This window comes from Nyctibius grandis, chromosome 3 (assembly GCF_013368605.1).
Source record: "Nyctibius grandis isolate bNycGra1 chromosome 3, bNycGra1.pri, whole genome shotgun sequence".
Classification (NCBI taxonomy): Eukaryota; Metazoa; Chordata; class Aves; order Nyctibiiformes; family Nyctibiidae; genus Nyctibius; species Nyctibius grandis.
The window spans coordinates 76275982-76348070 of NC_090660.1; the positions used below are offsets into that span (position 1 = coordinate 76275982).

The 72089-nt window shown below is 41.1% G+C and overlaps 3 protein-coding genes across 7 annotated transcripts in view; 1 reads left to right on the forward strand and 2 right to left on the reverse strand.

The window, feature by feature from the left end:
* Positions 1-1498: 1498 nt before the first annotated feature.
* TRAM1 (translocation associated membrane protein 1) lies at positions 1499-32094 on the reverse strand. Of its 3 annotated transcripts, none has more exons than XM_068396356.1 (11): positions 31996-32094; positions 28100-28163; positions 20449-20570; positions 20130-20246; positions 19216-19274; positions 18736-18820; positions 8170-8240; positions 7976-8080; positions 7244-7387; positions 6075-6235; positions 1499-3264 (listed from the first exon to the last, which is right to left on the reverse strand). In XM_068396356.1, the coding sequence occupies exons 3-11, from the start codon at positions 20497-20499 to the stop codon at positions 3191-3193; spliced, it is 867 nt and encodes a 288-aa protein (XP_068252457.1). In that variant the 5' UTR covers positions 20500-20570; positions 28100-28163; positions 31996-32094; the 3' UTR covers positions 1499-3190. The 3 variants fall into 3 exon arrangements, with proteins under 3 accessions (XP_068252457.1, XP_068252455.1, XP_068252456.1); XM_068396354.1 differs by lacking the exon at positions 31996-32094 and adding an exon at positions 31226-31506; XM_068396355.1 differs by lacking the exon at positions 31996-32094 and adding an exon at positions 30542-30727.
* A 1167-nt stretch (positions 32095-33261) lies between these two features.
* On the reverse strand, positions 33262-49057 carry LACTB2 (lactamase beta 2). 3 transcript variants are annotated; one of them, XM_068396338.1, is made up of 7 exons: positions 48818-49057; positions 48101-48264; positions 46744-46867; positions 44320-44498; positions 39870-40018; positions 38200-38277; positions 33262-35505 (listed from the first exon to the last, which is right to left on the reverse strand). In XM_068396338.1, exons 1-7 carry the CDS (start codon positions 48937-48939, stop codon positions 35431-35433), a joined length of 891 nt encoding a protein of 296 aa, XP_068252439.1. In that variant the 5' UTR covers positions 48940-49057; the 3' UTR covers positions 33262-35430. The 3 variants fall into 3 exon arrangements, with proteins under 3 accessions (XP_068252439.1, XP_068252438.1, XP_068252437.1); XM_068396337.1 differs by having other exon boundaries at positions 38196-38277; positions 48818-49056; XM_068396336.1 differs by lacking the exon at positions 33262-35505 and having other exon boundaries at positions 38047-38277.
* Positions 49058-63251: 14194 nt separating this feature from the next.
* Positions 63252-72089, forward strand: part of XKR9 (XK related 9) — a 10766-nt gene continuing 1928 nt past the window's right edge. Inside the window, exons 1-2 of the mRNA XM_068397146.1 lie at positions 63252-63551; positions 72069-72089. The exon at positions 72069-72089 is cut by the window's right edge and continues 203 nt beyond it. Coding sequence (XP_068253247.1) covers positions 63277-63551; positions 72069-72089 — 296 coding nt within the window. The 5' untranslated portion in view covers positions 63252-63276. The remainder of the gene's footprint in view (positions 63552-72068) is intronic.

Genomic DNA, 72089 nt, shown 5'->3' on the forward strand with positions numbered 1-72089 from the left:
TTCTCTGCATGGCAAATCCCTTGATCATTCCTAAGCCCGGGCATGGGATCACCCAAAAAGCAGTATTTCCAAATAGCCACGTTCAGGAATAATTCACCCAGGGAAATCAAATCTTTGCAACTAGCCAAGAGGAGAAAGTGTCCGGATAAAAACAAAACAAAACCTCTGAAAATTAATTTCAGCCACTCTGCATTCCTTGTTTGCACTTTGAAGTTACATATAATTAGTAAAATACTGGTTTGATAGTAGATTCTGGCACATAAACCAAACATACATTGGGGGTGGGGGGAGGAAAGGCTTGAAATCATCTGTTGTAAGTCTTGAAAAGTTCTGACAAGATGGGGCAGGAAGAAGGGGGCTGAACAAAAAAAAAAACAACCAAACCCTATCCACAGTCTGTATCAACTACTCAATTCCAATCCATCTACACGGACAAAGCCTTCTCTTTGTGGGACCTGGTAACTGAGCAGGATAAATTACTACAGCCTAAGCAAAAATTATTCCATTAGGCACAGGAATATAATAATGAGGTCTTCAGTCATTTCCATTTCTAATTTTCCTGATTCCATAATTAAGAAAACATGATTAGACAACTAATCTTCTTCCAGCTTACTGAATCCCAGATTACAAACAGAGAGCCAAAATGCAGTAACATTTGAAAATCAGTTTTAAGCAATTCAAAAGAAGTTATCCAGGCAAACAATAATCTTATGCCAAAACAAATAATATCAAACTGGAAACAGAAGTCTCAAAATCTTCTAAATTCATGGGGGTTTCCACCCCAAGGTAGGAAATGAAAAATTATTGCTTTTGCCTCATCATATTTTTAGTTATTACATGAGACAAAATAAACTGGCTTTCAATACCCTATCCAAATTCTAGAACAACTGAAATTATTGTCTATTACTTCGCAGAAAGCAACAACTCCTATAAGGCAAGGATGAAGATTAAGCCATTACGGAAACAAAAGTGCTTTTTTCAAAGTCCAAAGGCCAAGAACGACCATAAGGCCAAAAGGAGACAAAAAGCAACGTCAGAATTAACAGGCAAGAATATACTCTTTTGAAGTTTTTGGAAGTGAACCTGAAGTTCACATTTCAAGACTACTGTGCCAAAGAATGAGATTTAGAGAAACAGTTTGCCTTATGGAAACAACTATTACAACACTCAGACTCCAGTAAATCTTAAAGATCTCAAGAAGTACCTTAAATGCTCCCTTCGTAATATGTTCCTCCACCCTTTATGATTGTGACAGCCCCAGGACAACCAGATATCACAAGCAAACTGATTTAAGAGTCAAAGTACCAGACTAGAAACTGTAAAAATTTGCCCCTTTTGGCTTAAGGTACAACTTGAGAGCAAGGCAGACAGAATCTGTGAATGTCTTTTCAGAAACAACGGACATAAAACATGATTTTGTGCAGCAAGTATTCATGTATGCAATTCCCTCAAAATCTTCGAGTTCCAATTTTCCAGTTTCATGGTCAGATCAGAGAGATTCAGTTTCACCACTTGAGTTTTATTTCTTCAAACCAAGATACGGTATAGCTACTTCCACTGAAGCAGACGGGGCATATTACACGGCATGCTGCCTCAGAGCACTCAAGTTAAGCAAGTCCAAGTCTGTCAAGTCCACTTGAGGAACTATGAAGTAAGTACTCAGGAACTGTGATGGAAATTAGCTGAAACATATAATAAATTATACTGCAATAACTCTAAATAGCACTAAATGATTGAAGAATGGATCATTACTTGTAGTCAAGATTTTGTACTAGAAATGTTTATTCTTCATAGTAAGCAACCAAACTGTAGAAGATACAGAATGCATATTTATTATTTTGTTGGGTATAAACTCCACTCTAATAACAGTTTTTAATTAAAACTATTTTATTTATCAGCTTGATTGCTCATAATTACTTCTCTCAATCAATAAGCAGTCCAATACTTGGGTTAACTTGAAAGACTAATTTAGCAACTTCTTAAGACTGAATTAGATCTCTAACTCATTCTCATAAGTGAAATGGACTGAATTATACCCATTACAAAAGGGTACAGAGGAAACATATTAAACTGGAAAATTAATAGGACAAAGCTTCACACTTAATACAATTCTGAAAGACAGATAATGGAAAAAATCTTAAATTAAGATTTTGCCAGTTGTAGCAAAGGGCACAATAAATCAATTTTAAGAAGTTGTAGCTTTTAAATATTTTTTCATAAAAATATATGTAGGAGAAATCAAACTATTTCCTAACAGAGGTGAAACAAAGCAAAGCAGTTAAAATAAAGGAATGTTTCTCATAACTTGATCCATTTATCTAACAAATTCCCTCTTCATGGAGCATTAACTGCCTCCTAAAAAAATCACAACATCACACTGTGACCACCTCCATCCTCTAAAATCAGACAAGTTTTCAAAGAAGGTCCAACGCACACTAATTCTCCAAGATACGTACACTTTAAAAGCACAGACAGGAGTTAACAGCGCTACTCAAATCAACTCCTTCTATGATCACACACGCTCCTTTCTAAGTTTCAAGTGCTAAAGCTATATCTCAAAAAGGTTTTTTGTTCCTTGTAAGAGATCTCTAACCAACAGACAATAAGACTCTGCAACATCTCCAATTAGTTCAGTTTTGTTTTAATGATATGGGGCAATTCTTAGTGCAGACATTGTGTAGCTAATAACTACAAAATAAAGAGGTTTATTGGTGTGGTCTCAGAATCCCAATTTGAACTGTAAATTTGAATCTTGGTAATTAACTGAAAAGCCAGAGTATCTGAAAATGCATACTAAGTCTTTACTTCAATTTTGCAATACTTCTTGAAGAACTTGGAAAAAGTGAAGTTGGTAGAACAGTATATATCACTAAGATTACAAAAACTGGAAGGAAATAATACATTGCAACAGTGATCCTCATTAAGTGAAGTTACTTCACCACAATAAGTTTAAAAAAGTGTCAATGTTATTTAAAAAGTGTTGTATCCCCCCCCCAAGTATTTGAAGACAGATAAACCTTTTTCCTTAGTCAAAATGGCTTTTAAAAAAAGTTTCTCAAAACAACAGCAATAATCAAAAACCATGAACTGTATTTTCTTTAATCCATAACATCTCTAGTGCTGAAGGGCCATCCATGTAAAAAGCAGATTCTTTGGGGACATTAGTCAATTAACTTAATAAAACCCAGTTTTACGAGGATTTATCCTTCCTGCTACGAGGCGAGTCTGCTCCATTTGAGGTCACTGTTCCATTTATTCCATTTTCTAGAAAAAAGAAGAAATATTTTGTATTTTCAAATACAATGAGACACTTTATATTTTATTACATTTTTGTAGGTCCTATGCAAAGTCTTCTATCTTCTTTGTTAAATCTCATAATTATCATTCACAATGCAACAGTATAATGAAGCTTTTACAAAGTGCAAAATTTAAAGTTTACTATGATAAAGTTCAGTTTCCTGACATGGCCAGACACTGAAATGTGTCCATTATATACATTTAGACTGAAAATCAAGACCAGCTATACTACCTCTATCCCACTTCTGGGCCAACCTAAAGGTCTCAAGAGTTTTAATTTGTACAAGTACCACAGTGACTATTTGATAGCACAAGTGCACCCCAGAACAATGATCCACAATCTATAGATTTATAACGCACACAACTTACAGGAAAATGGAGCTACATGATATTACTGTGAATTAAAAGTATCCCCTTTATTCAGTGTCACCACAACCCAAGGAAGCAGAGATGTTGCCTGACAGTAACCATATTTATAAAACAGATGTGAAGAGCAGAGTGCATAGCCAGGTATAATGCTTCCTGCTTAACATCTCTGCTCTGACTTACAGTATCATTCTAATTTCAAGCAACCTTTGTGGTTTTTTTTGTACAAATAACTGGTTAAATTAATGTTTTCCATGTGCAGATTCATTGCAGATCACCACAGAGTGTGGCCAATCCACAATAACAACTGTTGATCTCCCTCTCTCTCCCCTACTACACCCAAATGCTCCCGTTTATGCAAACAAGCAGCTCGAAAAAAAAAAAAAGTAAAATCAGAAACATACGTGAGAATGAGACCAGACATAGGCCCAATTAGTAACACAGGAACAGTCAAAGTCTATCCAACATATTTGGTTGTAAACGACACACCATTTTAAGCCTACATAAGGTGGTATTTGGATATTCTTCAAAAAGTTTGTGTTACTCTTAAATCAAGAAGCTTACAAACAATGAGCTATACCCAAGCCAGCTAATTGAAATCATATTTTCTTAAACAGCTAAGTCAAAACAAGTGAAAGTTAAAACAAAGAACAAGAATCAGCATATGCCTGCGTACCCCACCTACCTCACCAGCAGGATTTTTCTACTGTCATTTCTTGCTTTTGGCACAGTCTAAAAGTAACACATTTTATTATGCCCTGGCTCCCAAAAATCCATCCAACCACAAAGAAAAAAACCCACTGTTTTAAACAGTTTAACTGCATATATTACTCTTTAAAAAACACTGTCCTGCTGCATCTTGTGCGAGTGTTCCGAACTGGTAACGTTACAGAAATCTTCAAAACAGAAGAATATGAAACAACACTAACCTTTTGGATTTTAAAGTTCTTTTCTTTACATTTAAAATAAGTTGTAAAATTCCCCAGTCTTTAAGACAGGCATAGTTCAATTTTTTTGTGAATTAAACCACAAGTCAAATTAACTGCCTTTTTTTACTATCCTTTTACCACTTGCAAGTCTCTATTGAAGTTGAGTGAAAACCAGCAAATTCACCAAATTACATGAAAGAAATAGTTTAAGATATTTTTAAAAGCTACTGCATTTTTGACTCACTGATTAAAAAGCCATTTAACTTAATGCTTTAAAAATATTTCTCATAGAAGATTTAAATTAATTCCACAAAAAACATAGTAAGACACAATGAACATGAAGGTCCAATTAAGTAGGACACCTACATAGGAAACTACCTCTACTCAATTAATATAAAATCCAACTGGATTTTCTGATGAAAACAAAAAACCCCAACAACACACAAAAGCCAAATTGTGATAATTACAAATCATCAAAAGGAAGTATAGAAATACTCTAAAGCACAACTGTAATAAAAAAGAAACCTGAAAAAAAATTAGAAAAAAATCACTTAATTGATCTGACTACAAATCTTAGTTCTCAGTGCAAATGGTCTTCACACATTACATTCAATAGATCAAAAAGTGGAACAGGTTGGCAATACATGAATGGTAGCAAAGGATCATGCTGAAATAAGCTTCTGAAATGACTCAAGCAGTTTCAAAAAAGTGCACACGTTATTCAAGCTAACAATTAAATACACTGAAGTTTAGCTGTTGTTACAACAGAAATACTGAAGTGTGGGGATTTTTTTTTTTTTTTTTTTTAAATGGAGCATATAATTTTCCTTGGAGGAAAAAAGCATTCAGCTCATCTTTCATGCCCTTTCCATAAAAAGAGCACGACATAATCAAAAAGTCAGACCTGGAGTCATTAGTTCATTTCCAAATGCTTCTACACAGGTTTAGAGTAGTAAATAGTTATTACCTCCCCTTAAAAGAAGTATCAAAATTCAATTTTTAGTAAAACCAGTCCAATAGAAGTTTATTTACTGGATCATCAAACCATCTCCTTGCCCTAAAACCTCAGAGTTTAGTAGCAATGAAAAGCAAGCTTGAAATTAATTGCAAGAAAAATTTGGAAGTAATTGGTTATGAGAACAGATCTAAAATGTGTCTGTTCCCTTTTCATAAGGGAACAAAACATAAGCGTGACACATTTTGCTCAAGTGATAAAATTAGACATAATAAAAATCTCACGTTTCATTAACTAAACAAATGGTAATTCCTTCATTCAGTCAATTAGAAGAGAAAAATCAAACAATTAATATAAAAAAAACCCAACCCACAACAATATTCACCAATAGTGTTTCTGTAACTGAGTCATCTCACTTGCAAGTGAAACATAAAATCTTTCTTTAGCAATTATATTTAAAAAAGGCTCTCCATTACCTAAAGTTGTTTTCGAGAAGTCAAGGCAACAGGAAAACAGAAAATACACACCTCTCTCTTTTCTAGAGGTCTTTCCTTTAGCTGTTACGAACTTCTTTTTCACTGACTGAGGCTGAGAAGAAGAATGCTCTCTCCACCGCCGAAGCTGGAAATTAATGAACTTCCACATCATAAATGCTTGAGCCATGCAGATGGAGGCCAGCACACTGATTCTAGAAACAAAACACAGGTAAAGGTTTATCAGTAAGTTTATCTCATTATTCAAATAGAAAAGGAAAGTAGAACACAACCTCAAATAGTTTTTTGTACGTCAAACTGCTTTTTTACTCCGGTTCCTCAAATGTATTAGCGTGATTCCCTCTAGATAACATGAATTAGTAAAAGTTCAAGGTGGTGTTTGGTTTGTGGTTTTGTTTGTTTGTTTTTTGGGGTTTGTTTTGTTTTGTTTTGGTTTTTTTTTGGTGAGTTTCACCCCCTCCTCCTAGTAACATCCATTTTCTAAACCATGCAAGAGTTAGCTCACACAGGGTGACTGGGCTTAGCACAGCTGAACAAAACTAGATACACAGTGAGAGTGAAGTCTTTGCTCCTCCATCAAAACTGGGAAGCACTAGAATTCTTTCCTGCTTTCTCCTTTCTCAGTATTACTGTCAAGGTACCAGGTATTAACAGCTGAAAATGGTTTAAGAGAGTCTTGCAGTTCTGAGTATCAATTCTGCAGGGTAATGCTGACATTGTCAATGTTTTAATAACTTCCTTTTCTAGATTTAATTCATAAAAAGGCCAGGTGGCTGGCTGAACATTCTGCACATCGCATAGCAGCAACAGGAGCCGTAATAAAGGCAGAGAAAGAGGTAGGAATCTTCAACCAGGACCAAAGATGCTCTGGGCACAATGCCTTGACCTCTATAGATAAACTCACTGCAATTACATCTAGAATTCAATTCACTAACTCTAAAACATTTGAAAGTAAACTCTGTAACTGGATATTCCTTTTAATTCTGTTTTTTTTTCTGAGTTACAGATGAATTACAGATTTCTCAGCTGTAGACTGTAAATTCTTCAATTCATTTCACCGTGCCTTAAAAGTTTGTTACAGAAGCTATTCCTATTGATTCTCTCGGTTGCATGAAAACACTTAACCATTCAGAATTACCAGCATTAATACCTTTTATATTGTGTATTTAACATGCTTAAGAACCGTTCCAAGGTCACCATACCTAACAGCCAGGATATTAAAGTTTCCAGTACTGAAATTCAGCTGCTGATCTTCTGCTCTTGCCAGTCCAAAGCCAAAAGTGAGGACCGAGAGAATCAAGGTGAGAAGTCTTCCCAAAACAAAAAGAACTGCCCATAGTGAAAATCTACAAAGAAAAGCATCACAAACACTAAATGACTTTTCCATTCTCAAGTACTAACAATGCAAATGTTTACTCTTCACCATGCGAATTCCTCCGAAATTTAAGAACTTACCTACATTCATTATTTTGCACCTATCCTAGTCTTGTATCTCTAGTACTCATAGAACACAAAAAGCAAGAAAAGCCCTGCCTCACAATCTTTTTCTACAAACCAAAAGTATGTTCTGAAAACTAATTTCAACTCAACGGAAAGTTCTTTCCATTGCTATTAGAACATAAGCACGTTACTAGTTCCTATAGAACTGTCTGTATTAGCAACCTATGCTGTTCCTTTCTCTACAATTTTTTTTTTTAAATACTAGTACATAGCATAAGATTTTATTTCATTTTATACCACTACTAACATTTACTTAAATAGGCGAATAAGGTAAAAAAATAGTTGTTTTAGAGATATAAATACTAAAACTAGCCTGGAGAACTGTGGCCTCTAAGGAAACACTGTTTGAAGTTGCTTGTAATTTTGGTTTCTGGTTAACTGTACAAGGCTTTGAGACAGAAATTCCATTAATTTAAAAGATAAAGACTACTTACCCTTTCTGGTATCTTTCATCACTGAAGTAGAAAAGACGGGATATGTGGAAAAGAAATTCAACGAAGTAATGCAATACCAGAAGAACAAGTCCAAGATGGGTCAGACTATCAAAACAAATAAAACAAACATTCAGACATTTTGTTAGATGTTTAAGATAGTGAATGAAGCCAGCAAAAATTTACAATTGACTTACTTCAGGAGATAGGCTCCAGCAATATGAAAGAGATAAAGTCCAATGTAGACAATCTGGCGAAAGATATCTTCCTATTGGGAAGAAAAAAAAGTAACTATGTGTTATACACAATATTATAGATTATTGTACAATGTTACATTATTATTACAAACTATTCCCCAGTCTTGGAAATTCTTGGTTTATCAGCTACCTTAACGTGGCCTGTTCTGGCACTGAATTACTCAGCCTAGATCATCCAATTCCACACATAACTTATTGCTTACTTACCAATAACATCTGGTATCTTAGACATACCCTATTGTGAGAAAATGCATCAAACATCAAAAAGATGCTTTTTAAAAGGGCCCATTTTTATTTGAGATGACTACTGTGAATTTGTACTAGTTATTACAATACTTATTTGGTATGTATTACTGTACCACCAGATAACCTCCTACAGTTCCATGTGTTTGCTGCCCATCAGATTCCATCAGATTGCTACAGAAATAAAATAACAGTCCATGAATCAAAATGAAAAGGCTTCCAAGTGTTGACGTCTATTTTAAAAATTCAAGATCATCCAAGATTCTGGCAGACTTGCTGGCAAATACAGAGAATAATGTTATTAACCAGTCGTGCTAAGTCACACGGTCATACTTCAAGTTAGGTTTGAGACAGCCCCATTCAACTGAACATTTCATGGAGATGAAATAATAAAAGAGGAAGAGACATGAATTCAAGTATAGACACACAGCACATGGAAAGCAGAAGGTGCCATCTGTGAACAGAAGAATCACTAAAGGATGCTAGATCACAATAAAAATCTGTCTTGAAGTGGTATGCAGGGTATATTCAGTTGTGCTTAAGAAACTCCTACTTTTTGGAGAGACTCCCTAAACTTCAAGCAATGGGCTCCAGCTTTGTCTTGTATACATATATTTAAAAAAAAAGGCCTAAAAATTTAATCTTGTTAAGATCTATGCTATGTTATGCAATACTCCATCTCAAAGCTAACAAAAGCACAGAATCCAACGCTTGTGACAACAGTGAACACCACACACACACAAAGAGCAAGAGAACAGATAAAGGCCTACTCTAAATGATCTGAAAGAAAACAGAAACTGAGTTCTTTCAGACAGATTAGCAAATAGTCAGTACAAATGCTCAGTTTCTCAAAGTCCTACCAGGACGAGCCTTTTGCACTTTATCTTCAGAATTGAGGTAACATTTAAATAGCCCATGCTGCCTGCTTAGACAAACTGTCAGAGACTGAATGGCTACTGGAATAATGCAGGTGGAGGTATACACTACTATACAGAAAGCCGAGTTAAGAACTTTTCTCGTCTACGTCAGCAGTACAGACAACTAGAGCTGAGTAAAAGAAGCCAGTTTCTTCAAGAGAAGGAATAAGGCAGAGAAGCCAAGATGGCAGAGGTTAAACTGTGGTGAAAGAAATATCAACTATGAACTTACTAAAACAAATGAACTATCACTCTTAAAACTTAATGCAAAAGATAAGAGAGCAAAATTCCAAGCAGTGACCCCAGAAAACACTACTATTCAACATACAGCACTTCTGCCACTTGTGACAGCTTTCTGGAAGTTGTGTTAAAAAAACTCCACAGTTGGGTATGAAGTAAAATTCGAGAGATATCACTAGCGCAATATGGGAACATAGCTGCAGTGTATCTGCAAAACATCAGTGTTTATACTGCATCAGATCAGCATGAAAACAAAGCAACTCAGTACTATTTTCCCAAGCCTCTTACAGGCTCTTGAACACAGACCTACGGTTACGTTAACACGTATGTTTCATTTTCTTGACTACAGCAGAACTCTGGCAGCAGAGATGCAGCCTAGCCACAGAGCAACAACAGAATCACAGAATGATATGGGTTGGAAGGGACCTTTATAGATCATCTAGTTCCAACCCCTCCTGCCATAGGCAGGGACATCTTTCACTAGATAAGGCTTCTTAAAGCCCCATCCAGCCTGGCCTTGAACACTTCCAGTGAAGGGGCATCCACAACTTCTCTGGGCAACTCTGGGTTCCAGTTTCTCACCACCCTCATTGTAAAGAGTTTTCTATCTAATGTAAATCTAACCTCTTTCAGATTAAAATCACTGTGCCTTGTCCTTTCACTACAGTCCCTGGATAAGAAGTCTTTCCCCATCTTTCTTATAAGCCCCCTTCAAATACTGACAGGCCGCAATAAGGTCTTCCCAGAGCCTTCTCTGCTCCAGGCTGAACAACTGCAACTCTTTCAGCCTTTCTTCATAGGAGAGGTGCTCCAGCCGTTTCATCATTTTTGTGGCCCTCCTCTGGACTTGCTCCAACAGCTCCGTGTCTTTCTTGTGCTGGGGACCCCAGAGCTGGACGCAGTACTCCTGGTGGGGTCTCATCAGAGCAGAGTAGAGGGGGAGAATCACCTCCCTCAACCTGCTGCCCAAGCTTCTTCTAATGTGTCACATCCAGCTTTTCATCCACCAGTGCCCCCAAGTCCTTCTCCACAGGGCTGCTCTCAATCCCTTCACGCTCCAGCATGTATTGATACCGGGGGTTGCCCCGACCCACGTGCAGGATCTTGCACTTGGCCTTGTTGAACCTCATGAAGTTCACAAGGGCCCAACTCCTCAAACCTGTCAGGATGCCTCTGATCACACCCCTTGCCTCAAGCAAACCAACCACACCACTCAGCTTGGTGTCATCTGCAAATTTGCTGAGGGTGCACTCGATCCCACTATGTCATTGATGAAGATATTAAATAGCATTGGTCCCAATACAGACCCTTGAAGAACATCACTTGTTACTGGTTTCCACTTGGACGTTGAGCCACTACCTGTAACTCTCTGGAAGCAGCCATCCAGCCAGTTCCTTATCCATCTAACAGTCCATCCATCAAATCCATCTCTCTCCAAGTGGGGAACCGTATCAAAAGCCTTAACAGAAGTTCAGGTAGATGACATCAGTAGCTCTTCCCTCATCCACTGATGCAATCACTCCACCATAGAAGGCCACTAAATTACACAAGTATGATTTGCCCTTGGTGAAGTCATGTTGAAGAGTTTAAAACATAACAGTTTAAAAAGGAAACTGCATATGCAAAATGAACCTGAGCAAAAAAGATGCAAAGAGACTACTTAAATTGGTCCAAGGTGGCAAAAAGCATGCTGCAAAAAAATCTATAGTAAACTCAGTTTTGAGAACCCCAACAGAGAAAAGTCTTAGGGGGAAAAGGATTCTGTTAAAAATTGAGCATTGAAAAATCTCAATATACAACTAACCAGAACTTCTGCTGAGGACAGTGGTACTTAAATCAAATCCCCGAGTTTAATATTCCTTGGATTTACCAAATTACTCACTGATCATATTCTACGCCTGTATGACGATTCATGAAGCAATTCTAGATTTCAATGAGACTAGAATTCAGACTACTAATTACAATAAAGAAAAAAAAAAAAGAGTTTGAAAAGAAAATCTCACATTCATTTGCTCAAGTGAAAATTATTTTAGAAGATGACAAACACTAGTAATTTTTATTTACTCAACAGATGTGTCCTGGTTTGGCCCAAACCAGGCCAATTAGTCTTAAAGAAACCAAGGTCACTGCTAAATTCCTCACTGCTTATGAGTGAAGAGCCGAAGGGGGGGATCACACCTGCAGGGAGGAGCAGACAGGGCAGGTGACCCAAGATTGACCAACGAGGTATTCCATCCCATACACGTCATTCTCACTTTCCTATTTATCACTAACCCACTGCCTCCTGGAGGTGGGGCCCAGGAGGGAGGGGCCCTCCTGTCTCCCACTGATTGGTACCAGCTTTGCCAATTCTCCAGTTAAAAGCCTGCAGGTGTGAGGGCAGGGGAGCTACTGCATTTTCCCCTCTGCTTGTGCTGGGGGGAGCAACTCTGCCTGAGGAGGATTTCTAAGCTCTCGATCTTGGTTTTGTATTTGTATATATTTGATTATTTCTATTATTCTTATTATACTCTTTTTCATTGTTATAGTTTATTAAAACTGTTTTAACTTTCCAACCCATAAGTCTCTCTCCCTTTTCCCTTTCCCTTAGGGTGGGGGGGGGGGGAAGAGGGTTAACAGAGAGCATCTGCCACCTGGTTAATAGCTGGCCCAGCTTTAAACCATGACAGATTTATTGGTGCCCAATGTGGGGCAAGAGAGAAGCTCCAACAGGTTGCTCTGATAAGTTGAATCCTGGCTCTGGTGGGAGGAGACCCAGAGAGCTCAGCTGAAAGAGTATCAGATTTCTTCCTTTGAGATTTACAAGGGGTTGGAAATTAAAACAGATAGTGAAGATGGTGATGTCATTTTTGAATGCTGTGTTATCTTTTTATAGAGTTTCTTTCACAGTTGAGTATTGCAATGATGCCTTACCTGCCATGGGCACTGTGTTATTGCTTGCTTCTTATGAATGTTTACATGCAGTTTAGCAGTGGGCGCTGGTAGAAATGTATTGTTTTGGTATGGGGTTTGATACTGATTTATGCTGTGATAAACTGGGCAGTTCCTATTCCGATCTCTCATCTCTATGACACAATGATGGGCAGCTTTAATCGCGAATCAGTAGCAGCGACTTCATCTGCACGCTCCAGGCGTCCTTTAGCTGATTCTGTTAATGATTACATGTCCAGTTTTACTTCGGGAAATAGTACCTTCTCCTTTTCTGCCAAGCTGATTCCACTAGATTTTGCAAAATTAGGATGGTGCTGTCTAGGTGGCATGTTTTTATTTTTGGTTGTCCTGAATGTGTTTCTGATGTGGGATAAGATTAAATATCGGTGCAGGGACAGTTGTAGGTGTTATGTAGCCACCTCAGATCCTACAGCGTGTGCTGCTACTACAGCCACTAAATCCACTGAAACCTTGGCAGCCTGCACCACAGCTGCTACACCCCCCAAGATGGCCACTGCAGCTATTCAGACTCTAACGAGTCTCAGCACTCCCATGACAGCCACTGCATCTACTCAGACCCCAGCATCTACTGAATCTGTACCAATTGCTCCTGTAACCAGGAAGAAATACCAAAAGAAATCAGCTTGTGAAGAGAAGGATGATGACTCAGAGCCTTCTAAGGCAGAGCCATCATATGACCCAGGTGAGGGCCCTTCTCAGGCAGAGTTAGGGCCTGACACAGATGGGGGTTTCCTCGATAGTCCTTTTAAAGCAGATCCATCACAGAAGAAAGGTCCTTCTAAAGCAGAACTATCACAAGAGGAGGACTCGGATGTAGAGATAACCTACCACTCCTTATCTCTGAAGGACCTGAGAAATACAAGGAAAGACTTCAGCCGTTATGACGGTGAACCTATTATTACCTGGCTGCTCCGATGCTGGGATAATGGGGCAGACAGCATGCAATTAGATGGCAGAGAAGCCAGACAGTTGGGATCCCTGTCCAGAGATGGTGGTATTGATAAGGCGCTCGCAAGAAAGTCAAACACTATCAGTCTCTGGAGGTGACTCTTGTCAGCTGTAAAGAGCAGGTATCCCTATAAAGATGATGTTATGAGCCACCTAAGCAAATGGACCACTATAGAAAAAGGTATTAACTACCTTAGAGAACTAGCTGTGCAAGAGATCATTTATAGACACCCACGGGAAGTTGTAGATCCTGATGAAGTGGAATGCAACCGATCCATGTTCCGGAAGGTTGTGAAGAATGCTCCACCAACATATACCGATACATTGTCAATATTAGTATGGGGAGAAGATGATATGGCACGTTCTACTGTGGGTGAAATGGCTAACTGTATGCGACAGTATGAAGATAGTATTTCTTCCCCACTGCATGCACGCATCTCGGCTGTGGAAAAACTGACTAAGGAAAACAAGGACTCATTTAAACAACTGTCAGACAAACTGTCCAAGATCGAGAATAAACTTGACTCTCTACCTACACAGGCGCGCGTTGCAGCTGTTAAGAGAAAACGTTCTCCTACAGGACCAGCTCAAAGGAAACGGGACACGTCACGAGGTATCCTGTGGTTTGCCCTGCGTGGTTATGGGGAGGACATAAGCAGATGGCATGGACAACCTACCAGTACCCTACAGGCACGAGTACGTGAGTTGCAAGCTAAAAGAAATACCAGAGAGAATTTTTCTAGAAAGATGGCTGCTCCAGTTACCAGTGAGCAGGACCCCAGTCAGGGTAGATAGGCCTCAAATCCCTTTTTCCCAAGTGTGAATAGGAGAAATGAAGGTCCAGTCCCCGTGAGCAGCACGAATCTATTTCTTAATTAGGGGGGCCCTGCCTCCAGCCAGGTGGAGGAGAGGGACAACCGAGTTTATTGGACTGTGTGGATTCGATGGCCTGGCACATCAAAACCACAAAGGTATCGAGCCTTGGTAGACACTGGTGCACAGTGCACCCTAATGCCATCGGATCATAAAGGGGAAGAATCTATCAGTATTTCAGGAGTAATAGGAGGATCTCAAGTGTTATCTGTATTGGAGGCCGAAGTGAGCCTAACTAAAAATGAATGGAAAAAGCACCCCATTGTGACTGGCCCAGATGCTCCGTGCATCCTTGGCATAGACTACCTCAAGAGAGGGTATTTTAAGGACCCAAAAGGGTATAGATGGGCCTTTGGTATAGCAGCTGTAGAGACTGAGGACATTAAACAGCTGTCTACCTTGCCTGGCCTCTCAGAAGATCCTTCTGTTGTGGGGTTGCTGAAGGTTGAAGAACAACAGGTGCCAATTGCTACTGCCACGGTGCACCGACGACAATATCGCACCATTCCAGACTCCCTGATCCCCATTCATAAAGTGATTAGACAATTAGAAAATCAAGGAGTGACTGGCAAGACTCGCTCACCCTTTAATAGTCCTATATGGCCAGTGTGAAAGTCTGATGGAGAATGGAGATTAACTGTGGACTATCGTGGCCTAAATGAAGTTACACCACCGCTGAGTGCTGCTGTGCCAGACATGCTAGAACTTCAATACGAACTGGAGTCAAAGGCAGCCAAGTGGTATGCCACCATAGACATAGCTAATGCATTTTTCTCTATTCCTTTGGCACCAAAGTGCAGGCCACAATTTGCTTTTACCTGGAGAGGTATCCAGTATACCTGGAATCGACTGCCCCAGGGGTGGAAACACAGTCCTACTATTTGCCATGGACTGATCCAGACTGCACTAGAAAAGGGTGGAGCTCCAGAACATTTGCAATACATTCATGACATCATTGTATGGGGCGATACAGCAGCAGAAGTTTTTGACAAAGGGAAGAAAATAATCCAAATTCTTCTGAAAGCTGGTTTTGCCATAAAAAGAGGCAAGGTCAAGGGACCTGCCCGGGAGATCCAGTTTTTAGGGATTAAATGGCAAGATGGGTGTCGCCAGATCCTGATAGCTGTTATTTTGTTGATCACCTCTATGTCCCCACCAACTAACAAAAAGGAAACACAAGCCTTCTCAGGCGTTGTGGGTTTCTGGAGAATGCATATTCCAGATTAGAGCCAGATTGTACACCCTCTTTATCAAGTGACCAGAAAGAAGAATGATTTTCAGTGGGGCCCTGAACAACAACAGGCTTTTGAACAGATTAAACAAGAGATTGTGCATGCAGTAGCCCTTGGACCAGTCTGTACGGGACAAGATGTTAAAAATGTGCTCTACACCGCAGCTGGGGACAATGGTCCTACCTGGAGCCTCTGGCAGAAAGTGCCAGGGGAGACTCGAGGTCGACCCCTAGGATTTTGGAGTCGAGGATACAAGGGCTCCGAGGCCAATTACACCCCGACTGAAAAAGAGATACTGGCAGCATATGAAGGAGTTAGAGCTGCTTCAGAGGTAATTGGTACTGAAGCACAACTTCAGCACAACTGGCACCTCGATTACCAGTACTAGGCTGGATGTTCAAGGGCAAGGTTCCCACTACCCATCATGCAACTGATGCTACATGGAGTAAATGGATTGCATTAATTACACAGAGGGCTCGAATAGAAAACCCTAATCGCCCAGGAATCTTAGAAGTGATCATGGACTGGCCAGAAGGCAAAGACTTCGGAATGCCACCAGAAAAGGAGGTGACACGTGCTGAAGAAGCCCCACCATATAATGAACTACCAGAGGATGAGAAGCAGTATGCCCTGTTCACCGATGGATCCTGCCGTCTTGTAGGAAAGCATCGGAAGTGGAAAGCTGCTGTATGGAGTCCCATACGATGAGTCACAGAAGCCACAGAAGGACAAGGTGAATCAAGTCAATTTGCAGAGGTAAAAGCCATCCAGCTGGCTTTAGACATTGCTGAGCGAGAAAAGTGGCCAAGGCTGTATCTTTATGCTGACTCATGGATGGTAGCAAATGCCTTGTGGGGGTGGTTAAAGCAGTGGAAGCGAAGCAACTGGCAGCGCAAAGGTAAACCTATTTGGGCTGCTGAATTGTGGCAAGATATTGCTGCTCGGCTAGAGAAACTAGTTGTGAAGGTACGTCATGCAGATGCTCATGTACCTAAAAGTCGGGCAACTGAGGAACATCGAAACGACCAACAAGCGGATCAGGCTGCTAAAGTGTTCCAAATAGATTTGGACTGGGAACATAAAGGTGAACTATTTTTAGCTCGGTGGGCTCATGACACTTCAGGTCATCAAGGGAGAGATGCAACATACAGATGGGCTCGTGACCGAGGGGTGGACTTAACTATGGACTCTATTGCACAGGTTATCCATGATTGTGAAACATGCGCCGCAATTAAGCAAGCCAAACGGTTAAAACCTTTGTGGTATGGGGGACGGTGGTTGAAATATAAATATGGGGAGGCCTGGCAAATTGACTACATCACACTCCCTCAAACCCGCCAGGGTAAACTCTATGTGCTTACCATGGTGGAAGCGACCACCGGATGGTTGGAAACATACTCTGTGCCCCATGCCACTGCCCGGAACACTATTCTGGGCCTCGAAAAGCAAATCTTGTGGCGACACGGCACGCCAGAGAGAATTGAGTCGGACAATGGGACTCATTTCAAAAACAGTCTCATAGACAACTGGGCCAAAGAGCATGGCATCGAATGGGTATATCGCATCCCCTATCATGCACCAGCCTCTGGGAAAATTGAATGGTATAATGGGCTGTTAAAAACTACCCTGAAAGCAATGGGGGGTGGAACCTTTAAAAACTGGGATAAGCATCTAGCACAAGCTACCTGGTTAGTTAACACCAGGGGATCTATCAATCGAGCTGGCCCTGCTCAGTCAGACCTTCTACATACAGTAGAAGGAGATAAAGTCCCTGTGGTGCATGAAAGGAATCTATTGGGAAAAACTGTCTGGGTTCTTCCTGCAACGGGCAAAGGTAAACCCATTCGTGGGATTGCTTTTGCTCAGGGACCTGGATGTACTTGGTGGGTGGTGTTGCAAGATGGTGAAGCCCGATGTGTCCCTGAAGGTGATCTGATTCTGGGTGAGACTACTTAATTCTGAACTGTATGTTCTTGCTGCATAAGTGTCTTTCAGGTTAAGACAGTGGTGATGAGACTGGAGCTAGCTGCAAGTGGCGTCCAGTAACCTCCTCGAGACTGACATTTTGAACCTGCAACCCGTGGGCATGAACCGTGACAAAACTCATACCATGTCTCCTGCCCTGAGAGACTGCTAGCCAGATGGAAACCCACAATCCTGAACTAAATGAACTTAATGAACTTTTTGCATAAAGATGAATCATAAACTAGTGATATGTGTATATATATTTGAAAATGAAAAGGTAGTGGTGATCTGAGTATGACGTGAATGGTATGGAATAAGGGGTGGAATGTCCTGGTTTGGCCCAAACCAGGCCAATTAGTCTTAGAGAAACCAAGGTCACTGCTAAATTCCTCACTGCTTATGAGTGAAGAGCCGAAGGGGGGGATCACACCTGCAGGGAGGAGCAGACAGGGCAGGTGACCCAAGATTGACCAAAAAGGTATTCCATCCCATACATGTCATTCTCACTTTCCTGTTTATCATTAACCCACTGCCTCCTGGAGGTGGGGCCCAGGAGGGAGGGGCCCTCCTGTCTCCCACTGATTGGTACCAGCTTTGCCAATTCTCCAGTTAAAAGCCTGCAGGTGTGAGGGCAGGGGGAGCTACTGCATTTTCCCCTCTGCCTGTGCTGGGGGGAGCAACTCTGCCCAAGGAGGATTTCTAAGCTCTCGATCTTGGTTTTGTATTTGTATATATTTGATTATTTCTATTATTCTTATTATACTCTTTTTCATTGTTATAGTTTATTAAAACTGTTTTAACTTTCCAACCCGTAAGTCTCTCTCCCTTTTCCCTTTCCCTTAGGGTGGCGGGGGGAAGGGGGCTAACAGAGAGCGTCTGCCACCAGGTTAATAGCCAGCCCAGCTTTAAACCGTGACAAGATGTACAGCAATTTTACTGCAGGATTTAACTTAAACCCCTACCTTCTCACATACATTTGAGAACCCAAAATTCCATCAGGAAAAATAGGTAACACAAATAAGAACAGGGTTTGAAATCTAGGATAATGCATTACTCTGGAAGTCCAAAAGAAAGTAACTATTCCACTGTTCAAGTTGCTTTGTTTGGAGTTCTTTTGATTTTCATTTTGAACTTACTTTTTTAGTTTTCTGGAAGTACAATTCTGGAAAAGCATGAAACCAGTATGCCAACTGTAAGATGTAGAAAAACTTCATTTGAAACCTGTACAATACAGCAAGAATTGAAGAATATTACTTTTTATTGATGACCTTAAAACATTTCAAAAACTTTCTAGCAAACACATTTAATCACTCTCTAAAAAAAGAAAAACATAGATCCTTCTAGCCAGCCAACTCAACAGTAAGATTTAAAAAAAAAAATCATTAAGATAAATAAAGCTTGCAAAAACTTAATTCTTTAAATAATACCTACAGAAAGAGAATTCTGTATGCCACAAACTGACAGAGAATCAAGCTCCTCCATAAATACGAGCAAAAATACGTTAGTGACTAATGTAGTTTTACAGACTACTTCTTCTACACAGATTGTATGTGACACATCCTAAGTTTACAAAACTCCTTCCTCTCCCCAACAATTCTCTGAAGAAGAGGCCTTACGGAATCAGAGTGTGCGGATAGTCCCTCCACAGAGAGGTTGGGTCTGATATATAGTTCTCCTAAAAAAAAACAACAAAAAAACCCAATAAATCTTCAAAGATGCTACTTCCTAGTCAGAAATAATGAAAGAATATACATACATGTATGTATTTATGTATATGTGTGTGTACATACAAACATGCACACATCTACACACAGAAGTAAAAGCTGCAGATCAATATATTTCCTTTTACAAAAACCAAACAACCAACAAAACGAACAAACAAACGACAGCTGTATTGGCTTAGAAAAATAAAAAGCAACCAAACAAATGAAGCATTCATTCAAGATAGAGTGTCCTTATAAGATGGAGCTTATTTCAGCATCACTACAGCATAAGTCTTCCCTTGTAAACTGCTGACAAGCTCTGAGCTTGACCAAGGAAAGTTTTTTTCAGGAGTCATTATGTTAAGGGAAAAAAAAAAATCATATTCTTCCCCTTTTTGAAACTGAGCTCATACACATCCAGCCACTAGCAAAGAGCACGTCCGCTGAAAGCACAAACTCACCTGAGCCAACAGCAATCTGTCCACACACCCATTCCCTAAGCTGCCAAAATGCTATGTATGATGCTTTTTTAACATATATTTTATGCTAGTAAGCCAACACAGAAAAACTACAGAGAATGAAGTACCATAATAGAGTTAAAAAGTTTTACCTTATTCAGTTGATAGTAAATCAAATTAACTCTGATCAATAGTAATACTATAGGACTTTATACTCAGTGATGACTACAACCTACACAGAATCCCTAAACTTGTCCCTGCTTTAATATTAAAACCAGCTAAAAACAGAAAAATAAGCCGAAAACTTATTTACCATCATCATAAGTCAAGTTTTTGACATTTCATAATACACATAGAAATCATACTTACAGAGACAAGAATACTTGTTCCCCAAACACAGGAGAAAAGGTAGAATGCACTAAGTTGCCCAGACTCATTGAACTTGCTATGCTTTGTTTTTGAAAAGTGCATTTTCCTGTTAATTTTCTGAAATGAAAGTCCATTGTTATTTATATGCTGTAGTACTTAACATTTACCTGTTAACTGCATTAGAACATCTAAAAGTTTCAATGTATGTTTTAACAGTTAAAAGCTTTAATGCAAAAGTTTACTTTTAAGTTAATAGCCTTAAAGTCTAATTAAAACCTGACAATTATCTTGATGAAAGGAATTAATATTTTGTACTTACATCCAGTACATACTCCTGAATTATAGCATGTATGATTATTGCTACAAGCATGTAAAAGAAAATTGTAGCCAAGTCTTTGATGCCATAATGATAGAGAGAGATTGTTTCTGCAGATTGTTCTTCTAAAAGACAAAAAGAATTAACTGTTGTTAGGCACCAATACAGTTTAGCGGCCAATAACTTTGTTTCTTAAAGTGAAACCTTTCAAAAAGTAGTAGTTTGTAGTCAGCTGAAGAAACAGAAGTCAAACTGAACTGCCATCACCAGATTGTTTACAGCCATCTTCTCTATCACATCACAAACTAAATATGATTCCGGAAAGATGTACTACAAAAATGAAAACTTAGGTGCACTTAGGAAGCTTACCCAAAAGCATTGAAAGGGGACTATAAAATTATGTTGAACTATCACCCCGCTTTGACTAGTGAAGATTGTCACTTGCAAAATCACAGTAAGAACTAACATGAACTTATCTGCCAGTCAGATGGTGTTTGACCACTAATGATGAATCCAGCAGAACAGAAACATTGTCCCTAACCTAATTAATTAAAATGGAGGTTTACTAAAAATAAAGTGAAGTCCTTGAAGATTGCTTATTATCTACTCAAATTGACAAATTCACTTACCCTCAGACTAGAAAGTACAGCATACTAATAATGTCTGAATACACTGTCTCATAACTAACCTCCTGCAAGATTGTCCTGGTTTGGCTCAAACCAGGCCAAATAGTCTTAGAGAACCCAAGGTCACTGCTTATGAGTAAAGAGCCGAAGGGGGTTGTACCTGCAGGGAGTAGTGGACGGGGCAGGTGACCCAGGATTGACCAGCAAGGTATTCCATCCCATACATGTCATTCTCACTTTCCTGTTTATCACTAACCCACTGCCTCCTGGAGGTGGGGCCCAGGAGGGAGGGGCCCTCCTGTCTCCCACTGATTGGTACCAGCTTTGCCAAATCTCCAGTTAAAAGCCTGCAGGTGTGATGGCAGTGGAGCTTTTGCATTTTGCCCTCTGCCCGTGCTGGGTGGAGCTACTGCATTTTGCTCTCTGTCTGTGCTGGGGGGAGGTACTGCCTTTTCCCCTCTGCCTGTACTGGGGGGAGCAATTCTGCCTGAGGAGGATTTCCAAGCTCTTGATCTTGGTTTTGTACATATTTGTATATATTTGGTTATTTCTATTATTATTGTTATTATATTCTTTTTCATTATTATAGTTTATTAAAACTGTTTTAACTTTCCAACCCATAAGTCTCTCTCCCTTTTCCCTTTCCCTTTCCCTTAGGTGGGGGGGAGAGGGTTAACAGAGAGCATCTGCCACCTGGTTAATAGCTGGCCCAGCTTTAAACCGTGACAGATTTATTGGCGCCCAACGTGGGGCTCGAGAGAAGCTCCAACAGGTTACTCTGATAAGTTGAATCCTGGCTCTAGTGGGAGGAGACACAGAGAGCTCAGCTGAGAGAATATCACATTTCTTCCTTTGAGATTTACAAGGGGTTGGAAAGTTAAAACAGATAGTGAAGATGGTGATGTCATTTTTGAATGCTGTGTTATCTCATCTTTTTATGGAGTTTCTTTCACAGTTGAGTATTGCAATGATGCCTTACCTGCTGTGGGCACTGTGTTATTGCTTGCTTCTTATGAATGTTTACATGCAGTTTAGCAGTGGGCGCTGGTCGAAATGTATTGTTTTGGTATGGGGTTTGATACTGATTTATGCTGTGATAAACTGGGCAGTTAATATTCCGATCTCTTATCTCTATGACACAATGATGGGCAGCTTTAATCGCGAATCAGTAGCAGCAACTTCATCTGCACGCTCCAAGCGTCCTTTAGCTGATTCTGTTAATGATTACACTTCCAGTTTTACTTCGGGAAATAGCACCTTCTCCTTTTCTGCCAAGCTGATTCCACTAGATTTTGCGAAATTAGGATGGTGCTGTCTAGGTGGCATGTTTTTATTTTTGGTTGTCCTGAATGTGTTTCTGATGTGGGATAAGATTAAATATCGATGCAGGGACAGTTGTAGGTGTTATGCAGCCACCTCAGATCCTACAGTGTGTACTGCCGCTACAGCCACTAAACCCACTGAAACCTCAGCAGCCTGTACCACAGCTGCTACACCCCCCAAGATGGCCACTGCAGCTACTCAGACTCTCAGCACTCCCACGACAGCCACTGCATCTACTCAGACTCCAGCATCTATCGAATCTGTACCAATTGCTCCTGTAACCAGGAAGAAATACCAAAAGAAATCAGCTCGTGAAGTGAAGGATGATGACTCAGAGCCTTCTAAGGCAGAGCCATCATATGACCCAGGTGAGGGCCCTTCTCAGGCAGAGTTAGGGCCTGACACAGATGGGGGTTTCCTCGATCGTCCTTTTAAAGCAGACCCATCACGGAAGAAAGGCCCTTCTAAAGCAGAACTATCACAAGAGGACTCGGACGTAGAGATAACCTACCACTCCTTATCCCTGAAGGACCTGAGAAATATAAGGAAAGACTTCAGCCGTTATGACAGTGAACCTATTATTACCTGGTTGCTCCGATGCTGGGATAATGGGGCAGACAGCATGCAATTGGATGGCAGAGAAGCCAGACAGTTGGGATCCCTGTCCAGAGATGGTGGTATTGATAAAGCGCTCGCAAGAAAGTCAAACACTGTCAGTCTCTGGAGGCGACTCTTGTCAGCTGTAAAGAGCAGGTATCCCTATAAAGATGATGTTATGAGCCACCTAAGCAAATGGACCACTATAGAAAAAGGTATTAACTACCTTAGAGAACTGGCTGTGCAAGAGATCATTTATAGACACCCACGGGACATTGTAGATCCTGTAGATCCTGATGAAGTGGAATGCAACCGATCCATGTTCCGGAAGGTTGTGAAGAATGCTCCACCGACATATACCCATACATTGTCAATATTAGTATGGGGAGAAGATGATATGGCACATTCTACTGTGGGCGAAATGGCTAACTGTATGAGACAGTATGAAGATAGTATTTCTTCCCCACTGCAGGCCCGTGTCTCGGCTGTGGAAAAACTGACTAAGGAAAACAAGGACTCATTTAAACAACTGTCAGACAAACTGTCCAGGATCGAGAATAAACTTGACTCTCTACCTACACAGGCCCGCGTTGCAGCTGTTAGGAGAAAACGCTCTCCTACAGGACCAGCTCAAAGGAAACGGAACACATCACGAGGTATCCTGTGGTTTGCCCTGCGTGGTTATGGGGAGGACATGAGCAGATGGCATGGACAACCTACCAGTACCCTACAGGCACGAGTACGTGAGTTGCAAGCTAAAAGAAATACCAGAGAGAATTTTTCTAGGAGGATGGTTGCTCCAGTTACCAGTGAGCAGGACCCCAGTCAGGGGAGATGGGCCTCAAATCACTTTTTCCCAAGTGTGAATAGGAGAAATGAAGGTCCAGTCCCTGTGAGCAGCATGAATCCATTTCTTAATTAGGGGGGCCCTGCCTCCAGCCAGGTGGAGGAGAGGGACAACCGGATTTATTGGACTGTGTGGATTCGATGGCCTGGCACATTAAAACCACAAAGGTATCGAGCCCTGGTAGACACTGGTGCACAGTGCACCCTAATGCCATCGGATCATAAAGGGGCAGAATCTATCAGTATTTCAGGAGTAACAGGAGGATCTCAAGTGTTATCTGTATTGGAGGCCGAAGTGAGCCTAACTAAAAATGAATGGAAAAAGCACCCCATTGTGACTGGCCCAGATGCTCCGTGCATCCTTGGCATAGACTACCTCAAGAGAGGGTATTTTAAGGACCCAAAAGGGTACAGGTGGGCCTTTGGTATAGCAGCTGTAGAGACTGAGGACATTAAACAGCTGTCTACCTTGCCTGGCCTCTCAGAAGATCCTTCTGTTGTGGGGTTGCTGAAGGTTGAAGAACAACAGGTGCCAATTGCTACTACCACGGTGCACCGACGACAATATCGCACCAATCGAGACTCCCTGATCCCCATTCATAAACTGATTAGACAATTAGAAAATCAAGGAGTGATTACCAAGACTCGCTCACCCTTTAATAGTCCTATATGGCCAGTGCGAAAGTCTGATGGAGAATGGAGATTAACTGTGGACTATCGTGGCCTAAATGAAGTTACGCCACCGCTGAGTGCTGCTGTGCCAGACATGCTAGAACTTCAATACGAACTGGAGTCAAAGGCAGCCAAGTGGTACGCCACCATAGACATTGCTAATGCCTTTTTCTCTATTCCTTTGGCACCAAAGTGCAGGCCACAGTTTGCTTTTACCTGGAGAGGTATCCAGTATACCTGGAATCGACTGCCCCAGGGGTGGAAACACAGTCCTACTATTTGCCATGGACTGATCCAGACTGCACTAGAAAAGGGTGGAGCTCCAGAACATTTGCAATACATTGATGACATCATTGTGTGGGGTGATACAGCAGCAGAAGTTTTTGACAAAGGGGAGAAAATAATCCAAATTCTTCTGAAAGCTGGTTTTGCCATAAAAAGGGGCAAGGTCAAGGGACCTGCCCGGGAGATCCAGTTTTTAGGGATTAAATGGCAAGATGGGCGTCGCCAGATCCCGATAGAGGTGATCAACAAAATAACAGCAATGTCCGCACCAACTAACAAAAAGGAAACACAAGCCTTCTTAGGTGTTGTGGGTTTCTGGAGAATGCATATTCCAGATTACAGCCAGATTGTACGCCCTCTTTATCAAGTGACCAGAAAGAAGAATGATTTTCAGTGGGGCCCTGAACAACGACAGGCTTTTGAACAGATTAAACAAGAGATTGTGCATGCAGTAGCCCTTGGACCAGTCCGTACGGGACAAGATGTTAAAAATGTGCTCTACACCGCAGCTGGGGACAATGGTCCTACCTGGAGCCTCTGGCAGAAAGTGCCAGGGGAGACTCGAGGTCGACCCCTAGGATTTTGGAGTCGAGGATACAAGGGCTCCGAGGCCAATTACACTCCAACTGAAAAAGAGATACTGGCAGCATATGAAGGAGTTAGAGCTGCTTCAGAGGTAATTGGTACTGAAGCACAACTTCTCCTAGCACCTCGACTACCAGTACTAGGCTGGATGTTCAAGGGTAAGGTTCCCACTACCCATCATGCAACTGATGCGACGTGGAGTAAATGGATTGCATTAATTACGCAGAGGGCTCGAATAGGAAACCCTAATCGCCCAGGAATCTTAGAAGTAATCATGGACTGGCCAGAAGGCAAAGACTTCGGAATGCCACCAGAAAAGGAGGTGACACGTGCTGAAGAAGCCCCACCATATAATGAACTACCAGAGGATGAGAAGCAGTATGCGCTGTTCACCGATGGATCCTGCCGTCTTGTAGGAAAGCATCGGAAGTGGAAAGCTGCTGTATGGAGTCCTATACGACGAGTCACAGAAGCCACAGAAGGACAAGGTGAATCAAGTCAATTTGCAGAAGTAAAAGCCATCCAGCTGGCTTTAGACATTGCTAAACGAGAAAAGTGGCCAAGGCTGTATCTTTATACTGACTCATGGATGGTGGCAAATGCCTTGTGGGGGTGGTTAAAGCAGTGGAAGCAAAGCAACTGGCAGCGCAAAGGGAAACCTATTTGGGCTGCTAAATTGTGGCAAGATATTGCTGCTCGGCTAGAGAAACTAGTCGTGAAGGCACGTCATGTAGATGCTCACGTACCTAAAAGTCGGGCAACTGAGGAACATCGAAACAACCAACAAGCGGATCAAGCTGCTAAAGTGTTCCAAATAGATTTGGACTGGGAACACAAAGGTGAACTATTTTTAGCTCGGTGGGCTCATGACACTTCAGGTCATCAAGGGAGAGATGCAACATACAGATGGGCTCGTGACCGAGGGGTGGACTTAACCATGGACTCTATTGCACAGGTTATCCATGATTGTGAAACATGCGCCGCAATTAAGCAAGCCAAACGGTTAAAACCTTTGTGGTATGGGGGACGGTGGTTGAAATATAAATATGGGGAGGCCTGGCAAATTGACTATATCACACTCCCTCAAACCCGCCAGGGTAAACGCTATGTGCTTACCATGGTGGAGGCGACCACCGGATGGTTGGAAACATACTCTGTGCCCCATGCCACTGCCCGGAACACTATTCTGGGCCTCGAAAAGCAAATCTTGTGGCGACATGGCACGCCAGAGAGAATTGAGTCGGACAATGGGACTCATTTCAAAAACAGTCTCACAGACAACTGGGCCAAAGAGCATGGCATCGAATGGGTATATCACATCCCCTATCATGCACCAGCCTCTGGGAAAATTGAACGGTATAATGGGCTGTTAAAAACTACCCTGAAAGCAATGGGGGGGTGGAACCTTTAAAAACTGGGATAAACATCTGGCACAAGCTACCTGGTTAGTTAACACCAGGGGATCTATCAATCGAGCTGGCCCTGCTCAGTCAGACCTTCTACATACAGTAGAAGGAGATAAAGTCCCTGTGGTGCATGAAAGGAATCTATTGGGAAAAACTGTCTGGATTGTTCCTGCAACGGGCAAAGGTAAACCCATTCGTGGGATTGCTTTTGCTCAGGGACCTGGATGTACTTGGTGGGTGATGTTGCAAGATGGTGAAGTCCGATGTGTCCCTGAAGGTGATCTGATTATGGGTGAGACTACTTAAGTCTGAACTGCATGTTGTTGCTGCATAAGTGTCTTTTAGGTTAAGACAGTGGTGATGCGACCGGAGCTAGCTTCATCAAGTGGCGTCCAGTAACCTCCTCGAGTCTGACATCTTTAACCTGCAACCCGTGGGCACGAACCATGACAAAAGAGAGACTGCTAGCCAGAAAGACTGCTGAGAGACTGCTAACCAGATGCAAACCCACAATCCTGAACCAAATGAACTTGATGGACTTTTTGCATAAAGATGAATCATAGACTAGTGATATGTATATATATATTTGAAAATGAAAAGGTAGTGGTGATCTGAGTATGACATGAATGGTATGGAATAAGGGGTGGAATGTCCTGGTTTGGCTCAAACCAGGCCAAATAGTCTTAGAGAACCCAAGGTCACTGCTTATGAGTAAAGAGCCGAAGGGGGTTGTACCTGCAGGGAGTAGTGGACGGGGCAGGTGACCCAGGATTGACCAGCAAGGTATTCCATCCCATACATGTCATTCTCACTTTCCTGTTTATCACTAACCCACTGCCTCCTGGAGGTGGGGCCCAGGAGGGAGGGGCCCTCCTGTCTCCCACTGATTGGTACCAGCTTTGCCAAATCTCCAGTTAAAAGCCTGCAGGTGTGATGGCAGTGGAGCTTTTGCATTTTGCCCTCTGCCCGTGCTGGGTGGAGCTACTGCATTTTGCTCTCTGTCTGTGCTGGGGGGAGGTACTGCCTTTTCCCCTCTGCCTGTACTGGGGGGAGCAATTCTGCCTGAGGAGGATTTCCAAGCTCTTGATCTTGGTTTTGTACATATTTGTATATATTTGGTTATTTCTATTATTATTGTTATTATATTCTTTTTCATTATTATAGTTTATTAAAACTGTTTTAACTTTCCAACCCATAAGTCTCTCTCCCTTTTCCCTTTCCCTTTCCCTTAGGTGGGGGGGAGAGGGTTAACAGAGAGCATCTGCCACCTGGTTAATAGCTGGCCCAGCTTTAAACCGTGACAAAGATACATACCTGTGGCAGGAATGGTAACATTATACTGAAGTGTAACAAAAATGACAGCTGCTTTTGCTGTGATCTGAAAAGAGAAAAAACAAAAATGCTATAAATTCTCACTGAAATGAACTATATTAAACTGAAAACATCTGCCCATAGTTTTAGCACCCCTTCCCCAGCACATTTGTCCCCTCCCATAAAACTGATCAACTCACATTATCACATCACTTCACCTGACCTTCCAAAGGCAGAACACATCACGTGATCTCTATATGTTTGTTTACAAAATACACAATCTCCCGAATGAAATATCTTCAAAAATGCTACTTAAAAATAGTCTTTTCTACACCATTAAAATGAAAACACGTGCTGCAATTCTTTCTCCAGTACATACTGTATTATTACATTAAGGGAATGTACAATATCATGTAATCCCTATACCACGATGCATGCAGCAACACCTGAGAATAACCTTAGTTTAGAACTACTTTTTAATTTGACAAAACTTGAAGGTCAGAATCATATTCATAAATCTGTGGGTGATTTGGAAAACGTGGTCAAGAAAGGAGAAAAGGCATAAAGAACGGAGAACCATTTCAGGCCAGTTGTATACCAACCCAATGCAATTAACATTCTTTTGACCCTGGGAATCCTTTGGCAAGAAGTGTAAAATGAAAGAAGTTAAATTTAGAAGTAGTGGTACTACCCCTTTATGACAGACAGTAAAAAAAAGCAGAATGAATAAAAGATGGGGGGGAGAAGTTTGTTCTAAAGGCTTTTTTTTTGAGGGGGTGGTGGTGATACTATAAAACCCCCAATAAATAAGCAGGAGCACAAGTTCTTATCTGTCAATAAGCATAAATTAATTTTCAACTTTAACGCATCTTTGTTGAACCCCAACATGAATTGATATGTCTTAAAAGAGAGGGAAAAATAACCATGGTTTACAATATTTATGATCTGATCGTTTCTCATTGCTGTAAAAACCTAGCATCCTTGTTGCATTTATAGGACCGACAAAAAACAAACAAAAAAACCCCACAAAAATCCAAACGCCTTTATGAATCTTGGAAGGATACTTTGAGTATCTGATGATAATGATTAGGTTACTGCCAGCATTTATTATCACTCACAAGAAATACAATTTATTTCTTTTTAAGACTAGTGCTTTGTAAACAAGCCTTAGATTTTCTAGGAATCCCTGATACACAGTGGACTGTTCACTCCATGTAACTTCAGGGAATCCAACTAGTTTGTCTGAATGAGTGAAGTCACCTAGGGCTCCCTATTCATCGAGGGAGCCTTCAGAGGACAATTCAAAATGTTAGTCAATTCTGAACTGCCCGTTGAAGGCTATCAGCTACTCACAAAGTCCTAATTCCGTTGCACAAATCAGGCAGTATCAACACCCGACCATACCAACATTAACGACAGCAGGTGATTTTCAAGACCTGTATCAAAGCATTTAAAAAATTACAACAATCTTCTCAGCCGTACCACATCTGTACCAACAAAGGCATACAGCCCTTCTACACTGGGGCAGAAAACACCCTGGATTAAAAAAAAACTGGAAACAAAAGACTTCAGCAGACTCAATCCCCCCAAACTTCCAAGCTCACCAGCTATACTGTAAATACAGTAAGCCAGTAGACATAAAAGGTAATGGTTTAAGTCCATCTCTTTAACCCCAATCTCCAAAAAACCACCATATAAGGAGTGTCTTGCTGATTTGTGATAGTAAACCCAAACATAACAGCTTACTTGGTCTGCCCTGTTTTTTCTTTCCATATGTATTTTTTTTTCCCAGCTCCACTGGCTTCTAGTGCTCAGCAGTATCAACAGCTGGATAAAACTATTCCAAAAACCATCCATGTAATAAAAAGGCCCACAACCCTAAACAAATGGCCAAAATACTGAAAAGTCAGAAACATTTAGCAAACCAAAACTGAAGTGTCTTACTTTGACAGGACACCAACTGAGAACATTTTGGGAGTCACACAATTCGGTTCTCTCAGAAGGTAACAGAGAAGAGCCAAGAAGGGATACTTTACATCAGCAGCCAAGCTCAAGGTTTGGCTGCCCCCACGCATCCCTCCACCAGAGCTCACTAACTTTTCACGTCATTTAGGAAGAGCTTCAATTACTGCATCCAACACGGGGGCCCAACCACAGCGCCTGGCCTGCAAGCGCAGCCGCGCTGGCGGGGCCGGCCCTCAGCCAGGCCCGAGGCCGAGCTCCCTTCGCCCGCTGTCACACCCGGCCGCAGCCGGCCCCATCTCCCACGGAGGCACCGGCGGGAGGCACCTTCGGCGCCAGCCGAGACACCCGGATCGACCCCCTGTGGGCTACCGGCTCCCCAACCGCTTTGAGCCCCGGGAGGCGACGCGCGTCGCGCTTTGAGGGCTGCGCGTGCCTCCGTGTGTGCCCCCCCCGCCACCCCCGAGCCGCGGCTCCACGTACACGTCACCGCTCGTGTCCCTTCCCAGCCGCGCGGCCTGACGGGAGCCGTAGTGCCGGCAGGGCCCGCCGGGGCCGCGCACACAAAGAGCGGGGCAGCGTCTGTCGCGGCTGGGCCTTGCCCCCCCGCCGCGGTGCGAGCACGGCCGCACACTCCTCCCCCCCGCCGCCGCGCTCCGACTGCCACGTAACCCCGCCGCCTGCAGGAACTCCCGCCGCCACGGGAGGAAGCGCGCCGCCCCTCACCCCGTGCTGCAGGGGGGGAACGGCGGGGCACGGCCTCCCCTCACAGGCGGGCGAGTGGTGACGGGAGCCCCATGCTGGCAGCAGCCACGGGCTGCGCCGGCCGAGACAGGGAAGAGGGCGTTCCCCGAGGGGCCGGGCCCGGGGAAGCGAGGATGAGCGGCGGGGAGGACGCCCACGCTGGCTCCTCCGGCCGTGCGGCGGGGCGGCTCTTCTCCCCGCGCACAGCGGAGGCGGGAGGGCCGGGGGCCGCGCGGCCGGGAGTGGGCTGGCGGGCAGGTACGCCGGGAGGTGCCCGTGCTGGCTGAGGGGCAGCCACCCGCCTCCCACCCTGCCCCGGCGCATCGGGACCCCCGCGCCCTCCCCGCCCAGCGCCGAGAGCCCCCGGCGGAGGGGGAGAAGCGGGACGAAGTCCCCGCGGCGGGCGCGCCGGCGCCGCCTCACCTCGAACATGAGCCCCAGCAGGAAAATCATGGCCATGCAGGACACGATGTCCGCATGGTTCTGCACGATGAACTCGTGGCTCAGCACCGGCGGGTTCTTGTTGCTCTTCTTGCGGATCGCCATGGCGGGCAGGGAGCTGGGCGCCGCCGCCGCCGCCTCCCCGCTGCCAGCACAGCTCCTCTCGCCGCGGCCAGGAAGAGGCGGAGGGGGAGGAGGCGGCCGCGCAGCCGAGGAATGGCGGCAGCCGCCGCTTCACTTCACCCCGCCCCGGCCACAGGGAGCAGCCCCGACCGCCGACAGCAGCGCCCCTGCCGGCCGGCGGGGCGCTTCCCGCCCGCCCGCCCCCGGGGGCGGCGAGGGGCAGCGCCCGGCATTTCGAACCGACCAACGGCGGCGCGCGCGGCGCCTCCCCGCCCGCGGGAGGCCGCCCGGGTGGCGGTGCGGGCCGGGGCCTGGCGGCAGAGCCGAGCTGCGCTGTGCCGCCTCGGGCAGCGGTGCTGCGTACCCGGCAGCGCCGGCCGGCTACTCGCTGGCGGTAGCCCGGAGCCTGCGTTGGGCACCGGCTCAGCTCCCACTGAGGCAGCGGCGACAGAAAGTGGCCGTGGGTCCCGCCGGGGTCAAGGAGGAGGCGGCCGCACTGCGGAGCAAGCGGGACCCGCGCCCTCCCGGGCAGCGGCCGGTCAGAGCGGGCTGCCCCCGCCGCGGTGTGTGCCCGCAGAGCCGGGCCAGCCTGCACTCCCCACCCCCCCCTCCCCGCCATCCAGGTTCACCTTTGATTTCCTTGTCCTCCCCCCAGGGCTCAGCTTTGCCGCCGCCAGCCCTCCGCCGGCTGGGAACTGGGCACCCGGAGGGTGCCATGAGGAGGCCGCGCTCCCTGGATTCGTCACGGTTACGCCTGGGGCACAGCCGCGAGGTACGGGCAGCGGGCTCCTACCAGCCATCGCGTCTGCTTACCTTACACTGTATGGCCAGAAATAACATACCTCATCCAAGTAAGAGTAACAAGGAATCCAATGTCAAGAAAGCAGAAGGGAAGAAAAGCTAACCGGGAGGTAGAGAAGGAAGAGGTATTAAAAGGGAGGCCAGATGTGGACTGAAAAAACAGCCTAACCACAGAAGCTGTTACCAGGTTAAAACAGATGAATGAAGAGGTCTGAGAAATCAACAGTGATGGAGAACACATCCAGACTGAATTGAGCTGTCCATCAAACCCCCCAAAATTCATGCTACGTTTATTAAAGTTTGTTTGCCAGGTTTCTTTCCAGATGTCCATCTTTCGAAAGACTAGGCTTCAAAATGATCGCATCATTTAGGAAGGAAGCTCCCGACAGTCTGAAATGGGAGAAGCTTCTGACATCTTCTTGCAGAAGCCATCTCTGTGACTACCCGCTACCAAAACCTTGCCACGCCAACCCAATGCGCCGTTTCAGGTGGCAAGACTGCAGAGGATTTGGTAGTAAGCATAGTACTGCACCCGCAGTAAGAGATGCAAACAGAACAATGCCCTTCCTATTTGGGAACCTTTCCTGAATTCACTCGTCATCAAACATGCTTAAAGATATAACCAAAACCAACATTTTAAACAAAATGTAAATAAGCAAGTTAGCAAGGAACAGAATAGAAAACCCTAAAAAAGATATAACTACCATCAAACTTCTTTCCTAGGTCTTAAATCTAATAAATGATGCTGCCTCTCAGGACAGGATCTTAGAATTAACTGGCAGGAAGGCTAGAAATGCAATTTGTGCTTCTTCCAGCTTCTGTCCCCAGCTGTTCAGAAAGTTAATGCATCGAATGACATTTGCCCATCTAGCCTGATGAGACAGAAATTGTCCCTTCTCCTGTTTTTATTCTCAACTTTTAATGCATTCTGAACAGACGAATGTATTCAATATAAGGGATGTAAATACGCTAATCCCCATTTTTATAAACAGATTGCATATAGCTTACATTACCATTCTATTTTTAAATAAACACTCCTTCTGACTTATAATCTCATCATCAACAAGGAGTCTTAAGAATTTTACAACATCATGTAGCTGATTGATAGAAGTATCCTTTATTGTATATACATCTCAGTGACAGTGCACTCTCTGCTTTTAGTATTTCAGACGCACCATAGATGATCGTTAATGACAAGCCTGGTTAAACTCCGATTTCCCTCATTTTTTGAGACTATCACGCGTTTGCTGCAGCACAGCACATGGAATTCTCTGCTTGGTATCCTCTTGCCTTCTTTGCTGCCTTCAAGTTGCAACGACACTTGAACTGAATTCTAAAGCCATTTCCACGTATTTACAAATGAAGTATAGTAAAACAGAAGAAAATGGTTCAGTGACATTTTGCCTGCCAGTAGATTTCTTCTTTAGCTCAGAAAGGTGATGAGACGTCACCTCTTCATACCAATTTCCTGCTGGCTTAGGCTCTCAGACCTCATGAGAGAAAACTGTGCCATTTCACTGATCTTTTTCTGAAGCAAAATTACATCATTTGGAGCATGTGAATTAAGCTTTTAAAAAAGAAAACAGTAATAATGACGTTTTTATTCCTAACAATACAAAAGGTAACTATAAATTCATGAAACAGCCACATGAAAACAGTAATTATTAATGGCAAGAAGTCCGTGTGAAAGCTTTTGAGTAATTATGAAGAAACAATCCAAAAGGAATTGAAAAAAATAAGGTTTGTGGAAGGAGGGGAAAAAAAGTGGCTGAAATGAAAAAATGCAAGTAAACAGAAAATATAAAAGGAAGAAAAACTAGGAGACTTGAAGAAGACCCCAAAATGGCACTGCACAGAAAGTTAAAAGTGAGCAAGATATGGCCAAAAGCCACATCAATGAAGTTTGAAAAAAGCATCATTTCATAGTGCAGAATGTTACTATTTCCCCTCTCAGGGGTCTGCTTACTACTTCGGAATATGATTTCCGTTTTGAATTCCTCTTCCTGGGAGTATTTTTGTACTGGATTTGGCTGAGCCGACCAGAACAAATGCCATCAACTTCATACAATAATGACAACTATGAAGACATGCCTTAAATACCCAAACGTATGCATGTTTCACAAATGAAGGTACAGGATTGAAGGGTGAAAGGTTTTCAAGGATTTTCAAGGACATACGTTTATTTGTTTTTGGAACTTTCAAACATCACATATCTGCTTTTTTTTTAAGGTTGAGCCGGCATTAAAAGAAGTGCGTAAATCATGAAAAGGTCACATGCTTTGAATACACAAACTAATGCAAATATTTATACACTATTCGGAAAGTTTAAGCTACGCAGAGAACTGAACTTGCAGTTAAATTAAATTATAATCTTCAAACATTGTATTTTAATACACTATATACTATCTTACAACCCAATACAACCTTTAGTTAAATATTTGTAGTTGAAATGGATTTAACAGCAAGCCTTGAAGCTTGTTATAAAGTGACAGACAAACTTAACTTTATATGGTATGTAATACATATCAATTTATACAGCTTTTAAATCACATTCTTGCAGAATCTTATACGATAAAGAATTCAAGAGTCTGCTCCAACTCTGTGCATTTTTTGACATTGATTAGTTAAAATTCATGAATCCTTTGAATGAATTCCATAGAAATGATGTTTCCACCAGAAATCAGCGAAGTCTGGATTTACTTTCAGTGTTTGTTAAAACCTATTGCAGTGAGCAACTAGCAACGATGTGCCCAGGCAGCTAAGTTAGAAAAGGAATATAAACCCCAGTATTTACATCTGTTAACAAAAATAACTTGGTTTTTAGAATGTACAGATAACTTACTAGAAAATCACTTTTTGAAAAGCACAAGCAAATGAAAACAGGTTTAGAATAACATCTTTTTTATTCTTTTTACTAGAGTTTTTTAGATATCTGATTTATTAAGTTTATAATATTGCTTTATAATAGTGTAATATTGTTTGTAAGACCTTGCTATTTGTCTTCCGCCACCGATGATAAAGCTGGGTATTTTATAACAGAGGTAACATTCAGTTCTTCACACTCATTCCATTTTATTAACTCAGTACCTATCAGGTTATTTTAAAAATTCCCATGAAGTAGAATATGAAAAACATTAGTTAACTGACTAACTTTGCTTTAAAATTGTGTTACCACTTTTTAAAAAAAAGACAGAAGAATTAGTTTTTATTTTACATCTCATCTGAGCTCATCATTATATTTTTTCATGCAGCAACTGTGCAGATCAAAAATATTCTTGAGCAATCTTGCGTAACTTATAAATTGTTTCTCCATCTGAAGCTGGGAGACCCCTCAGGTACTGTTAAGAAAAAAAGACCAAATTAGTCACAAACTAACACTTCGATGCTATATATAAACATTAGACTATCTCAAACTTAACCTGTACATGCATATGTATGTCTGTACATGTCATTTTTTATTAAACCTACTGGAATACTTTCCTTCAGGCCAGTGTTGAGTTTTAACGGAAGGTGATAAACATTAACTTTCACAATGTAACCTAGCAATATAAAGAATGATTAATAAAAAAGGGTTTAATAATCCTACAGTTATTTAAAGTTTGGAATATTAAAATTTCTAGATATTAAGAAATTTGAGGTAGCAGAACACTTGTTGCATTTTTTTGAAATTTATGAACTTTAGAGAAAAAAATCCGTGCTGCTAAATTAAGAACAGTCAAATTATTTTTATCTCTTCATCAGCTGAATTTTAAAAACGTGAAACAATGACCAAGACGTTTAGATCCAAACACAGGAGAAAGCTTACATGCGCATACTGTGCCACGCTCCTCTACACAAGACATTATTTTTGTGTTCAAAGTGAGAAAAGCAAATCTGTAAAGGCAGTGTCACTCCTAATGGAAGTTATAAAAGTTATGTACCAACATAAACTGCAATCCCTAGAATGATGTGGTGGATTAATGACTGCAGCAGACAGCATAGAGCCATGATTTGCATGGAGTAGCTCTCTTGTAACACTGTAATATGCCTGTCACACTCATTACCAATACCGACAACATGTTTCTTTGGAAAAATATTTTGTGAAAATTAGGCAGACAGTGTTATGACTGCAACTCAAGTCTTCCATAATGAGAACAAAACTCGAAATACTGCAACTCAGACTATGTGGAAAGGACATCATACCAAAACCAAATGAACAAGTAACATGAGTATGCAAGCGTTGGTATGCTACATGGTCAGAACCAACAGAATCTATTTTCCTTAACAGATGTCCTTAATTTGAACTGAAAAACTGACAAAGGTCACATGACATTGTTTCTCATAGATCTGGGTCTACGCTTGTATTTAAAAATTTAACAACTGTTTCCACACTGCAGAGATCAGCACAGAAAAACCCCAAGTGTTCTGATGAGATTGCTTTCCTCCTCCTCTGTGAGCACAAATTGAAGATTAAAAAACAAAAACAAACCAAAAAACTTAAAAGGGCACTTTTTGTGCTTCCTGGAAAGCAGGAGCACACAGCTGAATCAAGGACCTTCAACTGGAGTAGAAGAGTCACAACAATTCTTCTGATTATTATCTCCTCTTTCTAATAATTTCAAGCAGTCGCTACTTTGTGAACAGATACCTGACTGAAGCTCTGTATCTGCTGTCTCTTCAAAATTCAAAGGTGATTTCTGAGGAAAACTGAGCTAATTTTGCCCAGTAAGCATGAACAGGGTGTTTTGGGAGAAAAACAAGAAAAAAAAAAAAAGAAAAACAATGGCTTAAGAGATGAAAGTCACTGCCTCACTCAGACAAATTAATTCCTGGACATTTGAGATGCATACACACAGTCTTTTGTAGGGAAGACTGCAAGCCTACCTTTAAAGAAAACGTTAATTTATCCACTACTTCATCTAAACAGAAAATGCTGTTGCTTTAACTACTTTGGCAGCAAAAGGAAGCGATAAATAGTCAATAGCATCTGATAACCCAGAGGACCCTGGGGAGCTAAACTGGAGAAATGTGTTGGTCAACAATGTATGTTAATAAGCAAGAACTGAGATCACATTTAAAGCTGGTGCCATAATTATCACACTGCTAAGCTTCCATGGCATTCTGCACAAAATATGTTTAAAGACATCATTTTCTGAATTTCAGTAATGACTGTATTCATGTGACTCTGGTCTATTTTCTTTGAATAAAACGCAGGTCATTGTTATTACAAAAATTAAGTCTCAATTGTTCAAACAATTAGTACCTAGTAGCTGGTTTATCATTAAAATAAACAAAAGGTCTAAGTTGGGAAAAATACACTAATTCCATGTAGTTATTCAGGTTGGTAAATACCGAAAATTTAAGACAGTTGTAAATATTCATGTGATTATTTACTTATAAGTAGACAGTCCTGGGTGCAGTTACATAATGTACAGAAATATTTTCCTTAGCTTCTGGCTGAATAACGTTTCCACATGCTCATGCCATTGCAGAAATAGAATACTTCACCTTGTTCACTAGAAGTAAAGGCACAGTGTAAAAACAGTAAACTAAATATAGCTGCTCTACTTAAGTACTGTACTAATCAGAAATTGTAAAAATTCACACAATGTGATTTTAACCATCTCTAGAACACATATATGCAACAATACGCATTTAGGAAAGGCAGAAATGTAAAGTGTAATCCCATAAAATGCTATGTATATTTAGGTATGAAATTCAGAAAATACACAAAGGTATAAATGCTAGCATTAGGAATGTATTCCATGGTATGTTTTAAATAAAAATTTAAAGTATATGCATTGCAGTCATCTGTGCTCTAAGCATGTCACAAATACTTTATAAAATATTTTCTAAAAGTTTGGAAATACTGTATAACCATAGGCTTTTTGTATATAATTCTACTTCAAGTTGTCTGAAGGACAGCTACTGCAACTAATTGCAGGTTTTTTTTCCCCCAGGAAATAATGCACTACAATATAATGAGAAACAGTACATAGAAAATAAAAATGAAAATGACCCTCCTTCCACCCCTCCATCCACAACTTACACACTTTTCCTTCTTTCTCCAACTTCTTCAAGTGGACTAGGAGGTTATTTTCTGCTGCTAGAAGTAAATTTTCAGGGATCTCCTGATGGGAACACAAATATGCATTTTGTATTTGTTTAAGTATCTCCCAATTATTTTTTCAATATACGGAACTCATGGTTTATTAACATAGATTTTCCTCTTCCGAATTGCTATGTTGAACATTCAGTTAGTTCTATAACGACAACAAACTGAAATGAGTAAATCAATTTTACACCAGTTAAACTAGTAGCCTAATAACATGTTTTGGTTTATGTTGCTCATTTTTTTGCATGATCCATTTGTATTATGCAAACTTTGGCCAACACTAAGAAGATTGTGCTCTTCTGAGGTTGGTCTGTACTGGGATGGTCTGTACTGGGTTTAAACAAGTTCAAACTTGTTTAAACACAAGTTTAAAGATGCATTTCTCCACAGATACCTGTCACTTCTATTCCATGACAATATTTGCATGGGATTAAATATACTTTAACAATTAGAACCTGTAAATGAATAAACAGTTTAAACATACAAGAGCTTCAGGAGTACCAAACGTCTCTTAAAATTTTCCAACGCTCATTAAGTAAAAAACAATAACATTTCTCAAAATCCCCCAGCTCTATCATCCTAAAAGTAAAGCCTTCTTTTTGAAAATTAAGAAGTTCTTCTCCAAATAACATGTGTCTGGCAGGAAAATTCACTAGAAAATTAGCTCAATAAATTGTGAATCTTTAAAAAGCTTTGAAAGATTATACTTCTTTTTTAATATGAAAGCTTTAGTAGTACAGAAAAAAATCTTATCATATAGTGACAGGACAAGTGGTTTGTGATTTACAGAAACATGTGAATGGCTGTATACTTAAAAACAGTAGCCGTTCAGGCAGGAAAACTGCAGGAGCTAAACAGTCACAGGTAACGGTACATCAGCATTGCAAATTGTTCAATATGACACAGTCATTCTTCTGGAAACTGGGGATCAGCAGAACCATGAAAAACGAGTTATGAAGCTGTTACAGACCTGTTCACAAAACACAGCCACTGGCAACTTTGACATCTTCTTCCGAAGCAAATGCTGCATCTCATTTATCTCTACTTGCTAGGAGGGGTAACCCCCATACCACACATACGAATTACTGAGGTTACACGCAGAATGATGAAGTATCAAAAAAGTACCCTTATGCCCGTCTAATGACACAGGCAAGCTACCCAACTTCTGAGCGTAACATCCATCTCTGTGAAACTGCAGTTCGCCTGTACCCTCCTGCAGACTCATAAATCAGGAACTAGAAGTTTTAACCCATCTTTCAAGAGATTCCACACTGTAACATATGAAAAATTAACAGTCATCTCATACTTTTAGAACCAAGCACTACAACTTTATTTTTGCTTGGTCCTATGAAACTGTGCTTAGGACCATCTAAACAGTGAAATAAGAAGTTCGTAAGAATCATCTGGGCCCCACTCCAATGAAGTGCTCAAACAATACAATTTAAATGCACAGTCATATATGAATTCTGAACAAGCAGAATTTTTTTTTTTTTTCTCTTTTAAAAAGCCACTACGGTCTTCGCCCAAATACTTAAACTGTTACATTCAATTTTATGAACATAACCTGTTTTCTTTAGTTTGATCTAAAGACTTTTCATCAACAATTACCTTGTATACTATCTTTACAAGCTCCGAGGATGTATATGATTTTCCAGCATTCTTCTGGAAAACATTTAGAATCTGCTGTTCACGTGCAGTTCGGTGAGAAATGTAGCCTTGGATTCTAGCACTTGCATCACGTACTACTGGGCCATGACCTAAATCAAAACACATGTAACACAGCACTATTACTTAAATTTGGAATTAAGTATGCTACTGAATAATTGAATCATTCTTATGTAAAATCTTCTAGACTTAAAAGTCATAATAAGAGAGCAGCACCCATACACCACCCTGTCAGAGTATCCTTGATACTAAATTGTGAGACACTCTTTGCATGGGTTTTTTTTTGGTTTTGTGGTTTGTTTTTTTTTTTGCATATAAATAGGCTAAAATTAAGTTTGAATGTCTGCATCACAGTCTGCAATTGAAAAGCATTAAGATGGAAAGGAAGAATTAGGATCTGGAAAGTGTGAATGGGGAAAGGGAATACTTCTGATGGAATAAGGAAAGCAACGAAAGACTACTTTAGGATTTTTTTTTTAAAAAAAAAAAAAGGAAAGGAGTTCACTGCTGAGCAGATTTGAAAGATGAGATTCAGATTATTATATGATCTCTGTCTGCCGCTCTCACTCTCCCCAAAGGATATCGATACTGATGATTTAAACTGATACTGCTCTTCGAACAGTAGTGGCTGAGGCAAAGGACTTGTGTCCTACTGTCCTGTTGTGGAGCTATCTAGCAAACACAGAGGCAAGAAAAGGAACACCTTTAATTGTGACAGATAAATTTGCCAGGATAGATCTTCAAAACTGACTCTCACACTGTACTTTACTCCCTTAAGAACATACTTTCATAAGTACGATCAAAAAAATTACACAAGACAAATCAGTAAGCCAATCTGAACATGTTATGGCAGGAATAAGCAATGCACAAGGAAGGTTAGATGTGGATCATTTCATGTCTGGCTGGTTAATAAACAAAACACACGTTTTTTCCTGGACTTACTGTGGCAGATCAGAAATGTTCAACTTAATGAAACGTCTTTGAATCAAATTAGAAAAAGGCTCAACTGGTAAAGCACTAACCTTTGTGAAAAAATCAAATACTGCTTCATGATACACTCAAATGACAGATGAAATGAAAATATTTTTCAAACATGAGAGTTACATGCACAGAAATTAAACTTTATGTTTTACCTAAAGAGAAATTTACTTGCACGAATATTTGTCACATGCTTCTTATAGCAACATTTCCTATTTCTTTGCCTGTATATTTCACCTGAAGTAGCAGCAGCAACTTCCAGCTTTGCCAATCTAAAATCCGAGTAATTTATAAAATGAGTAGAACATAAAACTACTGTAAAAAAAAATAGCTTTCTTTTAGAAGTTATTTGGTATCATCCAAATCAAACTATCTTTTGAGGTTCTCTGACTAGTCTAAAAAAATCATCAAATGCGCTGTTAGTTTTAACGCTTTTTAAATTTGAGCTTATTTTGCCTGAGGACAGGCAGCTTATAGAAAAACAGCAACTAATTGTTCATGTTTTGAATATCTGTGAAACAAAAAAGTGTCAAAGGAATCTATCCTTCAGCAAGTCAAAATATTTATGCATATCTCAACTTACACACTCACTTCAGCAGATTTAAAATTACTAAATACACATTGAAGCTTACCTTGTGTAAAGACAGTATTATGAGATATGTAACGTGTAAATATACAACTATACTGTCATATGCATATATATTTAATGATTTCAAACATATTTAATCAGAACCTATTGTTCCTTACAAAATAAGTTACAAATATAACAGTATCTCTAGTAAGTATGTTACCATTTATAAAAACGAAAGTGTAAATTTAGAAAAAACACATTAAGATATGCAGAGCAGAGACTATAATGGTAATGTCCATTCTCTTGCATTCTCTAATGACAGAAGTCACATTAAAGTATTCAAAATTAAGGCCTGCACATGGAATCACAAGGCAGTCTTAAACCCAGTCACTGCTCTTCCAAGTGATTTAATTGACTTAGACTACAAGACCAATGTCAGTACGTGGAATGGAACCCACATTTTGCAAAGTCAAAGGCATTTCATACCCATTAACTCATCTGATCCATAGCCATTGTGTATGCATGCACATACATTAAAATGATGTCAGAAAGCTTGGAACTAAATACAAATGTGGATATTTCCCATCCGAAATTTTTCAGGGACAGCAACACAGTTAACTTCACCAATAAATAAATTAATATCTGCATAAATGTAAAATGTTTCTGAGCATGTGAAATAGATCTCTCAAAATATGACTGTCTTCCCAATAATTCAGACTTTATATCAGGCAGCTTCATATTATTTCACACCTCTGTATAGCCCAGATGATCTAAAACAGTAAGTTTTTATCCTCATAACACCCTGTCAAGTAATATAGATTCTTTTACTTGACAGTAAATTGAAGCACAAAGGATAAAATTGAAGAAAATTATTGGCTCATGAAATCTTGCACAGATTCCTAACTCCAGTACCATTTTTATCTATATTACCAAGGAACATTGTTTATTATTACAGGATAGGGAGCCCTCTGCTGACCAAAACGCCCTTTTCTGGTCTCAAGGATTCTCATCAACTACTGGCTGTAAATAGACTGTCATGAGTATTCGGCCTGAAGTCATTTCCACATTGAATTAAAAAAGAAACATGAAAGGGGAAGGACTGGCCAAATTCAGCTACTCACACCAAACCAGCAGTCAACTTGTTACAAAAATTCATACTCCCCTCCATCTAATTCTGAGGCTGCAATATGAGTGCTAAAGCGTGGATGGGGAACAGAGAAACAGTTCAAGAATTATGAAGACCTAAAATTGCAATAAAGTCAAAGTACTGAGCTTATATAGAAAGTACTGGTAAAGCAAACTACCTTCTGCTATGGTTACCATGTTACTGTAGTACATACCAATTGTATAAACAATTGTTCTGATTGGGCAATAGTTATCTTTTACACAATTGCACATACATGTTGTGATGCAAGGATAAAAAAAAGAAAGTTCCAAACCACCTCAATACTTAGCTACTCATCACTGAAAATGCATAATATCCGACTGGCTTCCTAATTGCAAGTACAGCATGAACATACTTACAACAGTGTAGCAAACAGTTACAGATAAATGGGACAAATACTCAGCCTTGGTGAATGTGTAATCTAGATAAATAATGATTAAGGAGAAAGTGAAATACAACAGATAAAATTGATAAACCCAATAGAATTTGGCATACATGGGGTTGTGGAAGGCAGAAATTCAGTTACAGGAACAGACTGTGTTTTGTAGGTATTCAAGAAAGAAAGTAGAACATTTGCTTGATCAATAGATTGAGATTCTGGAGGCTAAAATATTCTTAGTTTTACCAGTAGTTAAATCAATAACTATGAGCAAGTCACTATTTCTGTCTTTGTCAGCCTTCACACTCATGGAGCATCTGTAATGATATTTTTCTTAAATGGCATTTTTATGCTTAGATCTTGAAGCACTTAAAGAACACCTACTTCAAAAGAAGCATATTTTAAGAATGAACACAAAAGAGATTTGGTTACGTAGGCTAAACATAGATGGTTAATAGAGGAAGACAGAACTGAGAATGTAGACACAGTCACTCAGAATGACAAGTTGAAGAAGATGAAACAGAAAAAGTCAAGACAAAATCCTGAGATGTAGCTCTGAAAAAGCAAATGAGGAGCTTAAACCTTAGTTACATAATGAATTCTTAAAATCCAGTCTTGTTAAATAGACACATGGTTTATATGAAAAGTAAATGCATTCCCAAGGTTTGGGGGAGATAGAAGAAAAAAATTACAGCAAAGACGAAGACTGAATGAATTGGCAACTTATTTTTAGAACATGATGTTTGGCCTCTGGGCTCTTGTTCAAATTTAAGCTAAGTCATTAACTAAGACAACCGTTGGACAGTTTTGCAGCTTTCCAAGATGAATTTGTGATTAATCTGTGCTGTAAAGGACAGACATCTCTCTCAAAAAACATGACTAGGTTACTCACATTGCAGTGTATGTGGGGATGCAAAGGACCAAAAGAACAACTATTACTTTTAGATCCAAGGTAACATTAAGGCGCATGGATAGAGTAATATAAGAAAACCAAATTTGCTGTATGATTCCAACAGTGAAAGTTTCTGGCCTCTGTAGGCTTTGGGCACAGACGCACAAGATTCACCCTCAAATGGAGAAATCTCACAAAGGAAAGATACCTATCACTGAGAAATTTTCAAGTCTTGCAACCACCATGCCACAAAGTCATCTTAGCTTGGCACTGAACATATATTAAGTAATGAACTTGAATTGTTACATTAGTAATGGTGTTTGATTGTAATAAGAGTTCGCAAATTCTTAGAGGAGATATTTTAAAAATATATAGTAAAACAGAGCAGTTAAAAATAGAACCACTTACCTGGATATATTAAATCTAGTTTCATTTGTAACAACCTTCTCAAAGTTGTCATGTAATCATACAGGTCTTCAATTACTGTTGTTCCTTCCCCTAAAATACAGTCACCGGAAAATACAGCATTTTCTTCTTCTAGATGTAAAGACATATGATCATCAGTGTGTCCAGGCGTATATAAAACTCTGTTTAAAGAGCAACAACAAAAAAGCATTAAGTTTTTCATACAGCATATATGCTTCATTTTCAGAAGGCAGAAACAAATAACGACAAAATCATACACTTACAAAATAGCCCACAAGAAGAACCAGAAAAAAATAGACTAAAAAAAGGCTGAGATGTCGATGTAAACAGGATATCACTTTGCCTAATCCCAGTTCATTTTCTTATACCATGCAGAGAACACAGATGATCATTTCTAACATGCTTTTACTTACATAACACATCGTAATAAAAGTGCATTAAGGGAGCTGGCTAGTCATGTAGAATTTGCGTTATAGAGGGCTCTACTCTGAAGCTTTAAAAACAAAAATTGACATTTTATTTCCAGATTGAAATGTGTGAAGTTCTTGACATACACCTCGCACTTAGCAAAAGAAGGTAAGGATAATGTTGCCAGTTCTTTTAGATATTACTACAAACTTCTGGACCCAACCCAGTGAAGTTCTGTCTCTCAAATTTTTTTTTTCCTGAAAGCCCCATGACACAGAGAAGCGGAGATGTCAAATACAACAAGGAATCATGGTCCGTTACTTGTTCTGCGTGCAGGTCATTAAACATGTGAATAGTAAAGATTTAGGACCCCACAGCTTGCATGAGTACTGCATTAGAATGTAGCAAAGGATGAATGGACAGTTGATATGTAGATAGTAACCTGAGCTGCTAAGGAGCTGCACTGCAATGTCCTTCCACTATGATTTTTGAAAGGCAGGTGGCCTCATGCTGAGGCTGATTCAAACTGAAAGTAACACAACTCAGACCAGCATCACTGCTGAACTTCATCAGAATCTTCTTGTCAATGGCAGATGCACCAAAGCAGTGACCAGGCACTGACAGAGCCGATGCCAAGCATGGTGTACAGGCCAACGCTAAGCAGCATCCAGCCATGTCAGCGCAGAGCTGGGAGGCCAGAAGTCACAGCACCATCTGATGCAATGACTTCCAGCTCTTACTGAATACTGAGTGCAGCAGAAAGCAGCTGAGCCATTGCCCTGCAAAGGCAACATAAAAATCAAGTTGATGGGTTGCATCTTGCCTTTGTAGGAAGTGGTATCCTCCAGTTCCTGATGAAACTTTTACCAGGAAGCTTAACCACTAACATGGAAAAACAAAGGAAAAAGAACCCCACACTGCCTGGCACACCTTGAAAGCTTGAAGGTTGCTAACTAAAATTTAACATGCAGATACTGATATTTTGGAACCAGTGGTGGATCTAAGAGTATCGTTAAAGTGCTTACTGAATTAACCAGGTGAGAATACCTGCTTTTAACCAAGCATAAAGTTTGGCTGCATTACCACAAACTTCAAAATGTGCCACCCCTGTCTTACTTGGATTCAAATTTAACAAGTTGTTTTCCATCTCTAAATTGATTTTGTCCAAACATGGGCCACTTAGGGTAGTGATAGGTCTTCAATATTCAATATAATACTCTCCATGATTTTTTTTTTATACTAACAAAATAAAATGCTTTTGGTCAAATATATCCTTTATTTCTATGTTTTTTCTTCCAATCAGCCAGCTGGTATATTCTACAAGTGGGATATAATTCACATCTAAACTGAGGAAAACAAACAAAATTTGTCCTTAGAAGAGTAATGCCTTGTTAATGAAAGAACTCTGGGAGCAGAATGGTCAGATCTTTTTAGTGTGTGTGTTTCCATGAGACAGAGTGGCTTTCTGTTTCAGACTCACTTCAAGCTAACAAGGCAATATGCTCTCTGCAAAGAAGCCCTCCCAAATTGGCAACCTACAAGAACCTGACAGGTTAAAGGTTTAAAATTTAGCATTTTAAGTATTAAATGTTTTAGTGTCTCCTTGGGAAATATTTTTAAAGTAAAAAGAAAGGCGTGCTAAGTAATCCATCCAGACTACCATAAACCTCCCCAAAAGTATCAATTTTGATAATAACTACTTATCTAAGAGGGATGAGAAAGTATGTAAAATCCTGTTTGATTTTCCTGGAGGAAATACTTTTCAAGGGAAATGTTCTTAACTTGAGGTCAAAATCCAAGGGCTAATTCCTGATAATCCTCATTCATAGAAACAATTTCTTAGTATAAACATACCCTGCTGGATCATGATAGGAAGTCTGCATGCGTAAGTGTTGAAAAGATGTATGGGTTGCCAATCATTAGAAATTAGAATACATCCATGTGTCAGAACTCTGAATAAAGAAGTGATCCAGCAAACTTGCAGAAATTGGTGTTTACCTGAGTGTGGCTCCCTCTGTCTCTATCACATCTCCATCTTTAAGATAAAAATATTTATGTCCTCCTTCTATTATTTCTTCACGGTGAGGGACACGAGGAAGCTTACCAATGCGATATTCAGAGTCTATTTAAAGAATGCAAAAAAAAGAGATGTTTTGAGTTTTTCACTAACAAAGCTAAAATTCCACAGAAAGGCTACATTTTGAACAAGTACTATTAATTATTACACAGTATGAATACAAAACTAGAAACAATGAATTCTGTACAGTAACTTTATGTTTATAAAGCAACCTTATTTCAGAGCCACAAACACTGAATAGTGAAAGCCACTGAATCTGAATTCTGTACTCTGTACCAGCAGCGATTTTGAAGATGAAAAAACACAAGTGAAATTAATAAATGCCAGTAATTATTATATTTTACAAATGTTCCTTCTTGACTCATCTAGAGCCAAAAACCCCAAGTTTCAACAACACCACTAAGATTTCTGTGCATTACAATTCACAGAAGCACCATTCAACGTTTGCCTAACACTGGATGGAGGCTTTCTGACCTGCAACTTCTGTCAGTGTCTATCATTTTGAACTGTGCATGAACTGTGAATGCCTTGGCTGGAACAGCTATGGATAGCAACCCAGACAAAGACACCACTGTTGTTTTCAGGAGTGCCCAGGCTTCTTTGCAGATAAGCACCTGGCAACTTTACAAAATCTGATAAAGCCCATGACAAAGCTGGTGACGAAGTTCAACAATGCTAACAAGAACCGCGTTATCCATACTGCTTATTCTCTTCCCAGATACTAAAGCAGAATTGTCTCTTACTGTTTAGCAACACGAAATACACATTTTTAGATCAGAATTTACCTGCAGACTGCCCTACCCTCTTTCTGGGCCTATGAATTTGTCAGCAATTACTAATGGTCTGCTGCAAGGAATCTCAAAGTTATGCATGTTTCTTTTTTTTCAGAGATTAAGTTATTTATTGTTTTTACACAAGCAAAAATAATGGTCAATTTGTCATTACTGTCAATGTAGAAAGGAATGAGTATCAAGTTTTTCTCACATCTCTTAATATCATGTAAACTGCTGATGATAATTAGGTTCTCATTATTCACACGTAAGAAAAATTCACTATGAAGGAATGCACAGGTATTGAAGAAAAATGGTAGTACTACGACAACATTCAGATTATTCATTGCTCTCATTCTACACACTGCCACAGTATCATGAAATTACATGTAGTTTATACAGAGATTCCAGAAGAATAATCCAGCTGATTTGCACAGAAGCACTCAGTAAAAGCTTTCTCTTGCCATGTGTTTAACATTTTCAACAACATCCAAAATCTCTGGCCTACCATTAGGGATGTTTTTGCAGATATCAGGTATTCCACCAGTATGATCCTGATGCCAGTGCGTCACTAAAATTTCTTGAATCGAGATGTTGAACTCTGACAGTGCCTGCTTTAAACAGCCAATATATTCAGGAGTAGCTGGCTCCCCAGTGTCGATAAGGACTCTTCTACACATGGAACAAATAAACAAAACAGTGAGGGTATTTAGAGTGCTCACGTGACAGTTAAACAATGTTAAACAAAGAACCCAACACTGCATGGATATGTGGTAATAATGGATGTCTCCATATTCCAGACGCCATCTCCTCCCTCCGTGATATTCCACCCCCGTGGCACAACAACTTACAAAGGAGGATAGATAATAAATTTAGTCCACACATTTGCAACTCCCGGACAAGTAGCTGGAGCTCCCGTTTAGGGAGAGCTGCGAGGCCTGAGGCGAAGCACCCACCCCCCTCCCTCACGGAATTCCCCGCCTCAGCCCAAGAGTCGCCCCGCCGAGGCTCCACACCCCCCCACCTGCCCAAACCGCCTCCGGGCACCGGCACCGAAAACTTAATGCGGATTTTTTTTTAATTTTTTTTCTTTTTTACCCTAATGAAGGCGTTTCGGAACAGGCCGGTAGCCGCCTCCAGAGGTGGAAGCGGGGCGGGGCGAGGGAAGGGGCCGGGGCCGGCGCGGCGGCCGGCCCCTTCCCCCGCCCCCGAGCAGGGTCGTTACCTGGGTCCGGAGCCCACCAGGTAGGTGTTGGTGCCCTGCAGAGTCATGGGCCCCGGATTGCAGCCCAGTACCCGCACCACCCGCGACGAGAGTCGCTCGATGCGCGGCAGCAACGACACCATCTCTGTCAGCGGCACCCGCGCAAACCCCCGCCCGCCGCTCCCGGCTCCGCTCTCCTCACACCAGCACCGAGGGGCGAAGGCGGAAGCCACTACTCCTCCTGCTCCGCCTCCCGGCGCTGGACGCGGGGCCTTCCGCCCGGTTGTGACGCGAAGCGGCTGCGAAACGACTCGGCTACCGCCCTCAGTGAGGCGGCTCCTCCCGGCCCGCGGCCGCGGCGGGACAGCGGCGGGTTTTCGCTGAAAACTCGTCCTCTAGGAACAAACGCTGTGGTAATTCAGTGGAATAAAGGCGATGTTCTCCTTTGAGGGGTCGGTGCCTGGCTGCTGCCCGGTGAGAGGCAGGTCCCGACTCTGCTGGCTTCTTCCTAAAGCCGGGAGGAATTTGTGGTAGCGACAGCTGAGTCTTCTGTATGTTCTGAGAAAATAGAAACAGAATCGTTTTGGTTGGAAAGGACCTTTAAGATCATCAAGTCCAACACTTAACCTCACACTACCGAGTCCACCACTAAACCATGTCCCTAAGCACCACATCTACCCATCTTTTAAATACCTCCAGGGATGATGACTCCACCACTTCCCTGGGCAGCCTGTTCCAATGTTTGACAACCCTTTCAGTGAAGAAATTTTTTCTAATATTCAATCTTGCTGTCCTGAGGAGCCCCGGACCCCTGAGGCCCCAGAAGAAGTCAGGATAGAGGAGGAATCTGTCTTGGTTGATGAGGGCTGGGTCAGGGACCAATTAAGCAATCTGGACATCCATAAATCCATGGGCCCTGATGGGATGCATCCGCGGGTGCTGAGGGAGCTGGCGGAAGTCATTGCTAGGCCACTCTCCATCATCTTTGCTAAGTCGTGGGCAACGGGAGAGGTGCCTGAGGACTGGAGGAAAGCGAATGTCACTCCAGTCTTCAAAAAGGGCAAGAAGGAGGACCTGGGTAACTATAGACCGGTCAGCCTCACCTCCATCCCGGAAAGGTGATGGAACAACTTGTCCTTGGTGCTGTCTCTAGGCACATCAAGGATAGGAGGATCATTAGGGGCAGTCAACATGGCTTCACCAAGGGGAAGTCATGCTTAACCAACTTGATAGCCTTTTATGAGGACATAACCCGGTAGATAGATGGTGGTAAAGCTGTGGATGTGGTCTATCTCGATTTCAGTAAAGCGTTTGACACGGTCTCCCACAGCATCCTCGCAGCTAAACTGAGGAAGTGTGGTCTGGATGATCTGGTAGTGAGGTGGATTGTGAACTGGCTGAAGGAAAGAAGCCAGAGAGTGGTGGTCAATGGGACAGAGTCCAGTTGGAGGCCTGTGTCTAGCGGAGTCCCTCAAGGGTCGGTACTGGGACCAGTTCTATTCAATATATTCATTAATGACTTGGATGAGGGATTAGAGTGCACTGTCAGCAAGTTCGCTGATGACACCAAACTGGGAGGAGTGGCTGACACAACGGAAGGCTGCGCAGCCATTCAGAGAGACCTAGACAGGCTGGAGAGTTGGGCGGGGAGAAATTTAATGAAATATAACAAGGGCAAGTGTAGAGTCCTGCATCTGGGCAAGAACAACCCCATGTACCAGTACAAGTTGGGGACAGACCTGTTGGAGAGCAGCGTAGGAGAAAGGGACCTGGGGGTCCTAGTGGACAGCAGGATGTCCATGAGCCAGCAATGTGCCCTTGTGGCCAAGAAGGCCAATGGCATCCTGGGGTGTATTAGAAGGGGTGTGGTTAGCAGGTCAAGAGAGGTTCTCCTCCCCCTCTACTCTGCCCTGGTGAGGCCGCATCTGGAATATTGTGTCCAGTTCTGGGCCCCTCAGTTCAAGAAGGACAGGGAACTGCTAGAGAGAGTCCAGCGCAGAGCCACGAAGATGATTAAGGGGGTGGAACATCTCCCTTATGAGGAGAGGCTGAGGGAGCTGGGTCTCTTTAGCTTAGAGAAGAGGAGACTGAGGGGTGACCTCATTAATGTTTATAAATATGGAAAGGGCAAGGGTCATGAGAATGGAGCCAGGCTCTTCTCAGTGACATCCCTTGACAGGACAAGGGGCAATGGCTGCAAGCTGGAACACAGGAGGTTCCACATAAATATGAGGAAAAACTTCTTCACGGTGAGGGTAACCGAACACTGGAACAGGCTTCCCAGAGAGGTTGTGGAGTGTCCTTCTCTGGAGACATTCAAAACCCGCCTGGACGCGTTCCTGTGTGATATGGTCTAGGTAATCCTGCTCCGGCAGGGGGATTGGACTAGATGATCTTTCGAGGTCCCTTCCAATCGCTAACATTCTGTGATTCTGTGATTCTTTTCAATAGGGCCTATTCACAGGATCGGATTCCAGGGTTAATATTAGCAATAAGGTTATCTTTGGCATAATCTTTTTATGTACAACATGCTATTGGATTCCACCCTCCCCGTTTCGCTCATGGCCTGGGGCAGAAGGTATACAAATTAAAGCTGGTTCAAGCCTTGCAAGTGTTTTTCATGCAGCCGGAGCTGAAGTCTGGCGAGGTCTGCCGTGGTTATATTTAGGACCATCTCTAATGGTCCTAATGCATGACCCAGGATGCTCCTGGGCAGGGGAGAAGTGCGTTGCGCCCAGGGTAGCTCCAGCCCTGCCAGCACACACTGCCACGGACCCACCATGCACTGGGGACCTATGTGACACCCCATGGGGTGGCCCTTCAAAGCAGGGATGGAAAGAGATGGGTTGGGGGGGTCCTAGATTAGATATGAGGAAGAAATTCTTTCCTGTGAGGATGGTGAGACACTGGCACAGGTTGCCCAGAGAAGCTGCGGCTGCCCCCTCCCTGGCAGTGTTCAAGGCCAGGTTGGATGGGGCTTAGAGCAACCTGGTCTAGTGGAAGGCGTCCCTGCCTGTGGCAGGGGGGTTGGAAATGGATGATCTTTAAGGTCCCTTCCAACCCAAACCATTCTGTGATTCTGTGATTCTGTGATTCTAAACCTCCCCTGGCGCAACTTGAGGCCATTTCCTCTCGTCCTATCACTTGTTACCTGGGAGAAGAGACTGACGCCTGCTTGGCTCCAGCCTTCTTTCAGGTAGTTGTAGAGAGCTACAAGGTCTCCCCTCAGCCTCCCTTTCTCCAGACTAAAGAAACCCAGTTCCGTCACCCGCTTCTCATAAGACTTGTTCTCCGGACCCTTCACCACCTTTGTAGCCCTTCTTTGGACTCTCTCCAGCACCTCGATGTCTCTCCTGTAGTGAGGGGCCCAAAACTGAACACAGTATTTGAGGTGCGGCCTCACCAGTGCCGAGCACAGGGTGACGATCACTTCCCTAGTCCTGCTGGCCACACCATTTCTGATACAAGCCAGGATGCTCTTGGCCTTCTTGGCCACCTGGGCACACTGCTGGCCCATATTCAGCTGGCCATCCATCAACAACCCCAGGTCCTTTTCTACCAGGCAGCGTTCCAGCTGCTCTTCCCCAGGCTTGTAACGTTGCATGGGGTTGTTGTGACCCAAGTGAAGGACCTGACACTTGGCCTTGTTGAACCTCATACCATTGGCCTTGGCCCATCGATCCAGCCTGTCGAGATCCCCCTGCAGACCCTTCCTACCCTCCAGCAGATCAACACCACAGCTTGGTGTCGTCTGCAAACTTACTGAGGGTGCACTCAATCCCCTTGTCCAGATCATTGATAAAGATATTAAAGAGAACTGATCCCAAACATGCTCACTTACAGCGTATATAGGAGCTATATATGCTCCTGTATGGCATATAGGAGCTATCTAGGATTCAGCATTTTTAAGAAAATTGGGGAGCTACTGGAGAGAGTCCAGCAAATGGCCACTAAAGTGATGAACGGACTGGAGAATATCTCCTGTGAGGAAAGGCTGAGAGAGCTGGGACTGTCCAGCCTGGAGAAGAGAAGGCTCAGGGGGATCTCATCAATGTATATAAATACTTGAAGGGTGGATGCATAGAGGATGGAGCCAGGCTCTGTCACACAGCCTTTGCCTCTGGTCCTGTCACGGGGCCCCGTGACAGGCCTACAGGCAGTGGGCACACACTGAAACACAGGAAGTTCCATCTGAACATCAGGAAACACTTTTTCACTGTGAGGGTGACCGAGCACTGGCACAGGTGGTTTCCCAGGGAGGTTGTGGAGTCTCCATCCTTGGAGATATTCAGAAGCTGTCTGGACATGGTCCTCAGCCATTCTGTGAAATTTTGTCACTGTCATCCAAGTTGTAATAATGTGTTTGCAAACAGCATTCATTCTAGAGCCTGCAAGGTGCTGAAATTCACCTGTTTGGCCTTGCAATGTCCCCTTTGAAACACCTGATTAATTGCCTTTCAACTGGCATTGTTAGAGAAATTAGAGAAGACTTGTTCTCTCCTTAAAGTACCTATAAATGAGAATAAAGATAATTTAACCTGAAATTAAAGCAGGTAATATTATTGTGGGCAACTTTACCAATATTAGAGTTTCCAATATTATCTGATTGTTTTACACCTATGTAAGATCCTGTATATTACCTGTAACAAATAAATAAAAATTTATAAGCCGATCATAGCAATACAAAGCACAAAACAATTGTTTGCGTGATAACATTTTTTTTGCTTAAATGGTTTTTCACTGTATGAAAATAGAGTTGCAATCCTTATATGCAATCTGGGGCCATTTCTTGGATTTGCATGGGCAAACAGAACAGATTACCACTGTCTTTTGAAGGGGCAGAAATTTCCCAACATCATCTTGAGAGGCAAACTTCCACAACACTTGTTAGACACAAACAACTCAGAGTACAGCATGGAACGGAAAACAAAACTTTCTGTCTTCAGCGGAACTTTTTAACTTTATGAAACTTCAAAGTTTAAATTTTTTTATTTGCTTAAACTCTAATGTGGGCAAATAATACACGCAATAAATGCTGGGAGATGAGCTATTAAAGGCTTCAACATACTAACAAAGGTCTGCATCTTGCCATGCCTGACAAATTGGTGTTTCCCCCTCTAACACTATATCTCTTTCCTACTCCACCCACTGCTGGTTCTCAGTCTGCCACAGATCCACCTGGGGTGTTTGGCTTCCTGGGCAGCGTGAGGCAGAGGATGGCACGAGGCAGGGAGGCAGCTCTGAGGCAGGCCCTGCTACCTGCCTAGCCATGCTGCACCTACTGGTGCCAACTCACAACTCCGGATTTTCAGCTGGCCTCCAAGGTCAGAGAACAAATGATGCCTTTCAGCTGCCTGGTCAGACAGCAGCACTGCATCCTCACTGCCCAGGGACCAACGGCATGCTTGCCTCTAGGCTGTTTCATCGATGCTAATTTAGCGGCAGTTAGTATACTTGAAGTGCTAGCAAACCCTTCAGCTACACAAACAGTATGCATTACTTTGCGGTCACCCATTCAGCCAAACAGTTGGCTTTGTGACACATAAGAGGCTTGCAGGCAGTATATTGTGCAGGCCTGTATTACGCAGCAACTAAAAAAATCTATTCCTGGGCAACTTTGGTTGCTGGTGTTATTTGCCAGGCATCACAAAACCCACAGGCAGAAGCTATGCTACAGTACAGATATGGGCCATCTCTATATTTAGGCCTTCAAGCCAATTTGTTTGATTTATCTGATAAATCAAAACTTTGCTTATTTGAGATATAAAACCATTACACTTTTTTTTTTTTTCCAAGCTCATCAAAGTATGAGCTACAAACAGAAAGGATGTTTCAGGTCAAAGGAAAGAAGCCCTTTTGTGTGCAGGTATGCTGCTAAAGTAAGCAAGACACCTCTAGACACATTATTCCAGTCTCTTTTCATATAATTTTCCCGTATGCTGTTTTATAAGAAACTGTGACTAGACCTGAACTTACCTAATCATGAGGTACCCTATTATGCTGATTTTGTAGCACGCGTGTATAGCTATTTGGCGGTACGTTCAACCGATTTTCAGTCCTTAGGTAAAGTTTAGTTGCTGTGTCGTTAGAAGAAGGTACTGCCTAAGCAAAGGCAGGTTGTGTATTTCAGTGGTTTCCTATTTCTAAGAAAATTCTGAAATTTAGAGAAGATTTCTGAAATTATTTACATGAAATTTTACATGTCATTGATAACTCAGCAGTAGTAAGGTGCCAGTTATTTTTAACATCATAAGACTTTTTTTTTTCTAAATTAAGAATTGTTTGGGGAACTGTAGACTTGTTGCACGGGGAATACTTATTACTACTGTTTCTGTCCTGTGGTAAAAGAATACATTTTCTAATATTAGGTAGGAGCTGTGAATCGGTTTCGTCTGGAGGTGGCAGCAGTGGGTGCCTTTGGAGAACGAAGTGCAGGTTCTTCTAATCTCATCATTTCCTGCGCAAGCCCATGAGTTTAAAATATCTATTGTTTCTCTTATAATACAGGGGTTAATAGGCATGTAGTGAAAGTCTTGCTGTTATACTCTGTAATGTGGTACAAACAAATATGAGTGTAAAGTCTCAAGTTCTTTTGATTCACTGACTGTTTTATGTTGTTAATAAAAAATTTTGAGGGGAAAAATATTCTGAAGCGGGGAATGTTAAACTACCAGTAAAAAAAAAAAAAAAAGAAAAAAAGGTGAATTTCAATAAACCTAAAGTGAGATTGTTTGTGATGTAGAATGTGATATTTGATGGAGGATGAATTTTCTACAACTATGAGATGAACAAATGCGGTTTGGTATTTCTGAAAATCCCACAAGGTCACTGTTTGCATTTTTAGCGCTCAAGAAACCTTTGAGTACTGGCACTTGTCTTTTTTCCCCATTTTAAGCATAACTGTTGATCATAAATGCCTCTCCACTGTGTCTGTGTAATAGCCTAATAGGTCTAAGCACAAGCATGTAATCCTCTGATAATTAGGCAGAATCATTTGACTAGTACATAGAAAATTTCTTGAGGTACTTATCTTCACAGACATTGGTATGTGAAAGTCTTGTTGAGAGGATTTTTGATTGGTAGGTTTTTATGTTATTTTAATACAATTCTTGCTGCTATTTATAAAACATTTTAAGTAAGATATGCATATATTTCTTGGTCCTTACAGAATTTTTCTTATTATGTTTTTATGCTTGTTACCTGGTACAGAGACAAGTAAAGAGACTTTAAAGCAAAAAGAAGTGAAGCAGATTTTGCAGAGGGAACGTAGACGTCAAGATTCCTACATTAAGAGGCAGCATTGTGTAGAAACTGTAGAAAGCCACATCACCTGGTTTGTAGGAGATGACTGGGGGGATGATGAAGGGACTGGGGCATCTCTCCCATGAGAAACGGCTGAGAGAGCTGGGACTGTTCAGCCTGGAGAAGAGAAGGCTCAGGGTATCAATGTCTATTAATACCTGAAGGGAGAGAGCACAGAGGGTGGAGCCAGGCTCTTTTCAGTGATGCCCAGTGCCAGGACCAGAGGCAACGGGCACAAACTGAAACACAGGAGGTTCCCTCTGAACATCAGGAAACACTTTTTCACTGTGAGGGTGACCGAGCACTGGCACAGATTTTCCAGAGAGGTTGTGGGGTCCTCCTCTTTGGAGGTATTCAAAAACCATCTGGACACAGTCCTGGGCAGCCTGCTCTAGGTAGGCCTGCTTGAACAGGGGGGTTGGACCAGCTGCCCTCCAGAAGTCCCTTCCCACCTCAGCTGTTCTGTGACTTTGTGGGATTCTCCTAAAAATCTGCATGTTAATGCTGCTCAGAGCATAAGTACTCCATGTGAGTTCAACCTTTGGGTTCACTGGATAGGTGATCGGGGGTTCTGCTGTAGCAGGGTACCAAGTAGCAGTGGTGATAAAAAACTGCTGACAGCTTGTACAAGTATATTGGAATAATTCATGACGCAGCAGAGGAAGCTGTTACACTGAGGTGAAGTCATCGGCCAATACATTCTTTCAGGCATGCATTTTTTTCGGTAACTTCCGTTAGTACCAGTGGCAAAAACATTCACTAAATGCAAAGCTTAAGTATCAAATATAATTACACAATGAATCTTCAGAAATTCTGGGGTTTTTCAGGTTGGCATTTCATCCTGTTTATTTCTATGCTAGTCCTAATGAGGACCTTAGTTTCCAATGTCTGGAATAAGTTGACTGTTCTGAAGATAAAATATCTGATGTCCTGTTACTACTAATCAAAGCAGAGAAAAAAGGTCTTTCCTACCCCATTTGGAAGCAAATAACAAGATGTGTACTGAATACCATAGGAGTTTTGTCACAATTTAGAGATGTGCTTTCTTTGATAACAAGTCTAAATAGAAAACACATAAATCATCCAACCAGTAATTTAGCTCATGAGCTAAATTTACAAGCTCATAAGCCTGATTTACAGTCCAAGAATCAGATACACAAACCTTATCTCTCTCTGTGCTATAGAGTTTTTGTCATTTTTAATAATAACAAAGGTCACAGTAACAAGATGCCTACCTTAAAGCTTGTCGTGGTTTAACCCCAGCCAGCAACTAAGCCCCACACAGCCGCTCACTTTCTTCCACTCCGGTGGGATGGGGGAGAGAATCGGAAGACTAGGAGTGAGAAAACTTGTGGGTTGAGATAAAGACAGTTTAACAGGTAAAGCAAAAGCTGTGCGCGCAAGCAAAGCAAAGCAAGGAATTCATTCACTACTTCCCATGGGCAGGCAGGTGTTCAGCCATCCCCAGGAAAGCAGGGCTCCATCACGTGTAATGGTTACTTGGGAAGACAAACGCCATCACTCCAAATGTCCACCTCCTTTCTTCTCCTTCCCCCAGCTTTATATGCTGAGCATTATGCCATATGGTATGGAATATCCCTTTGGTCAGTTGAGGACAGCTGTACCGGCTGTGTCCCCTCCCAACTCCTTGTGCACCCCCAGCCTACTTGCTGGTGGGGTGGTGTGAGAAGCAGAAAAGGCCTTGACTCTGTGTCAGCACTGCTCAGCAATAATGAAAACATCCCTGTGTTATCGACACTGTTTTCAGCACAAATCCAAAACACAGCCCCATACCAGCTACTACGAAGAAGATAAACTATCCCAGCCAAAAACACCACAAAGCTCTAGGACCTTAGTCGCTATTTAGGCAAGGCCTCTTGGAAATTTAAAAAATCTGAGGTGGAGCTATAAGAATTTAAAACTATATACCAAACTCAGTATATAATGTATTTATTACTCTGCTGCTAAATTATGCATATTTTTATAATTCAGGCAGAACATATCTCAGATGACCAATATTTATCATACATAAAGGAACAATACTAACCAAGACTAAGAAAAATCACTGGAGATTTTTTAGGATTTAGAAGAAAACTACGTTGTACTGGAGGGCAGCTTCTTTTCAAATCTGGCCCAGATCTGTGGAGAGGGGTTGTCTTGGTAAAAGCTGCTAAATGTAGATAGTCTAGTCCACAGTCAGTTTGCCACAGTCTCATCTTGTCTGCTGTTACTCTTGGAGTCTCCTCCACCAAGTTCCCAGTGAAGTGAAGGTTGTGAAGACCAGAGGTCCAGTCCATTCTGGTGGATTTTGTGCAAGTGGAACAATTGAAGCAGGGGAATACAAAACAGGATGAGCATGATGCATCCCTTTTGTTTTTCTTGGCAAAGATTACATAGGTTTATGCTGGTATCAGATGTGCAGTTTGCTGCAAAAGCACACAGTAGCTTAGTCCAATGTTGAAAGAAATATTGTCCACAAAAGCTGTGTTTTAACAAAGTGCTTGTATTCATTTGATCATTTATAGGACAGAACAGGTGTCATTGTAATTGCCGAGTTGCTTCTTTTGTGAAGTCACCAGGATTTTATTGTGAAACCAAGTAAATTTTTAATTAGTGCATTCGTGATGCTCGGAGCCATTATGAAGAGCTTGTTGGGCATGCGTGCAGTACACCTGTTGTCTTTGAATCATCACTGAGATTTAACACAGGCAGAAAGGCCTCTGCTGCATCTATTTAGAAGGCAGTGATGGATAACGGATTGCCCCACTGATACCCTAAGGTGTTTTCCTAATGTGTTGTCTTGCAGGGATGAACTGTGTACAATTGAACCAGGAATTCTGCAGTACTGCTTTGGATTTGGCCACTGTTTTTTTAACTTTGAAAAATTGACTTGATCCATTGAATCTGTTCTTCAAGTGATGACATGAAAATGACAATATATCAAGCACTGAAAGAACTGCTTAGGACTAGAATGTTTCTAACCTATAAGGGAGAGGGAACGCAAGAAAAGGCAAGCACTGATATTATGTTCCCTGTGAAGACACTGTATCTCCTATCCTAAGAGCTAGAAAAGCTGTAGACTGCTCTGGCTGAGGGCATGCATCATCCTGTGCAGTACAGTCATAGAGGCTGAACCACACCACCTGTTCCTTGTACTCTGCAGCTCTTTTAAACATGCTCTAGATTTTCTCAGTAGCGTACAAATTGTGTGTTGAGTGGCGATAGCTCAGCTGGAGCAGACTTTTGCAAACACCTGTAGTTTTACCAGAGGAAAACAATTTTAATCACTTGTCCCTGGACCCATGCAGTTTCTTCACGTATCATTGCATAGGAAAGCTTTTGTATAGATTTTAAGTGCACTGTACCACAGTTTTCAACTATAGCCGAAAAGATTGTTCTTTTTTCATAAATCTTTGAGATGTATGCATATACAAATAAATAAATGAATATATAGATATAAACATATATAAACACACACATATACATGTATATGTTTCCATAAATATCTATTGGCTTTTGCTCAATGAGTCTAACAAACTAAATTCTAAGTTTGAGCATCCATACACAGATGTATACACATATGGAAGGAAAGTGGTATTTTTTTTTTTTTTTGCTTTTATGGAATAAACTGTGAAATTAATTTTTTTTTTTTCTCAAGTTGAGCAATTCATTGAAGGGAATTTTGTAATATATTAAACATCGCATATAGACAGGGACTTCTAAACAGAATTTTTAGAATATAATTTTTATGATATATTTGTAAGAATGACAGCTCTTGACAGGTAGTGAATCATCAACTGTGTCACACGGTTCGCATGATTTTAGTTTCAGTTTGTGTTATATCAGTAAGCCCTTTAACTTTTATTGGATTGCAAGTCTTGTAAAGGTATGGACGGGAAACCTGCGAATATGCAAATCTGCAATTTTTTAAAGTGAAAAATCTCTATCCATGGCCAATATTAAGGTAAGTCTGCATTTTGTAACAGCATTTTAAATGTATTGTGAGAACTGAAGGCCTTGCTAATCACATTTTACTGTTTCTGCTTTATCACAAAATGATTCCATAAAAGTATCTTAGTTTTTAGAGAAGGATTATATTTATGTTGGCTGACAGACACTGTACTCCTCTAGCTCCTGTCGTGTTAGAATCATAGAATCACAGAATAGTTTGGGTTGGAAGGGACCTTTAAAGGACATCTAGTCCAACCCCCCTGCAGTGAGCAGGGGCATCTTCAACAAGATCAGGTTGCTCAGAGCCCCGTCCAGCCTGACCTTGAATGTTTAATAAGATCAGGGACAAAAATTTCTGAGTGGTACAAGGCACTCTCTTAATTGTACCCCAGCTGGTGCATGAGACAATGGTGCTCTTTGGAGTGCTATCATGCATAAAATATAGGGGATATTAAGGGTTGAGATCTTCAACAGAGATTTCATGTGCACCTGTGAGCAGGTATTTGTTCTTGGTCTTGAAATTAAGACACTGGACATTCGGGAATACAGATTTGTGAGCCCCTGATAGATTTTTTTTTTAGGTTAACATGAGCAAAATGTAAACCCCGTGGCTTACTAACCATTCCAAGGCTCTTTCAAGACTAGATTCCTCATTCAAGAGAATTATGAGACTGTGAGCAAGCTGACATGCTTGATAATGTGTGGCTCCTCATTTATCTTAGCTTACCTGGATAGCTTCATATACCACCAAGATGTCCGGACAGGTCTGCAGACTGCCGGCATGGCAGCAGTTTGTACAGTATGTGCATCAGAAGTAGAAATCACCTGGCTCTCAGTTACTCTTCATGCTGTTGTTTCAGAGGAGTCTGGATATAACCTGTAAAACTTCCTTTCTTATTAGGGATAACATGATAATGAGGTAATTACCCTTTGTGAAGTGCTCAGATACAAAAGGATAGGGAGGTTGTAAGGAGGGAGGAATCCAGTTACCCTATTTATTCATTTCAGGTACAAAATTAGAGGCTACTCCTTGCCATTCAAATGTCTAGTACAGTATTACTCATTAAATGTGAACCTTGGCATAATGCCTACTTTAGCCGTAAATTGCTTATCCAAAGAACTTTCTGTTTGGATCCAGTTATTGACTTACCTTTCACTGTTGTGTTTCCTGCAACAGTCAAATAGTGAACCTGTTCGGTTTTCTGGGTTTTTTTTGAATCTGTTCTAAAAACCATGCATAATGTTCATGTCACAAAAAAGGATACAGCTTGACAAAGGTGGTACATCAAGTTGCAGAACGACATGATGTTCTTATATACAGTAAATACAGTTTCCTTCGGAATTTTCTTGAACGAACCCTAGTAATAAAATCTTAAGTTGGTTCATATGCAAGTTTTCATATATGAAACATTTGTAAACACAAAGTTCAGTTTATGCTGGACTTTGTACCAAAATCCACTTCCCTGAATCTGACTGTGAATTGCATAAAAATTGCATTAGTGGTTTGAAAGAGATTAGTGGTATTTTATTGGAGAGGATAAGAAAGAACTGTGGAAGGATTCCAGCTATCCCAGCTGTAAGATTGCCTGATCTTTCTGACATCTTCGAGGACAGGACATGAAACTTAAGTAGGAGATAGAACAGGAGGCTAGAAATAGCTAAGGCCTAGATCCAAAAAAAAAGTGTTTAGACACCCAGCACCTTTTTAGGCTCTTACGTTCCCACTTGTCTTCATTAGGAAATTAAGAGCTTAAGTTCCCTTTTTTGGATTTATACCTGGGTCACAGTGTAGAGTAGCCCAGTCAACACAAGCAAAGAATAGTCATTACCTTTGTTCATGGGATATTAACTAATTGTCTCCTTTCATTCCTCTGTGGCAGCGTGCCTAAATTCACAAAAATCCAAAGGAGACCTGCCTCTGCACGCCTTTCCCCCGCCCTGAGTTCCCTGGTGCAGCTGTTCCCGGTGTATTGTCTGCTGCTGTTTGTCGGTGGCACCAGCCCAAACCTGGTGCTTTGTCCTGTGTCCCATCCCTTGGGATTGCTGCCAGCAGCTTTTTCCTAAGATATGCAAATGAAATAAGGGACTTTGTCGTTTTAATGTTTATAGCTTTGCAGAGGTGGAAATGAATGCGGCAAAGAATGTACTGCCTTACAGCTTTTCTGTTTCACCTGGCAAATACCACAGATCTACAGAGGAAAGATGTGTAAGGACTATTCAAAGAGGTCACAAGAATCCTTGCAATGTTAGGCACTGTAAACGTAGTTCAGACTGTGAATTAATTCTATTTGTAGTAGACAATGTGGTTAGGTCATCTGTGTGTAGCTACTACTCACACAACTTGGGAGACATTTCCCAAAGAGGTGTAGATTGGTTGAGGTCTGGCTCCTTACAAGTCTCTCTAACAGGAGAGCTGCAATCCTATTCAGCACTTTCTTGCTGCGTATGGAAAACCAAGCAGAAATGATAAAACCACTGGAAGTATGCACACAAATGCAGTAACACAGTTGGAAATGACATGATGATGTGTACTCTGATACAGTCATGTGTACTCAAGACAGGAGTTTTCTCAGTGTTTTGTGCTCTGCACAGTAAGGGAGAAGAGCTCAGAAGTTAAGAAAGTTCTGGGAAGGAATATATCTGTTTTTTCCATAAACTTTTTTAAAACTAGTAGATGTAAGCTTGTTTCTTAGTGTTTTGCAACTATTAGGAATTATCTCAACAGCTGCTTGCTAAGTGGAGAGTCATTGTGGTTGGGAGAGTGGGTCACCTCAGCAGGTTCAGAGGTGCAGCTTTTCTTGGGCAGATTGTTCACTGATATCTCAGTACATTCTGCATTTCGTACTTGCTTGTTTAAATGGTCGTGAGAATTGCTGTTATGATGCTTTAAAAGAAAATATTGTTACTGCTAATCTTCCTTCTTTCTTCTTCTTTTTAGGAACCAGTAATGAAGAATGACTCCACCAATTAAAAAGACAATTTACATTTATCTTTTCCAGAATAGATGTGTATCAGTTAAGTTGATTTGATATTTAAATCAAGAATACAGAAAAATGCAAGTCCCTTTACCATAATAAAAATGCATAACCCAACTTTCCTTTGTATAAAGCACTATGAGCAGGCGGTATCATCAGGAAAAAGGCTCCATTGTAGGAAAGCATTTAGATTAATTCTGACTTCCCTTTACATGAAGTGAGGAGAAAATGACAACAGTGACAGTCTAATGCATGATGGAATTTACTAAGCAGAATTTTTTTTTTCTAGTTGGTGGAATTATAATTTATGTAGTTGATATTGCAGTGGACTTCTGGGTAGCTAGTAAATATTTCTGTCAAGGACAATATTTTTGGAGTATACTGATACTGTGTTTTAGAGGTCTTTCATCATTAATAACTCAGATATTCAGTTATGAGTGGTTTAAAAACGACTGGGAAGGTACCGATACTGCGAAGCTGAAATGGATTTTTCTAGTTCATCTCTTTCAGTGTGGAATTTTTATAAGGTAAGCACATTTAAAAATTTATTTTAAAATGAGAAATCAGATTGCTTTAAGACAGTTCATTAAGAAATGCTTAGTATGGCTTCAGGGACAAGACCACTTCTGGCCTTAGCAGTTATTGCTCCATGTAAGCAAATGGATTGTTGTCTGCTTATGCCAGGGGTAAATTATGTCAGGTTTTGATGGAAACTTAGATTTTCTTTCATTTTACCTGTAAGTAATAATTTCTGTAATTCACAGCCTAGGTCTGTTTGATTCATCAGCCTTTTGATAAGGCATATTTAATAAAAATTCTTGCTTTACAGAGTAATACTGTTGTAACTGATAAATGTAAGTTTTAAAGTGATGTTAAAAAGGGAATTTATTTGATTACACTAAGCAGGTGAGACAGCTGAAGTAAGAGGTAATTTTTGAACCTGAGAGTCTAACCATATGTAGAAAAACCACTAAGACTCAGAAAAGAAATGAATAGTTGAATAGTTAGTAAGAATAGTTGCAGCAGTACTTCCCACAGAGACTGAGTTAATGGTGACAGGAACCTTTGCTGAAAGGCACATGTCCAGGAATAGTTTAAGATACCATACGCTTAACATTCTCTGGTGGCTTTGCTATAAATTTATCATTATCATTATGGAGATCATTTGTGCCAAGATTTTGCTTCTCTGTTAAAACTGAGGTGAAAGAAGTTGGTGAAAAGTCATGAATTTTAATTATTTTGGATACGTAACATGCAAGAAACATGAGTGAATACAGACTTATCAGAGGCACTTAATAAAATACTTATTTAAAATGCCTCCTTTAGCTTCCTATACTATTCTATGGACAGCGATGAAAGATGTATTTATGCCAATGTAAAAATTCCCCTCACACACGTTTTATTCACTAGATGTTATCATGGATTAAGGAAAATGATGGAGCTTTTAGGTGTCACAATTAACTTTTGCCTCTCAATATTCTTTTTCCTTTCGTCCATCAGCTTTACTTTCCTGCTCCTCCTCCTCTTACAGTCCTGAAGTTTTAGACTTCATAGAGGATTATTTACTGACAGGTTTAATTTTTCTAGTGTCAGGTATTAGAAAAGGTTAGAAATATTACATTTTGAAGAAAAAGAAAATCCTTCTTCAGTTTCTCTGGATGGTTTCTTATTCACTAACCAGATCCATGGACATGAGTTGGTTCATGTGAGATATACCAAGACCCAGCCACAGGGACTCTACCAGGTTCTGCCTTGTAGAGGGGATGTCTCAGGGCCCACTGTGGCACTTTCCTTTTTCTCTGTCCCCACAGCTTTTCGTCTCCAGGTATGGCTAGGAGTGCCATTCTAGTGCTCATGACTTACAAACCTGCCCCTCTGAGTTTGTTTCTTCCAAGGTAAATTAAAGCCATGACCTCTTTTTCGGATAATTGATGATAAATGTTAAACCAGTAACTGCAGTGTAGAATGTCAGAAGCTGCTTTTTCAATGTCTGGCTGAAAACCTCCCTTCTTCCCCTTTCTTTTCCATGACATCATTCTCTGTAATCTCTTCAGGACTGTAATTCTAGTTTCACCTTTGGCTTCATTTTGCACTCCCAGGTTGCCCCTAAAATTTCCTGCTGATTAGTGCCAACTCTAAGACCTCACCTTTCACCACAGACTTTCAGAATTCAGATCCAAGCTCTGATCATCTACAACTCTAGATACTGTAATCTTGACTCAGCACTTGTATCTATTCAAAATGCTGCTTTTACAAGACAGATTTTCATGGATTACTTTAGCTCTAAGGTAATCCACGAAACTCTTGAATTTTCCTTAACTCATAGCTTTACCAATAAAAACCTCTTACTGTGAATTTCTATCATTTTTGAAGCTTCCTTTCCACAATTAGCCCCATCTTCTCTGAGTGGTTTATTATCTAGCAAATATAATTTTGCCCTTTGCACCGACAGTGCTGTCAACGGTCACTTGTTCTCCATTGCACAAATGATATTTTCTTCTGTGCTGCCACTTAGGCTTGGAAAAAGTTTCCAAGTTGATATGTATAAATTACAAAGTTCTTTCAGCCACTCCTCAAAATTCATCAGTGTGATAATGCATACTGTAAAGTATAAGCTGATAACAGCAAGCTGACATCTGTGCTTGTACCTTTGAGACCAAATATTATGTACTTCCTATTATATGTGTTTTCTTAGGTGTATCCATGTACACCCCGCTCCTGTCCTCCCTCTTAGTCATCTGATTTATCCAGTTAATTTAGACAATGATTCTCTCAGGTTTATCTCTACACTCAATGGATAAAAATAGATTTTGTCAGGAGTAGGGTCATACTTGTTAAGGTGAACTTCTCCAGAAGGTCATTTGGGGCAGAAACCTATATTCTCCACCCACCATGGGGTAAAACAGGGGCCTAGCCAGTAAATACTGACTTGGCCAGTGAACTTAAGATGCCTGAAATTATAAGATGTGAATACACCTTACCAAATTATCTTCCTACATTTCTTCCTTTCTTCCTTTCTCCCTTCTCTCATATGTCTTTTACATCTCTTGCTCCATCTTTGAAACAGGGAACTTCATTATATTATGTTTGTACAGTGCACAGCACAATGGGAATCAGTCTGATTATGTTGTCGCATGACCAATGCTAAGTAATAAATATGGAAATCATATGTGTGTGTACACTTATGTACACATATATGCATATTAAAAATAAAGAAAAAAGACATTAACATTATTTCATACCTAATAAGGCTTTAGTTTATTTTAATGGAAAGAATGTAGACCTGTAATTATATTTCATATGAAATGTTATTCTCTGCAAGGAGACAAAATTAAGTTGGTAAAGTATATATTAGCTATGCTGACTAAAATTATTTTCAGCCTGACCCATTTAAATGAGTCACACAGATGTGGGTAGAATTGAGAACAGACTGTGGCATAACAGTCAACATTAAGACAATAACACAGTCAGTGAATGTGGAAAAAGGGGACATTTTCCTGGGGCACCATATGAATTCTGGAGTCCACTGATGTGTAGCAGTTTGCAGCATCAGTCAAGGACACCTGTGGGAGACTAAATTTTAGCAATTAATACCTTTCACTGTCAGAACAGAAGACCAAAAGGCAGCAGCCATTGTGATATAGGTAGCTGCTATTGCGTCTCTTGAAGCTTAAAGGTAGGCTAAAGATGCCCGGCATCTTTGAACAGGAGCAGATGAAAAAGATTTTTTTTGCAAAGATGAATTCTAAATCCATGAAACATCAGAGTAAATGTTGAGTGCTTTGCTGAACCTGGGATTATTTCATTACACGTTTTTAAAGGTGATGAGAAAAATTCAGTCAAGATAGGTGATGTTATACTGGTACAGATTTAGAACCTGATAAGTCACACCCAAACCAAGAATGGATCAAAAGCTGGTAACATGCCTCTAGCAATTCATGTGTATAACAAGAAGTTCCACAGGACAAAATAAATAGAAGGGTATTTAAGATACCAAGTCAATGAGGTACAGAGAGTCAATTAAAAGAGGAAGGTTTGTCATGCTACTTTAAGTGAGTTAGACTTTACATAATAATATGTGCTTGCTCACATTTTCTTGATATAAATTAACTGTCCTAAGTATTGACTTAGTTGCATCAGTTTCATGGACTTAATCCAAGCCTTTCAACACTTAGAAGATTCAGTTTAACATGCAGTAGAGAATAATTTTCCTTTGATTAAGGGTTTATATGATGCTGCAAACTGTGTCTGCATGACCAGAATTTAGAAGGGACAGTGACTGCTGCCAGGTCTCTGTCACACCCTCCCTGCAAGAATTTCTAAATGGCACCCAAATCTTTATCAGTGTAGTTTGATGAGATGGGACATGTAGTGTAGTACTGAACCTGCTGTGGGAAGTCCTCATTGGAAATCTGAGGGGAAGCAGGTGATATGGAAACACTGGCAAGGCAGCTTGCCTGTGACATGTGAAGGCTGTGAAGCTGTGAAGCAACAAAAACAAGTAGCTGTCACCTCTGTGAATTGCCAGTCATTCTTGGAGAGCCAAAGCCTTCCTAATTTTACAGGAAACCAGGAGCAAACTTCATCCCTTAAGAAATGATGATGAAAAAGTAGGAGTGTCTCAAGAACAGAGAGACACTGGAGCTGTGTTTCAATGAGTGTTTATAACAAGGACTATGTTCTTCACAAAGCAACACTACAGAGGCAGAAATCTTTTTTTTTCCTATCAAAGTGAATATGGTATTTAGAAACACTGATAATTCTTTACTGTTCACATATGACAATTCTAGTTGTAAGGAAATTGAGATTTTTTACTCTGTTGGCTTCCAAGTAGCTTATATACCTTGGATTAATGAAAAAAAGATCCTCTTTAATGAATTTAGAGGGAGAAAAAATAAATGGTAGCCCTGCATTTGTCTGTATTAATGACATACTACCCATACCTATTTCATCTGCAGTTTAAGATGTACCTCTAATTAAAATACATAACCAATCCAATACTTTTAATTAATGTATTTTTATTCCAGTTGAAGTAGCTTTTTAAAAGCCTTTTTTTTTCAGTTTAAGAAGATTGAAACACAGAACTTCTATAACGATAGATATATTACAGGAATATAGAGTATAGGAATATAATTACGATAGGTTCAGAGCAGGCACAGTGTTTAGGTGAGCTGTGGGCATGATAAAGGAAAAAATTGGAGCTTGACCTACCCTTTAGTACGAACTAAACTTTATTGTTGGCTGTGAATGCAATTGTCCAATGTTAGGCCTAAAAGTTGGCTAGAGGAGCACCTCTCCTATGAAGACAGACTGAGAGAGTTGGGGTTGTTCAGCCTGGAGAAGAGAAGGCTCTGGGGACACCTTCTAGCAGCCTTCCAGTACCCGAAGGGGACCTACAAGAAAGCTGGAGAGGGACTTTTTACAAGGGCAAGTAGTGATAGGATGAGGGGTAGCGGTTTTAAACTGAAAGAAGGTAGATTTCGATTAGATATTAGGAAGAAATTCTTTACAGTGAGGGTGGTGAGGCACTAGAACAGGTTGCCCAGAGAAGTTGTGGATGTCCCCTCCCTGGCAGTGTTTGTGGCCAGCTTGGATGGGCCTTTGAGCAACCTGGTCTAGTGGAAAGGTGTCCCTGACCATGGCAGGGGGTTTGGAACTAGATGATCTTTGAGGTCCCTTCCAACCCAAACCATTATATGATTCTATGAATCTTTGCAAGGAGAAGAGCAAATGGTCTTCCCTTAAGGCTCCTCAGCAGTAGCATAGCTGCTCCACACCTACTACTGATGCTTCCAGGTTGCAATTCTCACTTGTATGGTCAACATGCTTTAACACACCAGGGAATAAGTCATGATTCCTCTAGCATGCACTTAACGCAGAACCTCCAAATCCCAGCTGTCTCGCTTGTAGGTGTTGAAGAACTCCTGACACTGTCTCCCCTGCAGTCAAAGGATTTGGCCTTTAAAGATGGTGAAGGTGTTAAACTTTTCACACCGAGGAGCCAGGCATTCTTCCTAGCTCCCTTTGTAAGCAGAAGGAGACTGTGCTCCTATGTCATATCGGGATGAGATCTGGGTGTCTAATGATCAGCTGACCCCTGTTGTCTATGTCAAGGAAATGCAACTGCATGGGTTTCATGGGATCCGTAGGGCATATCATCCTATGGACGATCAGGGGATCGGGAACCTGCAGCACATCAGCGTGAATCTTGAAATCATCTCAGATGCAGCCTTAGGGGATGTAAGCAGGAGGCAGGCTAAGGCATAGGACCTTGCCTTTCTGAGCCTGAATGTTAGCAGTCTTGTACAACTGCGTAAGATAATCAAGTGATGGTTTGTGGTGTTCTGCTTGATTTCTCAAGAAAATAGATCTGAATAAATGATGTAATCTTCATAATCCAGATGGCTAAATTCTTCTGGTGAGGGGGAAGACCTTTAGCAATGTTTATAATGCTAGAAAAATCGGCTGAATAACAGTGAATTTCCTTGAAAAAGGATTGCTTTTGCTGTCCTTGCCTGCCAGTTATAGGCAAAAAGGTTTCGCTGGAGAAGAATATTGGAAGCTCAAGACATCTGGGAACTGAATAGGCAGAAATAGGCTTGAGAGTGATGTCTGAAGGCTGTTATGCTCAAAATCCTGTTTATGGGCAAACATACAGGACTTATATACCTATAAAGCCAAGAACTTATAAGAAGTGAATTTGTAACAGTTGATTCCAAGAATCGTTATTAGTCTAGATCTATTTGTTGCAGGAAAAGAGAGAATACTTCTATGCATAAAAAGTTTCAGTAATAATAGTGCGGTTAAAATTGTTGCACACATATTTCGTAGTTCTTATCCCTTTTCCTTGTGTTTTGCTCACCGTTCCTCTGCTCCTCTCGGTCTTAAGGTCAGCAGTTTCCTTCTGTTGTGTGTGGGGGGGTTACAGGTGTTACCAGTGTCTGGAGTCTTGCTGGAAGGAACACGATGTTGATGGTTTCTTCTCCACTCTTAGGATCCACTTTGGGTCTTTTTTGTATGTTTGCTAACACACTTTCAGACTTGGCTTTGATTTCATTTCTCTGCAGCTTCATGTCACATCCAAACTCGGTATCTTTGGTGCCTTTTATGCATGTTAGATATAATTTCTTTGTTCTCTTTGTTACCCCTAAAACTAGTTTCATCCAGGTCCAGGTCTGCATTTCTATAACTGACTGCTGTTGCGGTGTTTATAGCCATGGAGTCTCCAATATCAAGCTATCCCTTATCATCCTATGCATGTACTCTTCTACACTGTATCCTGTCTCTCCACATCTCAGGACCTCTGCTATCGTACCAGGACTATACTTCTCTATACTACATCATCATGTCTGTCATAAATATCTCATTCAGTACAGAATATCTGCTTGCTGCTGTTACCTATGTAAAATTGTGGCTGTACCACACAAAAATGAACAAAAGTAAAACAAATTAGCCACCTGATCAATTGGAAGAAATCACCAATTATTCTGCAGAAAATACAAGCTAAACCAAGTAAAACAAAGTCACAGACAGGTCAAGAAAATTTCAAACAGAACAAGCCTGACAAGCCTCAGTCCTGAGGCCTTGCAAAGCTTATGCCGCATAACTAGCAAAGACAGTGCCTATTACAGTGCTGCAGAGTTACAAGCCTTAGTCTATCTACAGTCTGCACAGCTGGTGTTATTGACCTTGAAGTCAAGTAAATAGCAGAAGGAAGCAAGCATTTCTTTGCTTCAAGACAGGATTTACGTATGTATGTGCTTATGAGGATACTTCTCCCTACTTTGACTTGTTAGCTAGTTTCAAAAGTTTCTTTGTTTGTTGCTGAACAGCTCAACTGGAAAGAGGTCCTTATCTGTGAAAACCTGTTCTGAAATTGCCTCATTTGTCTATTATAGAAAGGAGCATTATCTACCTCGCTTGGCTTCTAAAGAACTAGAGCAATGAGTTGGATCATTCACCAGGGCTGTGTGTCTTTGTGTGTGAGTCCATTAGGGACAGTGGAAATACTATAATTTCCAGCAGCTAGAGTTCTGGTCCTACATCAGGTTGTAACCACCATCCTGTTTTCCTAAACACAGCTGTAAAGATTACCATGTACAATAGCTGGTTCCTCCCTCAATTATCAAAATGGTTTTTGATTAAAACTCAAGCCTTCTCTCCCCTCTGAGGTGATATGTCCACCTCCAGGCCTGAAGCAAAGGTCTTGAAAATGGGAATAAGAGATAGGTTTTATTTATCCCTATGCATGGCATTAGAGAGATCCTGAACAGAAAAGGTTCTTTACCACACAGAATGCACACCAGTTGTGACTAACTGATTCCACGTATCTTTCAATTTACTGTTCTGAGAGGAAAAGTTCATTTAGGCTTAATTGAAAATAAACCAGAACTGTTCTAAAAGTCATTCAGCTGCACTCATTTGCAAAGGCAAATGGCTTCTTCATGTAAAACCGCTCAGATTATTAATAGAATCTGTCAACCCAGGAATCCATGTGTGTTGAAAATAATTTTCTGAAATGAAAGTCTTCCTGGGTATTTAGAAAATAACACTTGAGTGATTTTTTTTTTTAAAGCCTGTTGTATATTTGCAATTCATCGTATATTATCCTTGGGGCTTATGGATCTATATTATATAGAGGTGGATGTTCCCAGCTGGATGTTCACTAATACCCTTAAAAGGATACAAAGAAAGTGAACAAGTATCTCAAAGAGAGAGTAAGAAGGGAATTTTTAGAAATGCAGTACTTGCAAAGAAATAAGAACCTAACAAAATAAAGCTTCTAATCTATATTCAGGCAAGTCTCATTCTGTTCTAGTAGTTTTTTTACATTGCATTGGTATTACTGGTCATAAATTATTATCTGATATCACTGATATCAGAAGGATATTGGACTAAATTTTATCTTGGTAGAAGGTGCTGGATTACATTCAAAGATAAAATGTGAATAGAGAATGAAATGGGAAAAATCCTTGTTAGACTATATAAATTTATTGAGTTGCGCTTTTAAAAAATGGTGTCTAATCAAGTCTCCTTTTTTATAGGTATTGGTTTGCTTTGAAGTA

What these genes read in the sequence shown, in the direction of transcription:
- LACTB2 (XM_068396336.1), bottom strand. Translation starts at nt 48,939, where the DNA reads ATGGTGTCGTTGCTGCCGCGCATCGAGCGACTCTCGTCGCGGGTGGTG. An exon ending in CTGCAAAAACATCCCTAATG is followed by an intron (nt 46,868 to 48,100) that starts GTAGGCCAGAGA and finishes TTCTTTAAATAG; the next exon opens with ACTCTGAATATCGCATTGGT. An exon ending in ACAGAGGGAGCCACACTCAG is followed by an intron (nt 44,499 to 46,743) that starts GTAAACACCAAT and finishes CTCTTTAAACAG; the next exon opens with AGTTTTATATACGCCTGGAC.
- TRAM1 (XM_068396354.1), bottom strand. Translation starts at nt 31,348, where the DNA reads ATGGCGATCCGCAAGAAGAGCAACAAGAACCCGCCGGTGCTGAGCCAC. An exon ending in TGTTACCATTCCTGCCACAG is followed by an intron (nt 20,571 to 28,099) that starts GTATGTATCTTT and finishes TTTGTCTTTTAG; the next exon opens with AAGAACAATCTGCAGAAACA. An exon ending in TTTAATATCCTGGCTGTTAG is followed by an intron (nt 6,236 to 7,243) that starts GTATGGTGACCT and finishes TTTTGTTTCTAG; the next exon opens with AATCAGTGTGCTGGCCTCCA.